This window comes from Tachypleus tridentatus, chromosome 1, assembly GCF_004210375.1.
Source record: "Tachypleus tridentatus isolate NWPU-2018 chromosome 1, ASM421037v1, whole genome shotgun sequence".
Lineage (NCBI taxonomy): Eukaryota > Metazoa > Arthropoda > Merostomata > Xiphosura > Limulidae > Tachypleus > Tachypleus tridentatus.
The window spans coordinates 58,905,779-58,977,867 of record NC_134825.1 but is presented as its reverse complement, the minus strand read 5'-3'; the positions used below and the strand labels follow the sequence as shown (position 1 = coordinate 58,977,867).

General features: G+C 34.4%; 2 long non-coding RNA genes across 5 annotated transcripts; one reads left to right on the top strand and one right to left on the bottom strand.

Annotated features, from left to right (window-relative positions):
• Positions 1-27,127: 27,127 nt before the first annotated feature.
• LOC143249526 (uncharacterized) lies at positions 27,128-55,852 on the bottom strand. Of its 4 annotated transcripts, none has more exons than XR_013027821.1 (3): positions 55,564-55,852; positions 42,488-46,791; positions 27,128-27,613 (listed from the first exon to the last, which is right to left on the bottom strand). It is a non-coding gene; the product is annotated as an uncharacterized LOC143249526 (long non-coding RNA). The 4 variants fall into 4 exon arrangements; XR_013027822.1 differs by having other exon boundaries at positions 27,128-27,528; XR_013027823.1 differs by lacking the exon at positions 27,128-27,613 and adding an exon at positions 34,509-35,687.
• Positions 53,813-71,806, top strand: LOC143249533 (uncharacterized). The gene is made up of 3 exons (XR_013027825.1): positions 53,813-54,041; positions 59,444-59,538; positions 71,539-71,806. It is a non-coding gene; the product is annotated as an uncharacterized LOC143249533 (long non-coding RNA).
• The last annotated feature ends 283 nt before the right edge of the window (positions 71,807-72,089 follow it).

The window sequence follows — 72,089 nt, the reverse complement described above, 5'->3', positions numbered from 1 at the left end:
GGGCAGAGCACAGATAGCTTATTGTGTAGCTTTGTGCTTAATTCTAAAAAAAAAACATAAAGTATCTCGTGCCTGTTTGCGAAATAAGAAAAATTCCCAACTTCTTGACATCTGATCACCACGTAACTTTCGGCGATTCTTTGATAGGCTTAAGGAATGTTCTGAAACCAACTACTTTATTTATTTCAACTTTTGTTGGTGATCTTGCATGCTAACTGTTTAACCTGAACAATAATACATAATAGCTAACGTACTGAATTAATTAATATTGACTTTCTTAACATAAAAGAATTACATTGTGAAGGAGGTCCTTGTACAGAAAATGAACTTGAATCAAAAGGCCTAAGTTGGATTACACACACAATTCTTCCGTTATACTTATATATGGATAAACTAAAGTTCTGGGGATACATAAAACCAGAAATAAGTCTACTTCAATGAATAAAGCATCAGTTGTGTGTATTAAAAAACATAAGTCAGTAGGTTAAAATTATTGTTATTTTAACTGCTTCTTTAAGAAAGATACTGGTATTTTTTGAAAACTTTTGGTTTAACAGGCACAGGTGAAGTATTTCTTAAATCACGCCCACCACAACCCCTACCCAACGGCACAGCTGTACGTTTGCGAACTTACAACGCATCATTTGCGGGCAGAGCGCAGAGAGCCCATCGTATAGTTTTATGCTTAACTACAGATAAACAAATAAAAATACTAAATAATAAGTTTATTTTCTATACCGTAAACGTGTCAGTCTTTCCAAAAATAAAAATAAAAAATGTGTTAACGTTCTGTAGCCTTTCCATTTACTTCTATGACCTATAGATAGAAAGGCGTTCATGAAAAGTAAATTACTGCACACGATAAGAACTTTGTGGCTTTGTCATGTTTGATGTAAATGTCCAATTTGCTATCTTTTCAGGTTTTACTTTTAAGTAAGACTTTTTTTCACATACACCTATATGTTCATTAACCATAGTACAATGCAAATTAATGGCAGATAAATAAACGGAGTACAAAAAAAATCTAAGACGAAAGTCACATAAATGTGATGGCAACAAAAAAACTAAATAGTTTTTTTTGTAAGAAATGTATTCAGGTGTGTTATAACATGTGATAAAAAATGTAAAATATGATTTCGTACAAAATATCGTTTGAAGATACTTTAATTTACAACTAAGCCATGATTTCGTACATGCATCTTGTCTCTAGTCTTTCTAGGCAAGCACGCATTTTAGCTCGTTCTTTTAAATTTATTTTTCAACTTTTGAAAACAGTTTGAATTCGCCTTTGTATTCGGAAAAATAGCTTTTCAGGAGACCGCTTACTTGCGCTTGAATAATAAGTTGCTAACAAGTAAGTCTTTGAAGGCCATTTTTATCAGCATCATAAACTTCGTCAACTAGAATCTATTTTATGCGTGATGCACGTGTGTCTTGTCTATGGATGTCTTGTTTTACAAGCATATTATATGTAAATGAAACTCTTTAAATTATATACAATAAGTTACATTCATTCCTATTAATAGCTGAGTAACATTTACTCGTGTCAAACATTTATTTGCATTTCAAGAAAATGTTTTCGTCGCAACTTAATAATTATACTTATTGTCTCCCCACTTTATTTTTAATTTTTTTTGTGAAGAAATATTAACTATAACAATCGTTAAAGTTCCACTTTTATTATTTTTGTTACCCTATACCCGCTTAACTGATACTGTATCATGAATACGTGGCCTAACAAATACGTATACAATAGTCATCAGCTCAAAGAAAACCACTGTTATTGATGGTGTTATCTGCACCACGGAGTGGATAAGACTTCCACTGTTGAAGAACTTTTTTTCATCCGCGTGATAGTGATAACGTTTTTTAAGATAAACTTAACGAGAACGACGTTGCTTATCTACACTTTTGTAGTGCCAACAACAAATTTATTACTCTGTATATGTCTATATCTGTGTGTGAAAGATTCGTCAACGACTGAACTGTTGAAGATTAATACGAAATTTAACCATAAACAAATTAATTTACAATATAACTATAAAGGGCTTAAATTTGCATATTAACACTTTGAAAGAGAATGCTATACAATATACAGGAGTGCATGGTGCTATCTGTATTATGACTGCTGGAAAAAAGGGTTACAGAATTTATACAGTAGTTACAAAAATATTTTAAGATCTATTTTTAAATCTTACTCTAAAGTATTATAAATAGGAAAACCCAATTGTATTGGAACTGCTATGTGATTCACGTGTAACCGCAATTTATTACACACACATAGACACTCGAAGGAAGGCTAACACAGTACTTATAAAAAAAGAAAACGATATATATATATATATATATGTGTGATTCATTCACAAACTTATAATTTTACATTGCTTTAAGGCTGCATCATAACTGACCGGTCTTTATAAGTCATTATAAGCAATATAAATATTTCACATAAGGTTTATAATTATGAATGAACATATTAATTGTCAGGTTTTATGTATGGGCCAGATTATTTACGGTAGGTATCTGTGACTTGTTGGCAATAAATTTTAACAATAAACAAAGAATACACAATCCACTTGTCTTAAAATAATCCATTAAAACAAATCAAACGTACATACAAATGTTGTTACACTTTTCGTTACCACAGTTGTATTCAGAACTCTAAATAATTGTCTCTTTTTGTCAAAGTACACACATATTTGTTCAGTTACTTTAGAAAACAGCTGGTATGATAAATTATTTCTTCTATACTTTGTTACTACAAAAGAAATCGGCCTTACAAGCTCTTTATGGCTAAACTCAAAATAACGCAATCTGTATCTAACTCATTCTTGAATTAAATATTTGATGCGTGTTTATATCCCAAAAGAAACCTAGAACGTTACACACACTATTAGATACTATGGTGCAATCATACTCAATTAAAACAATAAGAGAAACTTAAAAGGCTCTTGTAACATAATGCAATAATCTAACAATCACCAATTCACAACAACCGAACTACATAGTGTATGATTCCTAAACAGTTGAGTAAACAAGCTTGTGATAAACTATCCCAAATGGCGGATTTAGGGTTGTCTAAGCCCCGGGGCTAATAATTTTTGTGTTTCCTACATTCCATGTAATTTCACATGGAATAAAATTAACAGTGATTCCCCATTAAGATCATTGGCTCTGGGGCTGAGCACTCTCTAGCCCCTACTTAAATACGCCACTCATTATCACTTCTAAAAACCCAAACCAAATTTAACAGTTGTGCTATACGACTAAATCATAACTCTTGCATTAAACGTAAATAGAAACTGTCCTGTTTATCTAACAATAAGCTGCTCTTTTAAAAAATACATTTACACTATATACTGGAAATCATTATAGAAACAGTTTGAACCATTCTTCTTCGTCATGATTACTCTTGATGAGCAATTGACTTAATTTGAAGACTTAATGATTTTGGCTTCTAACAATACCTAGCATTCTTGCTTAATCAGGTCTCTCATCACATGAGGTAACTGAGAGAGCTTCATCTTGACTGGATCCATGGTTATGGTCTCGAGCTTGTGTTGTACAGGATCTGTATTGTTTGTTCTATCTGTAAAAACGTCTACATAGTGTCACAGTAAATCTTGTCATTCAGTTCTTTATTCGTGTTGACATTTTTGGACATTTCATATCCACCCAGCAGTCTTATGTGTTGTAGGTATTCATCTTCTATGACAAATTCACTGTCTTCTGGTCCTGCATCTATAACAGATACATCTACAGCAATTCGCACATGTGCCTCAAGAGTTACACCTGCTAAATATTTTTCTCTCCACAAGTATTTCTTCAACAGATTGGCATGTTAGATTCAAGTTTTCTTATCCATTCTGTTGACCACGTTCTGCACTTCAAAAAGTTGTTTTCACTAAAGAGTGAGTTTGTCCTTGTCAATGGATAGCAGAACCAAGACCTTCAGTCTTACCTTGAAACATCAGTCCTTGGCCTTCTTGTCATAGAAATGCTTCTGACTTCCTTTAACTGCATACAAACTTTCTCGAGCATATTGACAGATTTTTTCCAGTTAGCTTCTGAGGTCTAACACGTACTGGTATGTGTTCCTCACTTTTGACTCTTGTTCTCCTGTCCATAGTTTTCAATATTTATATTCAACCTTAAACCGTTCTTCCATACAGTAACTCGAAGGGTGAAAATCCTTTATTCACTTGTGGAAATTCTCAATAAGCAAATAATACTACCTTTGGATACCTGTCCTAGTCATGTGGTCTCTCCTGACACATCTTCTTTAGCATGCTATTTAAGACTCCATCGACTTTCTCACAAAGTCCATTACATCTGGAGTTGCATGAGATGGTAAAAAGAGCTGCTTAGTGGTGATGAGTCTGTATACATCTTGCATCATTTCTGAAGTAAACTGGATCCTTCTGTTAGACAAGAAAGCCTAATCTCCAGAAGACTTTCAGGAGGGTTTCTGATACTCTCTCCATATCTATCTTTAGTAATGCTATGAGTTCTGGGTAACGTATCACATTGTAGTAGACTGCAATCAGCCTTTAAATGTTGCCCTTGTCCGATACAGGTGCTGGTGGTACAATCAAGTCCATAGCTACTATTAGAGGCAACTCACCCAATGGCTTTTGGTTACCTTTCCTCCAGGTACTATTTTTGACAAATGTCACGTAATCTGTAGAATCTAGTCACATCTCTGCTGATTCCCAACTAGTGAAAGTAGCTGATGATTTTATCTTTTTTTGCTTCTAGGTGCCCTCCCACAATAAGCTCGTGAATAAAATTTATCATTTGAGTCTAATATTCTGTTGATACTATGAACTGTTTAACTTCTACAGTATAAATGCATTGATAAATCAAGTGTAGTCCTCCCTTCTGATTCTCTGTTTTGTAATTCCCTTTAACTTATGTCTTGCAGTCGACTTTCTTTCAGGCACTGTGTCCCAAAGTTTCTGCCATGAAGGTCTTTGTTCTGTGCTTTCTTCAGTTCCGGTAGACCTATATCCGAGGTATCACCTTTCTTTCGAGACATGCAGAAGCTTGATGTCTTGCTTCGCTTCTTTCCTTGAGCTCTTTTGGTGATTGTAAATGCCTGATGATTCTTCTTTTTGTCTAATTTCTCCAAACTTCTACTGCTCAGTATATTGTTAAGCACCAATTCATAGATGGGTGCTTTCATTCACATGGTCTCAAGTTCTATCGTGCAGTAAGGAGTGCCCATCTTTATTCTTATTATGGGAAACTTTCTCACTGTCCTATCACTCAGCATACACAAGTTTACTTTGCCATCTTCTGACTATCAGATACAATACTGGTTCATACTGATTCGCCCACTGTCTCATAGGACTTTCATATTCGTGTCCCTGACATAGATTTCACCATCTGTTATATTGTAATTTGTTGACACCTCTTGTTTGTCACATACTCTGATCGATGGTCAGCTCAAGTTAGGAAATGAATCAACACTGCTAGAACAAAACGTGACTGTCAGCAAAGATGATGATGCTTGGAGAAATATATTAGAGACAATTCATCAGTTTTGTCACATTAACAGCACCGTCTTTGCAAGTAGCTTCATCTGCTTTATGTTGAGATTTATGATACTGCTTGTTGGTTACAGACTTAAACTCAACAATAGAAATGCTTTACATTTATAATTAGCATAGCATCTTTTCTTATTTTTGTCTCTTGACTTTTTTGTCACTTTTGATGGCATCCTACGTTTGGCAACCACCCCTGGTTTCGACTTTGAGTTATCATTAAACCTGCCAGTTATACATCCTCCATGGGGCTTCCATGTACTGTTCTACAAGATTGATCATTTTATCCACATCTTTTTATGCTTTCTCCTTTTGGAATAGTGACATGTCAGTGGAGCACATGATCATGAACTGTTCTTGTATTAATAGATCTGCCAATTCTTCAAAACTATCTTTGCACTTAGCTATGTCAATTCACCTTATGATGTATCACCACAGACGTTACAGAAACTGAAATACACTTTTTCAAGTGTCAGTTTTGTCTTCTCTGAACTTCTAGAACAAATTCTTCCACTGTACATTTGTGTAATTGCAACAAGAACACTATTAACTTGCCATAATCCATGAAATCTTTTGACATTATGCTTACATAGACTTGTAAGCTTTTCTCCTTGAGAAGAGGCTGAGACAGACTGCCCAGTCGCCTTTACACCAGTTCATACATCCTAGAGAAACATCCATGTCTTCTTTCTCTTCATCAAATTTGGACAGCTTGAGTCAGCTGGCTCTGATCAGTCTAATTGTCAATTTGTCATGTTAACGTCCTCTACCTTTCTCTCTTCTCTGTTGACACTCTTTTTTCTCTTTTTGTTGTCGAATAAAATCTAATATATCACAATCTTTAAGCCCAAGTCGCTCGCCCCTCTCTATCCACTTATCAAAAGCAGTAGACATGAATATATGGCATGGTTGTAATCTCTACATTATATTTTCTACCCCTACAGCTGTGAGTATATAGGACTAATTACCAGTTGTTTACGTCTACTTCTACCACTTTTTTACTGCTAGATCCTGGCTGACTCGCCACATTCAGGTTTTATGTACGGGCCAGAATCTTTACAGTAGGTGCCTGTGATTTCTTGGCAATGAATTTCAACAATAAACAAACAGCACACAGTCTACTTGTTTTAAAATAGCGTATTAAAACAAGCCAAACTGATATACAAATTTTCGTTAGTGTTGAATATCTTGTTGTATCTAAAGCTTTAAATAATTTTATCTTTTTCATCAAAGTCTACAAAGGCTGGTTCAGTTACTTTAGAACAAATCTTTACACGCTAAGTTATTATTCTCTAGTCTATGATTAGTCCCCCGCGGGACAGCGGTAAATCTTCGGATTTCAATGTTAAAATCAGGTGTTCAATCCACCTCGGTGAACATAGTAGATAACCTTATGTGACTTTTCTATAAGAAAACACACACACACACACATACTGTGATAATTTTATTTTAACGTTTTATAGTTTTTTATGGCTATGCTCACACTGTTTAGGCTACCTAGCAAACTACATTTTCGACGCATATTTTTACCTTAACAGAAATCTAGGACATTCCATACACCACTAAATATTATGATGCAATAATACTTAATTAAAACAACAAGAAAACTTAGAAAGTTCTAATAACATGAAGTAATAAGGTACCAATTGTCAATTCACAATAACTGAACTACACAACGTTTGATTCGTAAACAGTTAGTAAACAAGCTTGCGATAAACTATAGCTTCTAAAAATAAATAATTTTAAAACTCGCATCACATACCTATCTGAAACATAAAACACTCATTAAACTAGACCGGCATGGCCAAGTGGTTAAGACACTCGACTCGTAATCCGACGGTCGCGGGTTTGAATTCTCGTCACACCAAACATGCTGAACCTTTCAGCCGTGAGGGCGTTATAATGTGACGGTCAATCCCACTAGTCGTTGGTAAAAGAGTAGCCCAAGAGTTGGCGGTGGGTGTTGATGACTAGTTGCCTTCCCTCTAATCTTACACTGCTGAATTAGGGACGGCTAGCGCAGATAGCCCTCGTATAGCTTTGCGCGAATTTCAAAAACAAACAAATCATTAGACTCAAATGGATACAGTCACGTATACCTCTTATTAATAATACAAAATAGTGCTTTATTCTGCCTTTCGTACATGAGTTTTCTGCGGCCCTCTTCTTTCTTAGAAAAAAAATAGTAAAAGAAAAAAGCATTCATGGCATACAAAGTTATTTTGTTAAATATAAACATGCATTTGACACAGATTTTTGTTTTTTCTATTTTCTGAAATAGTCGTATTTTTAAAAAAAATCAACAAAACAAAAACAGAATTATGAAGTTTTATTTGAACAATGAACGATATGATTATTGAATTTACTTTAGTATGGATGTCTGCAAACACCATAACTACTACCAAGAAACAAAACTTTTGTTAAGTTGCTTGTTCAGACTTTTATGGAACTGAAAAAAAAAATTACAAAAACAGATAGAATCATAATATTTCATGTTGTTATTTGAATACGAAGGTCGTCTTGTATTACTATAGTACTATAATTCTTCATCATACATTATAAGCCTCAAATACCCTCATGCCAAATGTGTGAAGATTCATCACCAGAGGGAGAAGTTTGATAAAATAGCGAAAACGCCATTAAATACCGCAACACGCAAAATGCAAAACTGAAAAATTATATGTACCATCGCATGGACCTAATAAACCTCTTTACCAATTTCGGTGAACCTACATTCACACTATGAGAAATTGTTACTTGGACATACAATAGACAGTACCATTATACAAGAAAGACAACAAATACGCAGAAGTATATATGGTAAAATATTGTTTAATACGCTAACACAATACAGAGAAAAAGTACTAAATAGGCAAAAGTCAAAATATTTTCCAATATGCGAACAAAATACAGAGGTAAACCATAAAATAAATAGACGTGTTTACGTTGAAATACTCTTCAATATGAAAATAAAACACTAAGGGCAAAACGCATTAAAATGGCTGATGTGTTTATGTTAAAATATTTTTTCATATGCACAGGGAAAACATCAGATAGTTTGAAGTGCTTATGCTACATGTACTAGTAATATAAACATTACTTCGCTTGTAGCATGTTTATATACACATGACTTGAAGAAATTACATTTGATAAATACCATGTAAAACATAGATACCTCACTATATGTATTAAATATGTGATATTATCTGAAGCAAAGTGAACATTACGTTGAATACCATGAACACAGTAACTTCCAATACTTTCCTTTAAAGAACACTATGTGTATGAACAACAAAATCCTAATCAATGGGCCCCGGCATGACCAGGTGATTAGGGCGCTCGACTCATAATCTGAGGGTCGTGGATTCGAACCCCCATTACACCAAACATGCTCGCCCTTCAGCCGTGGGGGCGTTATAATGTTACGGTAAATACTACTATTAATTGGTAAAACAGTTGGCTGTAGATGGTGATGACTAGCTGCCTTCCTTAGTCTTACACTGCTAAATTAGGGTGGCTAACGCAAATAACCCTCATGTAGCTTTACGCGAAATTCAAAATCCAAAAAAAATAAACCGAAACAATTGTATTTATCCTTGCATGTACAAAGAAAAAAAAACAAATAAAACGTATGTCATATAAATATACAGTTCAGTGCATCTTTTTGGGTTTGTTAGAATTATACATAAAGTTCTACACATACCAATAGGAAAACGTACAAAGATAAGGTTAAATAACATCGACAGAGCTGATTCCACCTCCTCTGTATTAACAAACAAAACAAAACAAAAAGCAAAACATTTTATATGTACATAGAGAATCAGATGTACACAGATTATGTGTTACAGATAAATGTATTATACCAAATGCAAGTCGGTGTGTCGTGTCACTTTCTTAGGAAACATGTTGAGATATGTCATCACAAGTCCAATTTCAAAACAGAGTTTTCAAGGAAAAGTCTAGATTACTGCTACACAAGGAATTTTTTTGCTAATATTTTATATATAAAGCCCTTTATATCGTAATTGCTATTACGTATGTATCTGTTATCAAGACATATAAGCATCGTTTCGGAAATCCCTCCCCCCTCCTGTTGAAACAAAAGATGTTTCACTCGCTCAGACAGTCTGTTGATAAAAGCAAACGTCTGGGCCACTAGAGTTGTCTGAACGTTCTACACCTACCGGTGACGTAAAACACCCAAGGTTATGTATGCTGCTCTTTATAACTCCCTCGAGGCTCCTGTATCGCTTCCTGTACTTTCAGCCCGGAAGCATTTTGCTCGCAACTTCAGTCTCGTCGTCTAATATTTGTTCGATACTGGTACACTTTTATCTTTCACAAAGACATATTTTGTTCCTTGTAAGTTTCTAATGCACTTAAATTTACTTCAAATATATAGATGTAATTACTTTTAAAGCTGTGCATAAAAATATTAATATTGTTATTATAATTCATTTTTACTAACTAACATTTGATTTCAAGAAATATTACTAAATAGCATTATAACATTATTATAACATAATAAAACAAAATATAACCAACAATTCCCTCAAAAAATGGATGTACAAATTAATGCTTTTATTTCTTGTCTGGCCAGTTGGTTAAGACATTCGACTTGTAATCTGCAGTTTGCGGGTTCGAATTCCCGTCGCGCAATACATGCTCGCCCTTTCAGCCGTGTGGGCGTTATAAAGTTACGGTCAATCCCACTATTCGCTAGTAAAAGAGTATCTGAAGAGTTTGTTTTTTGAATTTCGCGCAAAGCTACATGAGGGCTATCTGCGTTAGCTGTCCCTAATTTAGCATTGTAAGACTAGAGGGAAAGCAGCTAGTCATCACCACCCACCGCCAACTCTTGGGCTACTCTTTTACCAACGAATAGTGGGGTTGACCGTCATATTATAACACCCTCACGGCTTAACGGGCGAGCATGTTTGGTGCAACGAGGATTCGAACCCGGGACCCTTAAATTACGAGTCGAAGCTTTAACTCACCTGGCCATACCGGGCCCTCAAGAGTTGGCGGTGGATGGTGATGACCAGCTACCTTTCCTCTAGCCTTTCACGCTACATTAGGTGTGGCTAATGCGGATGGCCCTCGTGTAGCTTTGTTTGAAAATTCAAAACAAAGAAACAAGCAGTTCTTGTCACTGTACTAAATTCATGAATGTTTACTTTACAATCATTTACTCTATGTACATTTGAGAAATTGTTTTTCTAAATAACTAAGCGGAACTGAATTAAAACTAAATAGTTTTTATATTGTTTTAGTCGCACCGCAGTTTGTTTGTAGTTACGCACAAAACTACACAATGGTCCATCTGTGCTCAGATCACCAAAGGTATCGAAACCCTGTTTTTACCGATATATGTCTTTAGATATATTGCTGTGCCAATGGAGAGTACACAGTATAGTCAATCCCTATCTAGTGATGTCCACAACATTCCATTATTTAGCATAAGAATCAATAATACCCTGAAGATCTATGGGTTGATTTTCAAATATTAAAGTTTCTTGAGATGGAGAATCATACGCGTTTGCAAGGAGACACTTGTACCCTTGGAATAAGAATTTCGCGCTTCTCTAATTATAACTTTAATATAATTTTTTCATATTTTTCTGACTGTAATATATTCTGCGGACTTTTTAATCCAACTAGCTAACAGTCTAAAATTGCGATTAGTAATAGTTGTTAGTATATATTTCGCTTCTCAATTTTCAATACTTCCAGCGACTTATGTTTCTTCTTTTCTTGAACTGACGTAAGTTAATAACTTTGCTATTGTTAATCTACCTGTGAAACATGGAATTTAACAACCGTAAGCAACTTAGATAGGAGTCGCTTAAGCCTTTTAGTTATTTTGTTATAAAATACTTTAGATATAAACTCAATATTTGTTTATAACTTAAATGAGTTCTTTCGAATTTGTTTAGACACTGATTTCGTAAACTACTTAAAAGCTTACTAATATTATATATCTGAACTTTCTTTTTATTTAACTGTTTTAAACTTACTTTATAATAAGAAAAGAAACGACGGATTACTGTACACACGATACCCTAATATGTAAATGAAATGTAACCAGAGAAAACTATTTTATATGAAAACTGGATTATAAGTCCCGTACCAAATGTCAAACATCTGGATTATGTTCGTTTGTTCTTGAATTTTGCTCAAAGCCTCACGAGGGCTATCTGCGCTAATCGTTCCTAATTTAGCAGTGAAAGACTAGAGGGAAGGAAGCTAGTCATCACTACCCATAACTAACTCTTGGGTTATTGGTTTACCAACGTATAACGGGATTGATCGTCATATTATAACGCTCCCACGGCTGAAAGGATGAGCAGATTTGATTGGACGGGAATCCGAACTCGCGAACCGCGTACTGAGAGTCAAGTGTCCTGACAATTGACTATGCTAGGCCTATATCTGTATATCAACATTCCGGCACGATATAAATGGTACAGCAGATTTTCAAAATTATCATATAAATCATATAATTATCATATCACATATATCTGTTCAATCGATGATTGTTCATAATTGCAAAAATAAACATTAGTACTTGTTTTCAAATAGTGTAATTACAAAGTTTCTGTGAAACAAAATAATTACAAATGTCAACACTTAACTCAAACCAATTTTTATACGATTTTTTTTCGTTTCTTCTTATAACCATTCAGTTCTCTGTGTCCTATCGCATGTATTTTGGGGAAACTGGTCTAAAATTAATATATTTAAGGCTCTTGACATGTGTTCAATAGTTTATTTACGATTTAAGGAAGTTCCAAAGACTTTTGACTCGTGATTCACAATCCATTTTTACGGGTTCAAACCCTAAAATTACATCGTATGGTTCAATATACTTAAATATTAACAGTTCTAAATGCAAATTCCGAATAAGAAAACAAAACGTATACATTGTACATGTATCCGGGTGTGTACATACGTGTGTATGTGTATTAGGGAGATGTATTGAGCCGATTAAAATGTTGTTGTAACTCAGTACCATTACAACTGTATATTTATTTTATATTTTTCTGTACGAACTACTCAACAGATTCTATCTATCTATTTAGAACTGCTTGAAATAATGTCTCCAAGAAAGATAAGATAACATACCAGAGTATCATCAACACTAATCAGTCAGCAGTAGTCAAATATATTTTGTGCATAGTGCTGCCACCTGGCAAGACCGTCGAACGTACAAAAACAAAATTCTTTTTTATCAAGCAAAATTCCAGGACTATACACGTATACAATACATTGATATTTCGACTTTTCTACGAAATTAAGAGCTTTTTATTTTGTCATCTGGTTATAAGAGGTAATAAAACTTTCAGAATATACTTCAGACCACAGTACTACAGAAAAAGTAAAGATATTAAACTTGATGGTAGAGAATGAAATGTTGCATTTTTACTGATAAGAGAACCTCTCATCAATTACAATGAAATAAATAATTATCAACAGATCAAGTTAACACAGAGTAAGTTGTCATGATCATGCTAAATTTGTTGATAATTGATATGTTGCGCTGCGTGGTTTGAGTTAGCATCTATGTTCTGATATAAAAACAAACAAATTGAAAGACAATAGGAAGATTCCAGAGTTTTCCTTGACATTTCCAGATTTGGGATATTTTAAAATTAACTTTTCTTTTAATAACCTCTTTTCAAATTCTTTGACTTTTTAAGGTTTTTCCAGATTCATAACCATCCGGGACGAGACAGTGATTAGAGCACTAACTCGCGACAACGAGTTCGAATCCCGTCACCGAATATGTTGGCCTTTTAAACTGTGGAGACTTTATAATATTATAGTCAATCACACTTTCTGTTGGTAAAAGAGTACTTCAAGAGTTGGTGGTAAGTGACGTTAACTAGCTGTCTTCCTTCTAGTCTATCACTTCTAAACTAGGGACGGCTAGCATAGATAGTCGTCAAGTAGTTTTTGCAAGATTCAAAAAAAAGCAAAAAATAATGTTCACCTGCATAATAGGGAAAGCTTGAACTAAATTGGCATTAATATTTCATTCATTCATCAGATAGCAGTAGCGTTCAGACGGTCAGAAGTGTGTGTGTGTTTTCTTATAGCAAAGCCACAGTGGGCTATCTGCCGAGTCCATCGAGGGGAATATAACCCCTAGTTTTAGCGTTGTAAATCCGTAGACATACCTCTATACTAGCGGGGGGGGCGATCAGAAGTAAGCAGATGATAACATTCTAGATCATACATTAGGTTATGATATTTACGACTAAACCTAGACTTGTAGGAATGGTTTGGCAGCTGCTAAAGTTTTTATTGTGCTCTAGAAGTTTTTAGACATAAAAATATTTCAGTTAGTAAGTAGTAAATAAGAAAATAGTAGAAACAATTGAATAAAAACAATTAAGAATAAAAGCAGTTTTATGAGGTATTTCTTACTAATACAGAGAACAGAACAAAAATCGATACTTGCAGTTGATAATCACTGCTGGAAAATGGACGCCTTCATGACATAATGAGCAACCATAGAAGTATTGCAATTAATATAAGGCGAAAACTAGCACAGGCTCAAATATTCATAGATTAAAACGAGAAACTAGTCTATTTATTTACCAGAGCCATAAAATTATTAATGAAAATGGAAATGAAGTAGTGAATATGTAAACATCCAGTACGTCTGATAAAGAACATTTTGAAGATAGTGACATGTCAGATTCATAGAATGCCTAGCTACTGCCAAGTAAGCCCGTCTCGTCAACTCCATTCATGTCGTCAGGAGAAGGCTTATTCTGTTTATAATAACAGCAAAAATATACCTTGGGAAGTGCTAAAAATGACTGTTTACTGCAAAATTACGATTGAATTAGACTTGAAAACTGATACTGGTCAGCTACTACCCAGTCTACCTACAACTTTCATCCTGATACAAATTCCTAAGCTTTCTACCAGTAATGCACGTAGTTATAAGCAAATGATAGCTATAGAAAGTTGAAATAGCTGAAACTCACAGAAAGGTAGTTTCTGATTAGGTGGTTACATTCACATACGAGGAAGATTTAAAAGATGCGTGAGAAGAGGCCCCAGCATGGCCAGGTGGGTTAAGGCGTTCGACTCGTAATCTGATGGTCGCGGGTTCGAATCCCCGTCGCTCCAAACATGCTCGCCCTTTCAGCCGTGGGGGCGCTATAATGTGACGATCAATCCTACTAGTCGTTGGTAAAAGAGTAGCCCAAGAGTTGGCGGTGGGTGGTGATGAGTAGCTGCCTTCCCTCTAGTCTTATACTGCGAAATTAGGAACGGCTAACGCAGGTAGCTTTCGTGCAGTTTTGAGCGAAATTCCAAAACACACAAACAAAACATAAGAAGAGAGAGAGCAAGGTTGAAGACGTCGGTGGAAATTAGAATAACTCAAAGAAACTCATGAAGAAGAATCATGTTTCTGTAAGTATCTGAGTATATATATCATATCATATGCACATTACACAGGTCTGCCATGCTCTTGTTGTCTTGAAATATTTACGTGTTCAGAGTAATTCCTGTACGCTGAATCCGAAAATAATATTCATTTTTTTTCTATCATGTACAGATTTTTCACTAAACGACATATGTACTTTCACACAAGTAAATCATTTTCGTTGAAATCGAGTCGCATTTTGTTATGCATAAAATGTTGACAACTACTGGCTAAAGGTTTCTTCATACCAATCGTGACGTTAGAGTCTCGTGAATCATTTCATAACGCAAATATAACAAACATAATTATAAAATATGTTCATTGCGGTAAACAAAATAATAATTTGTTCTATGTAAAAGTGCTTGTTCTTTCCGATTTGTAAAAAAAAGAGAAATCTTTACGTGATCGAAAAAATGAATATATTTTTTTAAATCTACGTAGTTAAGTTATGTACAATGAGTTATTAAAACTAAAACAACTTGTGTAAAGTTTGAATTCGCAGGCTTGTGTTATGAAGGATCGCCTTTAAACAACAGAAGTGTTATGACTTTAAATAGTTCCTCGACTACTGGTAATTATCTGTTTTTGAAACATGCCTTAACCCTAAACTTAGTAGGTACTTAACGTGGCTTATGTAAGCTTAGTATTATATCGGTAACTTGCGGTAAAAATAACCTAATGATTTATGTTCAACTAATGTTTTATAAGACGCCTCACCGAAATGTAACGATGCTAGTAAAACATAAGTATACATTTGAGTGTATGTAAATAAAACACTGAAAACAATATTATTGTCAAGGAATTAAAGAAATAACTTAGCACCTGGATACTATTACAAGCAACATTGCCGTTTTTTTATTATTGGTTGTATTATACAACTTGCTCTAAAATAATTTCACTTAATGCACTTGTTTACCACTAGTTAATCGTCTAATCTCAAAACATATCCTGACTGAATAAATAAAAAAATCTTGGATTTATGAAACATAAAAGTTTTGTTTCGAAAACATAGTCCAACTCCACTCCGTAATAATTATGTTAGATTAGCAATAACACACTTGACGTATTTAGAATCCTCTCTGGTTTTTGGAGGGGTAAAATTCGCTTTATTTACTGTTTATTTTCGAATTTCGCGTAATGCTACACATGGGATATTTCCGATAGCCGTTCCTAATTTAGTAGTGTAAGGCTAGTGGAAAGGCAGCTAGTCATCACCACCAGCTTTTAGGCTACTCTTTTACCAACAAACAGTGTGATTGACCGTTACATTATAATACCACCACGGTTGAAAGGGCAAGCATAATTGGTAGGACTTGGATTCGAACCCGTGTCCCTCAGTGTACGAGCAAAGTGCCTTAACCACCTGGTCTTGCCGGCCCACTTTATTTACTAATACCAAACATTTTATGCTATATAGATGTGGGACGTTGTGGGCTTTAGCACCCACATCTCGCTCTTCTAATTTCTAAATCTCTAATCTTCTTAGATAAGACTAGCGAATTGGAGTTTAAGACTGATAGGCAGTGTATTCCTACCGCAATGTAAGTTCTACTCCCGGAGTTACCTCAAAAACCTAGGATACATTTTATAATCCCATGTTGTAGCTTCTATCATAGGATATTTTTAAAAAAATATATGCAGCGTATTTTGTTTATGTTTTAAAAAATTATGGTTATAACATATATATATATATTCTTGATTAAAAAGTACAATAACGGCCACTAACTAAAATAATTACAGAAAATATTCTCTTATTTTTCAAAATTTCTAGTACAAACTGGAATGATTTAGACATTTTTGCAACAAATTAAAAAACAAAAAAACAGCTTCATTCTCCAGAAGAATTATGAAAACATTTTTATTTCAGCCAACATTTCGCCATTACGGCTTCGTCAGAACTATTGTAGAATAAGAACTATCGATATTTGATGTGAAAACGTAAAAATAAGTAAACACATCTTTTCACATCATAAAGTTTTAATTACCGATAAAGTTTAAATACTAGTATTACCGATAAAGACACATTGACGAAAATGTGACGGAAATAAAAAAAAGTTTATTATCTGGAAAGCAAAAGTCATTTTCTTTCTAATTTTATTAAGAAACTAACTACAGAACAGTCAAACAGACTCTACAAAAGTATTTGCTTGGTAACGTTTAATTTATTCCGTTTATCATTTTTGTTGAGCAAAAAATAACAACAAAAAAGTAACCGTCGAATTTTCTCGTGCAAATGTAGAAAGAAATTGCATCATTAAGTAAATACACGGTAGGTAAAATCATTTCCATGAATCTACGGAATTATCGATGGTTCCGAGGATCATAATGCGGAGTATTCCACAATTCCGTGAATTCGTGTAACAAATGCCCCTTAACGGCACACCGCGCTATCTTAAATCTATATGGCTATTTTTGTTTTATTAGAATCACATAAAAACAATGCAGCTTAAAGTCGGGACAGTTTTCATAGGCCACAATGTACTACTATCGTAGTTAGTACATACTGTTCCAACGTGTATCACAGACGCCATTTCCGTAAATGTGGACTTCAAAACACTGGAAGAACTAACAAAAGTTAAAACTCAGAACCATAACAGACAACACTGCAATACCGATCTATCTGCAATGGCCCATAATGTCGGAGAATGAGATTCTGCAATCAGTTGGGAAAATACTAAACCACTAAAATGATGGAATGTGAACTGCACACTAAAAAACAAAACGATTTCTACACCCATGTAACTGATCGTACACTCAGACAATATAGCTTAGAAATCAATAACATATCTAGCATTTCTATCAAAAAGACCCACGTTCGAAATAATCCTTCTCCGGTAGTAAATTAATTACTAACCGAATCGTATAATGAAGTTAGTTAGTAATTAATTAAAAGCAAAAATAATTAATTGCTAGTTACACTACTAATCTTACTTAATATGAGCTTTATTTGGTTGATTAATGTTCCATTCATTTTAACAAAATTCAGGCCATCAACGAGAGGCCATAATATCAAAGAAACACACAAAATCCTTTCCGTATAGAAAAGTAAGATATTATACAGATATTATATTACACGTATTATATAGATAAATGTAAGAAAAAAAGGGATTCAATGTAATTTGTTTTGAATTTCGCGCAAAGCTACACTAAGTCTATTTGTGCTAGCCGACCCTAATTTTGCAGTGTAATACTAGAGGGAAAGCAGCTAATCATCACCACCCACCACCAACTCTTGGGCTACTCTTTTACCAACGAATAGTGGGATTGACCGTAACATTATAACACCCCACGACTTAAAGAGCGAGCATTTTGGTGTGACGGGAATTTGAACCCACCATCCTTGGATTACAAGTCGAATGTCTTAACCACTTGGCCATGCCTGGCCCCTGTCAGGAGTGATGAGAGAAACAAAAAGTTGATGTTAGCTAATTGTACGTTGAGAACGCCCCCGGTGACACAGCGGAATGTCTACAAATTTATAAAGCCAGTTAACAGATTTCGATATCAGTGGTGAGCACAGCACAGATGGCTCATTGTGTAGCTTTGTGCTGAATTCCAAACAAACGTAGAAAACCTAAACAATAATATTTGATATGTTGAAACACAAACAATCTGATAACCTAAATTATCGGTGTTACATATTATAATTTATCTCGGACAAGGCTCCATTTTATTATGCTATATTACGATATCAAATGGCCTGAAACTGGATTTAAATTTTAACTTAAATTTAGAAGTTAATTAAATGTCGAAATGTATCAACTTTATGATATTTGCCAAACGATTGATACGCACAATTTTCTTTTTTAATACAAATATATTTTTATATACAAACAATAATACTATTTATAATAACGGTTATTCCAAATAATGATATACAGTAGTACCTCGGTTCTCGAACTTAATCCGTTCCAGAAGGCTGTTCGAAAACCGAATCAATTTTTCCCATAAGAAATACTGTAAATTAAGTTAATCCGTTTCAGACCTCCAAAAATTACGCATTATGAAGCATTTTAAGTAAAAATATTGCTTATCTATACTTGTATAATAATACTTACATGCATAAAGTCAACCACAAAAACTATAAACACAATAAAAAAACAATAAATGAAAATTTAACTGCACTTTACTTGTGCTGAGGAGAGCTGATGGCATAAGTGAAAGGTGGTGAGGAACGTGGAGAATAGGAGGGTTATTATTGTTTGGAAGGAGAGTCACCTTCCATAAAAACGTCAGGTAACACTCCTTCTGGGGTTCTTTCTGTTTTCTGTCTCTTTGCACCGCTACAACCTGCTTGAGACTCACTGGACCTATTTCTCACTAAAATCTTGTCTAATGAGAATTGTTTCTGCCTGGCACCATCCCCATGTCTCACCACACTATGTATGCCACTTCTCTTCTAAAAACTTGTCTAATGAGAATTGTTTCTGCCTGGCACCATCCCCATGTCTCACCACACTATATATGCCACTTCTCTTCCTGCTGTCCCACCAGAAGACCGTTCATAGAAAATGAGCAAACATTAAAGTAAAAATCATAATGTGAGGATAATGCAATGCATGTAAGCAACATGGGTATTTGACAAGTGAAATTCAATTAATTGTGAAAATACACCTGTGATCAGGCTTAACCTCTATTCTAAAACCTTACATGTGAAATAGAATTAAAATTAAAACCATAGCTCCAAATTAGGGTGGAATTTGAGCTTTAAACCTCAAACCGATCAATATTTCAAAACTGTTAATTAATTACACTCATTCAGAAAATACCCGCGTTTCTTGATATGGGTGAAAATCCCCTCCTATGATTTACAGAGGTTCCAATGTAAGATCAAACTACTCCATTATCCCTAATTATTTCTACAGGGGGTGGAAAAAATAGTCCCCCCTTGAAAATATTATTAATTTGTTATATCTTTAACAGAAAAAATGCGTTAAACTATGTTTGCTTTTTAGAACGCACTTAACAAGATCTGTTCAGATATGATCTCAAATCCTAATTTTAACACTAGCTTTCGTAAATACCCAAAGTGTTCTCATAAAAATTGTTGCGCACGTGTTGTAGTTTCTTAGATCTTCTTATTACAATTAGTCTATATAATTATCAAACAAGTTTCTCTGTAATTGTGGAGTCGGTAAAAAATATCTTAGAAATAAAAGAATTGATGTTATGGAATGACGAGGTCAATCGTCTGATATCAATTCAGTTGAAAATTTATGGGTTGAATTAAACCGATTAAAGAAAGATGGCAAGCCAACATGAAATATGAACTTTTTGAAGTACTCAAAGAAGGATGATAGTCAATCACTCAAGAATATCTGCACAAACTCACTAAAACTATGTCACGTCCATGTATGGTTCTACTAGTTTCAGAACCGCGGGAGAAGTTAGTTGAATTCATATGGAATACTTTTATGGTTATCAACAAACTGCAACTAGTATTATTCAGGCATTTAAAAATTCACTTCTATGACACTTTTGTCACATTTTCAGAATGTTTGTGTCTATATGAGCTTTTCAGGCTACATAAAGACTCATTTAAATTCTGGTTTAACGTAAGTTTAGTAAAAATTGTTGGAAAATAATTAACTATCTTTATACAAACCTTCATATTTACAGCTGAGATCCTCGAGAACATCAAGATATTTATAACTTTTCTACAACTATTAACAAAAAACACTACTATATTTGACAATGGAAAACTTTATTAAAATGTGTACCTACATTAAAAATAGTCAACAGTTCTACTTGTAAAAATACTTTAAACTGACATCAATAGTTTTTTTCTTATATTCTATGAGCTTTAGTCACACAATTATAGCTTCATTTCATCATTATTGATAAAGATGGTATAATTCCTCTGTTATTTACTTACTGCAGAATCTGTTCCAAACAGAGTTTCTTCTAGTTTTTACACTTAAGCATTGTGACTTTCAACATAACTATTTAATATTTTTTGTTTTTAAATACTTAAATATTAAATTGTTAAAAATTTCTCAACGGTAACATTGCAAAAGCTCTATACAAGACTGTCAAAATTGGTATAGTAAGAAAAAAATTTCTTAATATAGCTCCTTCAATTAGAACAACTGTTACTTAATATAGACATGGACTCACGTTTCTTTTGAAAATTCGTTGAATTTCTTAATAATCAACATCCCCTACAAATTCGTTCAGCTTTCAATAAAAGTAATCTATGCAAGTCTAAAAAGTGTTTTGTTAGGACTAATGACTTTGAGTAATCCTGCACAATGAGGAACACTCTCTGTGAAATGACATGTACAAAGTGTCCAGCTATATACTTAAGTGAATCCAGTCGACAAGACAGACATAATTGTCTCGAAGAACACGTTCGTACCGCTGCAAATCTTAACAACAAAGAAGCCATCGTTGAGCACTGCAACTGTGAATACGGCATAATTAACGAGACATCTTATCGGATCAAAAGTTTAGCTATTCCAGACAGCTTTCTTGACAGAAAATTTAAGGAATTTCTTTTGATTTAATCCAAACGCCTTTCCATTAACAGAGACAATGCCTGACCCTTATATGTATTATTATTTCGTGTAAAATTTATTTTTATTTTTAAACATTTATCTTTATGATAGCCACTATAGCACGTCATCAACATTTTTAACATGCATCACTATACAACCAACGTTTCCAGCATAGTCTTCTATTTGGTTTCGTATTATTTGCAGTTACTATAATTTAAAATCATTTTTATAACCTGTGACGTTCATGAAATTTTGAAAAAGGCGTAAACCGAAACATTGGGTGAAATAAAACAAAGTTTATTTGTCATTTCCTTTACAAACTTACAATATGCCCATTTCTTTTTATCTTCCGTTACGTTTCAAGGCGGACGTTGGTTGCTGAGTGCCCATTTTAACAGTCTATTGATCTGAGTGGATTATGGCTGAATTACTAAATTAGTGTAATTTGGATGCTAAATTGTAATTATTCTGGACAACTTAGGTTTCATTATGCGCTTCATAGGAGTACGAGACTGTTACTGCAATGAATGCTAACTGCAGAAGATAAGTTTTTTTTTTGTATTTTACCATTTTTTATTAATATTCTTTTTACTCTCTTTCTGATTCATTCTAAGCAACTTACTATCTCCTCGTAACAGGCTGCAAAGCCTGAATGGTAGTTTTGAATGTGGTTTGAACACCCATTGCTGTTCCTTATTGTGAGACTTGTGAATATTATTTAAACCTACAACAGACAATGTGCTTCCACCGCTATATTTGTCACGTATGTGGTTGTGTGTTTTCTTTGTAGCAAAGCCACATAAGACTATTTGCCGTGACCACCGAGGAGAATCGAACCCCTGATTTTAGCGTTGTAAGTTTGTAAACTTATTACTGTCCTAGCGGGGAAGTACTCAGACACATTGTACCCATTTTTACATTATATAGCACGTACCATAGTTCCATTTACTTGTCATCCATGAGCGATGCTTTCGGGTTTTGGTCTAGATGCATGAAGTGTTAATTAGCCATCAAAGACAATGAGATGTTACATACACAAACATTTTTTTATATATATAAACCTGGGTTTTATACATGAAAAGATTATTGTGAATCAAGATTATTCAAATCTTTAAACACTTCAACATACTCACCCTAATCATGTACTTTCACTTTAATTATAAATCGCATTGTACCACATGAATATCAAACACATGCACATGCACCATGACTAATTATCAACAGACAGGAAATTCTTGTCGTAATACGACTGATTGATTTGATGTATTTATTTATACTGCAAGAGTCAAAGATTAACACAAGTATTTGAAACTCCAGACTGTTGCGATACACTTGACGTCACGTACACAATACTTTAGTTATTCAGTATGAATGACGGAAATAAAAAACGTTATCAAAAACCGAGACAGAAATGTATCTACTAGTTAAATAAACGTGTAAAAAGGGAAGATAACATCCTTATTCACGATGCATGGTTCACAAATTCACCCACTCATTCTTAATGTTAATAAACATGAACATAACTAGAAAATTTAAGACAAAAACGTAAAGGAATTAACTTTCTTCACGAATGAAAACGACACAAACCATTCTAACACAGACAGAGTGCTTCTATACACTCACTACTCGCATGATGTAATGTGACTCATTGTTCGAAGCTTGTTTTATTATTATTATTACTTTTACATCACAACGTTACCTGTTGTACACAGTAAATTAAACGATTAAGTTGATTAATAATCCTGGAAAATATTTGAATAAATCAATAAATCTAAATTCCACACTATCTATATCATTAGAATTCATGTCTTTGAGATTTAGTTGAATATAGTGGCAATACTTTAATATTTTGTTTTGAATTTCGCGCAAAGCTACTCAAGGGTTATCTGCGCTAGCCGTCCCTAATTTAGCAATGTAAGACTGGAGGGAAGGCAGCTAGTCATCACCACCCACCGCCAATTCTTGGGCTATTCTCTTACCAACGAATAGTGGGGTTGACCGTCACATTATAAAGCCCCCACGGCTGAAAGGGCGAGTATGTTTGGTGCGACCGTATTTTAATAGATAATTTCCTTCATTTCCTTCATTAACATTGCAAAGAAACCCAAAGATTTCATTGCTAGATTGATAAAATATTATTACTCTTTCAGTTGATGATACGGCCGCTTTGTCTGTTGTAATTAAGAAATATTTAACTGTTAACAATTCTTGAAAATCAACTGTCGGAACGTCCTATATTCACTTTCGTTGGTCTTTAGCTGATATTAAGGCCCATGAAAAATCCACTCTCATGATATTTCTTCAAGGATGAGACCTTCTTGGTGTTCCATATGTTTCATATCTATGCCTATTTTAAACCTTCAAATCTTACATGAATTTGTTTGTTTTAATTATTTTTACCCGTATACCGCACTAGATGAATAAACTGAGCAAAATTTCAAAACAATTTAGTTTATGACTTACCAATGAAGCTTGCTCTGCTCGTGATTTTGGATACTTGGATCAATGTATTTTCCTTTCACCAAAAACTGTACATCGAAAATGTTTTAATCCAACTAATTTGATAATTATAAATTTTATTTTAAATGTTATATTTTCTTTGAAAACTCCTCCTCTATTTTGGATTGTCTGTAACAATGTAAATATTACTTGTGGAACTTCAAATATTCGCCTGTTGTTGATGAGTCAGAAGTATCCCCTAGGATAAGATTGAAGTTGTGATACCCACATGGACTATAAAATGCTATAAAAATGTTTTTATTATCTACAATTGCACACCTTGATACTGACCTCTCAGGTTGGCTGACCTCGATAGTTTTTAAAAGTGTAATCTAAGTGAGTGTAATTCAATGTGCAGAATTAATGCCAATATAAATATTGGGTAATATGTTTAATGCAAGAACATTTACAAAATCCTCAGAAAGTTTCATCTAGATGCAAACATATTACCAACCGAGAAATGCATGAAAATTGCTCCTAATGTCAAATATTAAGTGTTGCTCTCAAAAGCCGATATCAAGTCTACAAACCAAAATAACAGAATTGTATTTCGGTTGTTTAGGCGCGAGCACTTATTTTTTCTCTTTTACTCTTTCAAGCACATATAGCATTAGTTCGTTTAATTTCATATATTACTCTTAAATGATTCTGAATCACTGGAAAACTTTTTTTTTAAAAGGAGTATTACTGGTGGCTTGCAGCAACAGTAGACACAATGTTTTAATTTTCGAGTACATAAACCACCATATATTAACAGCTTTGCTGTTGTTTGTTTGTTTTTTATAAACTTGTTTAAAATAATAAAAATATTTTATTTTATGTCTTGTGGAAATATTTATCTTTCTTGTCGTTATGTGAAAAGCACTACAACAAACTATCTGCACAGTAATGATAAAATGAATCGAACTCCGAATTTTAGCCTAATAAGCTCTCAAGTTTACCGCTAAGCCACTTAACGATGCTCTTGTAGAAATTTAGAATTTTTAGTAAATTCAGAGAATATGTTTTAGATATTCATGTTTGTTTGTTTGAAGTTAAACACAAAACTACACAAAGAGCAATCTGTGCTCTGCTCACCATGAGTACCGAAACCCAGTTTATAGCTGTATAAATTCGCAGAAATACGGCTGTGTCACTGGGAGGAAAGGTAATCATTTACTCTTTAGTAAATACATCCAACCATGAACATTGTAAGTCTTCTTCATTTTGTTCTTGGCTTCTAAATTGAAATTTTATTTTTCTGCAAAGTGTTAAAATTCTATAACAATTTTTCTTTATTTTTTTCTGATGTTAACAATTTTTGATTCACGGATTTTGTTTTCTTTACCTTTGATTAGCAATGAATTCGTCTGCTCTTCTTTCTCACTCCCCTCCTCAAGGGGATCAACAGTAAGCCAAAAGTTTTATAACTCTAACAACAAGGTTTCAACACCCGTGGTAGACACAGCACAGATAGCAGACTACAAAGCTTTGAGCTTAACACACCGTCAGGACCTTCTGTAAACCTTTCCTTGGCTCTACTGTTGTTCATTTTCTATAATTGCAATATTTTAAGTTTTCCCAAGCAATTTATGTGTTGTATAACTTCTGTTCTTCTATACATAACTAATTTCGAGTTAAAAATCACGAGTAAATGTTCGCATGAGTTGCATTATTTCAAATAATTTAACGCTTATAGTAAGTTTCTTTGACTTTTTTGTACTTACAGTCCTACAATGTCTAAAATATTTAAAATAAAAGAGATGAACCATACTGAAATAACAATTATATACATTCTAAATGTATAAGTTACTGTCTTCCTTTGTTATATGACCATGCATGGCCAGGTGATTAGGGTGCTTGGCTCGCAATCTGAGGGTCGCAGGTTCAAATCCCAATGACCAAACAGGCTCGCCCTTTCAGCCGTGGTGTGTTATAAGCAACTGTCAACCCCTATTTGTTAGTGAGAGAGCAACCCAATAGCTGACAATGGGTGATGATAACTAGCTACCTTCCCTCTAATCTTCCACTGCTAAATTAGGAACGGCTTGTGTAGATAGCCCTCGTATAGCTTTGCGCGAAATTCAAACCACACCTCAAATGTTTGTTCTAGAGAAGATTTGGACCTGAGAGTTGAGCGACACAGCATTCTCAACTCTGTGACTCATGAGCATGCAGTTGATCAGTCGCATCTCTCTGTTAGTTACTTGACCATACTGCTAACACGTATCTGTAATATACATCTGAAATTGTTACTTCCAATTGTGCAATTAGACTATGTAGTTATTGTTTCTTTTATATTGTAATTATAATATGTTATTTGTTTTCTGAATTTCGTGCAAAGAACTCAGACAACTTTCTGTGCTAGACGTCCATAATTTTGAAGTGATATAGTAGAGGAAAGGTAGTTGTTTAACACCACTTGTCACTAAGTCTCGAGTTTCTTTTTATCAAGTAATAATGGAATTGACCTTTACATTATAACTCTCCCACGACTGAAAAAGCAAGCATACTCTGCATTGGGGTTCGATCCTGTGACCCACAGATTGCGAGTCGAGCGCCCCTAACAAGCATGCCATGGCAAACCCTATTATAGAATAACCCAAAATTTGTATAATATGTTTTTATCCTTAGAAGTTCGAAATGATTCGTTTTACAGTTCCTCAACACATTCTGCTACCAGTAGTGTTAATAATTCCTAGCTAGTGTGGTCTGGCAAGGTCAGGTAGTCAGGGCGCTGAATTCACAACCTGAAGGTCGCGATAGAAATCTCAGTCCCGCCAAGCATATTCGCACTTTCAGCCGTTAAAGGGTCATAATGTGACGGTCAGTTCTACTATTCCTTGGTAAAAGAATATCCCAAGAGTTGGCGGTGAGCGGTGATGACAAGCTGCTTTCTTTCTGTGGTCTTTCACTACTAAATTTCAAAACAAAACAAACTTACCCTAATACCACCCGTAATCCTTTTTACTTAACTTAAGTGTTTGATATTTACATGGGTTAACTACACTATAATGAATGGTTCATAACTAAAAGTCCTCTGTGACCCATCAGTAGGGAACATAGTGGCGAATGCGTTAAAATAATGACTTTGATTTGTTGAGGTTTGTTTTGCCAATTTTTGGCTGGAACAACAACAACAAAAAGATTTGCTATAAAAAATCGTGAAAAACGTCATTGCAATAGATATTCTGGCTTTATTATACTTTTCAATGAAAAACTGTTTCGATTTACAGTTAAAAAACTATGAGTTACATTTGTTTTCAGAATACAGATTTATTAGTAAACAACACTTCTATAGATATCTTAACAAGCAACATGAACAGAAACATACCAGGTTTGTATATTGATAGAATACTCTTCTATCAGCAATACTTATCATCTGACAGATCATCTTGTGGTCTTCCACGACGACGTTCAAATTACCATGGATGACGATATTCTTAAGTAATAAAGATTTCCTGTTTTTTGTCCACTGCATCTGATCTAGATACCTTTATCCCTGCATCTGTGTTGTTGCTTTAGTTTTGTTCACAAATGTTTGGTGTTCTTCCCTTTTATTCTGTATTATGATCAATTTCATGATTGAAGATATAAGATGAATATCAGTTAAGAGTGTACTTCGCTGAGATGTTTAGAATATTTACCTGGTTTATATAGAAACAAAAGTGTTTTGCCATAGTTAATATAAAACATTCAAAATAAAATGTTTATATTTGTAATAGTTTATAGTATTAGAACAAGATAACATTTTGTCATTCTTCCTATTTTATGAGGCTAATTCTTCTATGTCATTCCTGAGTGTAAATTTCAACACTATGATAATGCTTCACTGATCCCTGTTGACAACTGAATGAGCCAGGGTGAAAACACCTATCACTCTTTAGAATTCTTATATACTTATAATAATGGCATGTCATAATAGTTCTGTTTGAAAGAACATACTGATAAAATTTAAGGTCTGAATTAACTGTCATGATACCCCATGCAAATGTCTTAACAACGTAGAAAGCAGCTAACAAGGAGTTAGAATATGGTATCGGTATATGCTAGAAAAAAATCTATTTAAGAGCACTCCACGAATAAACCTTGATAAAAACAGTGTTTAGCTTTACATATTAAGTTGTGTTTTCATGCTACGGCCGTAAAAGCTTACAGAATTGTTAGAAGAACAGAGAACTCGCATGAAAGATTTACATGATGCTGGTTAGACTTTACAACAAATTGCTGTAGACTTGAAATGCTCCCCAGACACTCTAAATCGTGAGACCGAGACAGGTAAATTGGGAAATATGAAAGATGCAAAACAACTCAACTTAATGATATCGATGTTAAGTGTCTTCATTTATGCAGCCTTTGAGACAGAAAAAAATTGCCACTGATCTCAAGCATAAGATAAACGACCATGTATCAAATGACAGAAAAATATCGAGATTTACAGTATTAAGAAGACTCAACGAGAATGGAATATTTGGTCATGGAAGAGTTAAAAAATTACTTCGATATTCAAATAATGTGAAGAAACTAAAATTTACTAAAGAGTACAAAACTGGACTGTTAATGAAAAGATAAACAGATGAGTCCAAGTTTGAAATATTTTGTTTAAAACGTAAGTTGTACGTCCGACGGAAGATAAGTGAAAGATACTTCAATGCATAGCACCTACTATGAATCATGGGAGAGGCAGTGTGATGGTTTTTTTTTTCTACTGAGATGACAGGAGGTATATGCAAAATAAATGCTGATCTGTCATGGTATACTCAGTGATTTGCCTAATTTTAGTAAAGGATCCTTCTACTAATAAGGTAATCACTCATCACTCATCTAAACTATGCAAAATTACTTATCTAAAGAAGAAGCTGCTGGAGTCATTCAAATGATGCAATGGCTCACACAGAACCCCAATCTCAACCCAATTGAGCAGTTCTAGGATTTGATAGATTAAAAACTTAACAAATCAAAAGTTACTTTCAAAAAAACTTGATGGGATTCTATTAGAGGTATTTGAAATGAAATCCTAAAGGATATTTTGATTAACTTTGTTGAAACAATGCCAAAAAGATTGTGCGCAGTTATTAAAGTAAAAGGGGGACACGTAAAACATTAACAGTTTGCTGAACTCGAGCACATCTACTGAGTTTCCGTTGTACTAAATATGAAAATTTATAAAATGTGAAAGTGATCAAAAATATCATTTTCGATATTTTGTCCTAACACTTTTGCACAGTACTATAGGTCAATAAAGTTATTGTTTAGATACATTTTAAAGATTTTGGAACCATAAAGAGACATCATCTATTCAGCATTAATTAAGATAATGAGAATTTCGTGTATTTTAACTACTGTTTTCAAATAATGTCAAGCATCTCCTAGTTAAATGTTCAAACAAGACAAGTTAGAGGTAGCTTTAGAGAGATCTGAACTGCATAGTTCAATTGTATGTAAAAATGGAGGAAACAAAATGCATTCTTAACTACTACTTTGATTTGATTAAATACAGTTTTTAAAGAAATTTAGATTGATAGTGAAACAAACCATAACCCAAATAAAGACAGATGGACATTTACATGATGTGGAGAACAATAGATTGGCTAGAAGCTGGTCAGACAAGTTATTACAAAGTGGGTTTAGCTGGATGTAGAACTGTTTCTAGACCACAGACACAATTAGCGAGAGTCCAGAACAGAGTATTGTATTCCTACAAACCCGAAAGATGGTTGCTGTTTGACAATATGGGCTTGAAAAAACTTCCCAACTAAACTAACTGTTAAAAGCACCAATTATACGACAATTAAACATTTAAATAGTGAGAAAGTTTTTATAAGAAAGGACTGGGCATTGAGTAAATGGGCTTAACAGTACACTTATCCAACTTGAATCGGGTTGAATACAAATGCTCTATTAAGATGCTTGACAGCACATGATTTATCCCAAGCACACTAAATTATTACTGTTATAGCTTTGATATATAAATCTATAACAATTATAAACATATACACACTTTTCTATTAAATGGAGTTGAGATTAAACTTCACCTGGTTAATTAGTATGCTTTTCTTTTTATGGTTTATGTTCTAATGCTTTAAAATATCATGGTGTAGCTGAGCTAGTTTAGGAAAACAAAAAACTGATATAGTTTATTCGCTGGTAGTGTGTTTCAGAAACATCTATTGTAGAATATTAGAAGAAATAGCTGCACTCACAACAAAGCAATAGTGGAATAGTTTCATCTAGCCTCAGCAATTGGAAAACCTTTGGAAATATCTCTCTTAATCTTCTGAAAGATAACGAAAATATTCACCAACTTTGACCAGTTAAATCACAGAATCTGTGTGCCAATCACCTACCACAAACAGTTAAATTACTAGATCCGAGTACCAATCACCTATTTTGGACGGTTAAATCGCCGAATCTGAGTGTCAATCACCAACCTAGGATAGAAATCCTTGGATATGAATGCGATTGATTATCTTTACTGTATGTAACATAAGATACAAGCTCATTACCGATAAGTTCTTACTGATAAGTCGCTGGTGGCATATTAGTACACTCCTCTGCAAAATCTGATTTCGCTGATATGTGATTATGCTATATTTATTAATACTTAGAGTCTTTGTGTTTTTGTTTATTTTATGTAAAAATCTGTCAAACAGAAAACTTAATAAAAACAAAGGATTGTGTATTTTTGGTTCATAATGCAAAGAAGATGAGAATACACCACGATTAAGGAATCTTAATTGTGATTTAAATAGGTGATTCTCTTAGCTGGAACAAATATTATACTTAAAATAATTAATGACCAAACAACGTTATGTCGAGAATATGAAGACCAGATGATGTTATTAAATATCTTAGTAGTTTTTACTTAGCAGCGAGTTTCGGTTCTTTTTATACCAATTAAAAGAGCAAGGTCGAAAGCTTAGTTCTATAACCTCTTATTATCCCAGAGAAATTCTACCAGATTTATAAAACAAAATATTTTGTTATGTTCTGTTTAGGTTATAATTCTTGCACGTTGATAGTAGGGCTTACTGTTTCTTCTGTGTGTGGTTCTGCTTCAGTAGGACCCGCCAGTTATTACATACGAGAGACAACTAATACTCCCTAACGTTTTGTTGTAGATATTGTATTACTAACATAAAATAGTTTCTGTCGCATCGATGACAGGTATATTAATACATTCATCTTTACAGTTTAGGAATGTTGTCCTTCGTACGTTAAAAACAAATGTTAGGAATCCTGAAATGTAACTCAGGAACTAACATTTCAAAACAAGCAAATAAAGTAAAGGTTTTCTTATAAAAACATTCCACGTCAAAACCTGTCACTCTAACTTGAGCGGGCCTGGCATGGCCTAGCGCGTAAGGCGTGCTACTCGTAATCCGAGGGTCGCGGGTTCGCGCCCGTGTCGCGCCAAACATGCTCGCCCTTCCAGCCGTGGGGGCGTTATAATGTGACGGTCAATCCCACTATTCGTTGGTTAAAGAGTAGCCCAAGAGTTGGCGGTGGGTGGTGATGACTAGCTGCCTTCCCTCTAGTCTTACACTGCTAAATTAGGGACGGCTAGCACAGATAACCCTCGAGTAGCTTTGTGCGAAATTCCAAAACAAACAAACAAACTAACTAACTTGAACAAGGATTTCCAAGAAGGGACTGCACATTCATGTTCAATTTTAATAGAAAATATTATAGTTGGATGTGGTTAGTTGATTTATTCAACAAAATAACTGGCTTAGTTTCGATTCCTAAAATTAAATTTATGTGACGGCAATAAGTTTACAGATTTATAACGCAAGTGTCTGAGGTTCGATTCTTCTCAATGCACGGTTAATCTATTGTGTAGTTTTGCACCAAAACATGAGAACATACACAAAAAACAAGGACAAAGGTAACAAAAAACATTATATACAGATATATATATATATATATATAAAGAGGTTTGGACTCCAGTGATAACCATGACTTTAGAAGGTAGCGTAAAAATGCATTAGTTAAATTAGGACCCAGACTAAATCCTATAATAATACATCCAATTTGTTCACAATTTTAATTATTAAAAGTCCTCAAGTGGCACAGTAATATGTCTGCAAACTTCCAACACTGGAGACCGCGTTTCGATACCCATGGTGGCAAGAGCACAGGTAGCCCATTGTATAGCTTTGTGCTTAACTACAAACTGACATTATTAAAAACAAAATATGAGTGTTTGGAACCAGAAATTAATCAGAAATGTTTCTTGGTATAAACAATTACAATGCGTTCGTATTGATAAACTGAACTGGAAGTTAATCAATGATTTCATTTAAAGGAATTGTCTATATATCCACTTGGTAAAACTTCATCCTTTCAATACTGTTGGAGAAGGTAAAGCTATCTTTAAATGTCAGTAGATGAAACAAAGTAAAACGTTATGAAAGATCTTCAGTACATTATTACCTATTATTAAAATGGTAAATAGTGACGTTCAATCGGCATCACTGGTATTCCATTTTAACAGTTTGAGAACTCCCATTTGGAAAATGTATTTCACTGCATCATTTATAAAAAAGCCATGTTTTACATAGAATACTGTAAAATTTGGAGGAAAATGTTTGCTTGTTTTGTCGTTTTTAAGCACGAGGCTAGAAAATGGGCATTTTGGGGAAGAGAAAAAATGAAGGCTGCTTGTTTCTTCAAAGGTTGACCTCAAATAATATATACACAAGATTAAATAAGCACAGTTATTATTTATTACAGGCATTTTGTAATCAAAGTTGGTAACGACTGAAAGTGTTAATAAATAAATAAATAAGTAAAAAATAACAAGTAAACAGTTTCAACACTAGATGGAACAAGAACTGCATCTAGAACTGGACTAAGTATTTCGTTCCAGCACTGTGTTAGTAATGGTTGCCAAAAAATGGAAATAAACACAATCAAAGAAAAAAGACAAGCCGCAAGCCTACGCAGTCATTGTAAAGTAACCTGTATTATATTTCACTTTCACAAAAAGATGAGTTAAAGTGACGATAAAAAATTCTGTATCATAAATAGCGTTTGGAGAAATGTGTATAGTGTAGTGGCATATACTGGGCTTACTGTGGAAATTAGCGAAATTTAATGAATTTTTAAAAGTTTGTCCCGGAATCACGGATGATTAACGTTGGACCAGCCACACAACACTATTAATGTCACTGGACCTGTGAACTTTTAGAAGTTTCAAAATTTGTTTTTTGTTGAATATTCGATATCAAATGGAGGTAATATTGCCTTTGTAATCATGCATTTTCCCTCATTTCTTTTTCGATGAAGTAAATTTATTAAATTTTAGATGAAGAATGATTTTACGAACTTCAAATGTAATTGAGAAAATACAAGTTATCATGTAGTACAGTGTATTACTACTACTAACATTATTTGTACGACTATATTAGAGCCTAATACTAATAGTAACTATACACATTTTTATTAAATTACTAACACTGATGGCAGAGGTCACAGTTTACATACAAATTCGTCCCGGCATGGCCAGATGGTTAAGGGGCTCGACTAGTAATATAAGTCTCGTGAATCTCCACCATACCAAACATGCTCATCCTTTCAGCCGTGAGGTCGTTATTACGCGTCGACCAATCCCAGTATTCGTTGCTAAAAGAGTTGACGGTGGGTGGTGATCGCTAGCTGCCTTTCCTTTATTTTACACTATTAAATTAAGAATGGCTAGCGCAGATAGCCCTCGTGTAACTTGTGCGAAATTCAAAACAAAAAAATAATACATATTGTTGTAGGCTCAATTTTAGTTTTAGACATATTTTTAAATATAAGCATCTAGACATCTTTCCAAAACTGAGTGATGACAATGGTTGTTTACGTTAATACAGAGCTATACAACAAGCTGCTCGTGTTCTCTCCATCCCTGAGAAACAAGCTCTGGATTTTAGTGCTCCAAGATCGTAAACTACTTACCGCTGACCGACTGGAGGGCTGATAATATTGGTTTAATATCATTGCACAATTTGCCCTTTTTTACTCTTCAGTAACTTAGAAATCATAAAACTAGAAATATGTTTCATGTCAAGCACAGTTGCGGAAGTTTGTCATACAAATGAAAAGAGAAAATACAAGCGTTTCTGTGAATCATAACTTACTGGTATCAAGACTTAAAATATAAATATAATCATTATTAATTACGCATATAGCCCTCGTGTAGCTTAGCGCGAAATTAAAAAAAAAACATTGTTAATTAAACAATAAAATGGTATTTATTTACGTTGAAAAAGAACTCCCCAAAAAATCAACATATTTTGATTCAAACTGTGAAAAAAAAAGAGACCGTTATTATTATTTAGCATCGAATTCAGTCAGTTGTGTCCTGTGGTATTTTCGATTTGATTTTATTGTATTACGTGGGTTTTATTACGTGAGCCCATTTTATTATCGTGGGGGTAGTCTACTAAGATAAACTCTACACCATTTGAAATTCTTAGAAAAAAAGCTTCGAATGCCGATCGTTCGAAAAATATGCAATGGAATTTGTGAAATAAATAACAGTTTCTATAAACAGAAAATTACACCTGTTTCAGTGCAATAACAGATTACATTTATTGGGGACTTGAAAAATAAATATCACTATTATAAATTCCAATATTAATACTCTGTGACATATATCAAACTATTCAACCATACTTTTACTCTTTAGTCTTTCAAAATTTCCAAAAATCTATGAATATTTTTGACGTTAATACAAATATTTATAATTCTTTCTAACGTCATCTGTTCATAGCATTTCTGATTCTCACGACGATAATATTCTTTTCATCAGTTTGAGTTTTAATTATTTTATTATGAATTTTTGTTTGTTTTTGCTTTTAATTAAACTATTACACTTTCTCTTTAGTTCTAAGATTGTCTTCGCACATAAAGAATTTATTGAGTCTTTTCTTCACCATTCTTTTTCATTTGTTATAATATAACTTATAATACAATGAAATACGGAGCCAAAATATGATTAGATATAATTTCTGTAAAATTGAATTAATATTGCTAGAAAGTAATTTGAATGCAACAAAAACAAAATTCGTCAGTACAAGAATTAATTTCATTGTGGCTTCAAGGTTAAGAAGAACAGTTGTCCACAACTGGTGGCGGATAAAAAAATATAATTATTTTACCTCTGTAATTTAATTTACTATTAATACATAAATTGCTTTTCAGAGAAAAAAGTTGAAAACGTGCTTCTGAAATTATCTCAATGTTTTACTTGAGATTAGAAACTCTTTCCCCACTGGCGCAGCGGCATGTCTACGAATTTCCAACGTTAGAAACTGGGTTTCGATACACGTGGTGGGCAGAGCACAGATCGCCTATTGTGTAGCTTTGTGCTTAACTTCAAACTGGCAAGTAAGACGATGGAAAGTAGAACGTTCCTTTATTGATGTAGCTAATGAATCTCTTAAAAAGTTTATTACATGACCTGTCTTACCCTGTCAATTATAGTCATCGGTTGGAAATCTTTCAAGAGACATGACTCGGCATAGCCAGGTGGTTAAGTTACTCCACTGGTAATCTGAGGGATTGCTCGCCCTTTCAGCCATGGAGGCGTTATAATGTTACGGTCAATCCCACTATTCGTTGGTAAAAGTGTATCCCAAGAGTTGGCTGTGGGTGGTGACGGCTAGCTGCCTTCCCTCTAATCTTACACTGCTAAGTTATGGGCGGCTGGTGCAGATAGCCCTCGAGTAGCTTTGTGCGAAATTCAAAAACAAAAACAAAAAACAAACGTGATCGGAAGTATATATATATATATATATAAAGACTGGTTTAATATTTGTTCATGAAACTCTTACGCTGTGAGAAATCATCATATATGCAGTATGTACATGCGAGTGTGGGTATATGTATACAGTGACCAACGTGAAATGATAGTTTTTTAACATTTTATGAACTAAATAAATAAAACTTCTTACAGACTTTCAAGATGTGTTCACATCATCAACGGATGTTTTGATACTTATTTTGTATTACTATTGTAAAACTGACGAACCGCTTAAGTCACACCTTCATGCACTTAATTATGGGAAGTAAGATTTTTTGGTTGTTAATCTTAAGCTAATTATAAAAGCTTACTTCCACGTAGTTCTAGAAATATCGTGCAGTAATGAATGAAACAAGAAGTTCCATATGAAGCTACCATTACTATGGAGTAGGAATACGTGAAAAGACTAAAACTTGTTTGCGTCACCAACGTGGAACCAAAAATAGCATTTAGAAAACGTTAGTATTTCTTCACAGAATACGATTGTTTTAGAGCATAGTCCTTCACTGATTCTAACTGAAGTTTCCAGTATTTGTTTGTTTTAACGTAAAAACTACATTCTGAAATAGTCGTTATTAAAAGCCACACTTTGGATAAATAGAAATATTATCACTCATTAACGAAGCTCTTTCTGAATTTAAACATATAACACAACATTTCTTTTGAGGGAAAGAAGCAAAAACAAACACTTAATGTGTGAGATAAAAAAATGCGTACTTAATACTTCAACTTATCATAAGTGCAGGAAATTTCATTTCTATATTCGCCTATATAAAAATATTTAATATACAGAGTAAAGGTAAAAACAAACAACTTAAGCATGCTCGTAAAGCAACAGCAGAGGATATTATGGTGAAAGTTAATGTATTCTGTTCATTCGATAGATCCAGAAAACTTGGTTGACTATAATACAAACTAACTTCTCCACATACGCTGTACCACAACACGAAATAGATATATGACTATATCGACAAAAAACGTCCATATTAGGGACGTTTGACCACTTTTCTAATATATAAGATAATAAAACACATCCCAAAACCAACATATCTATAATTATAATGTTCAAAAGAAAGAAGAGCTGTGAAAAACTTAAAGCAGACACCGTACATGAGTAACAACAGCACATTTATGTCATTTTACCCTTTGAATTTATAGAGTTATCTATCCATATATGAAAACTATAACATATATAACTATCGATACCGTACTTTTATGCAGTTCTCAAAAGCTGGAGATCTAAATCTAGTTGTTTTCTTTTTTTAGGAATTATGTCTAAGTAGAGCTTGCCTCGGCTCCATTGGTTAATGTGCTCGGACTGTCCCCACACCGCCAGGATCACGTAGCAATTTTTCTCAGATTGAAGGAACAGAGGTACTGAACTAGCCTGCTAAGTCATTAGATCTAAATGTGATTGAGCATGTGTGGAACTTGTTAGGGAGAGAAGTTAGAGACAGACAACCTGCTCCCACGACTATCCAGAAGCTCAGAGCTGACTCCACACATAAGTGGACTGTACTGTCCGAACAAGTTATCCGAAATGATTATCAGAACAATGAGAAAACAGAGAAGTCATAAACAACAGGGGAGGACCAATCAGCTAAAGACTCTTTGTATTCAGTTTGTTTATGTTAATAACTTATTTTCTCTTTGATATTTACATAAACAAATATTGGCATTTTTCGTTAATACTGCCTTTTACTTTCACGTTAATTTTTCGACTTGGTATTCTTTACTTGTAATGTTCAACAATACTGAGCTTCTTTCTATATTTGTACTTATATTTTGAAAAAAAATCAAAACCTTATTATGGGTTATTTTCTTTATTTAGCAGCGTAGCCCAAATTTAGGAACGGCTATGTGCAGTTGGCTTTTTTGGAACACCATACTTGGAGCATCCTGTATAAACAATCATCAAGTGGACGGTCGTCTGAGTTGATGCTAAAAAAAAATTTATGAATTAAAACAATGTTGTATATGAGAAAGTTATAAGGAATATAAATCGTTCTTAATACCAATTTGTTCCACTCCGTAACATCGCATTCAATAAAATTCACGTTAGTATAGATATCTGAGAAGATGTACCTTGTGGTAGACGGCGTGTACTCCTGCACAGGGCGCCGAATAAAAAGTTCGCATAGGCCACGATTTTTCCTTTGACTGACTCTGATTTCATTTACATCTTCTGAAAATTCAAACGCTCTATGAAGATTAGTTTCATATCACAGTTGTTCTTCCACTGAATGAACCCAAGGTGACAAACACAGCAAGATCGAATCTTTAGGCCGACGAATATAATTAACAGAAGGATAATAAGGTTTACAAGGTTTTTCTTGATTCACCAAAACGCGACTGAATTTTCACCTTTAACAACATGTGGGGCATATTAGGAGATAGAAGAGATGCATACTTCGAACCATCCTAACTGAAACACCACTATCAGTAAACACCACATTCTAATACTCCTTAATTCTTTACCAAAAGCATAACATCTTGACTTGAAAACATGAAACATTGCCTCATGTCACTACATAGAATTGAACAAGCATGCATGGTAGGGTGTACATTTTGCTGTCGTTTACACCATATATCTCCAGTTCCTTTGTTAATCAACCGAACTTTCAAATGTGTTATCTATTAAATTCTGGAATGTTTTTATAATTTTTCCTTAGGAATACGACACACGTTCATGTCTCTGTATGTGTTTCAGCGGTTTGCTTAGGAATACCACACATGTTCGTGTCTCTGTATGTGTTTCAGCGGTTTGCTTAGGAATACGACACATGTTCGTGTCTCTGTATGTGTTTCAGCGGTTTGCTTAGGAATACGACACATGTTCATGTCTCTGTATGTGTTTCAGCGGTTTGCTTAGGAATACGACGTATGTTCATGTCTCTGTATGTGTTTCAGCGGTTTGCTTAGAATACGACACATGTTCATGTCTCTGTATGTGTTTCAGCGGTTTGCTTAGAATACGACACATGTTCATGTCTCTGTATGTGTTTCAGCGGTTTGCTTAGGAATACGACACATGTTCATGTCTCTGTATGTGTTTCAGCGGTTTGCTTAGGAATACGACACATGTTCTGTCTCTGTATGTGTTTCAGCGGTTTGCTTAGGAATACGACACATGTTTCTGTCTCTGTATGTGTTTCAGCGGTTTGCTTAGGAATACGACACATGTTCATGTCTCTGTATGTGTTTCAGCGGTTTGCTTAGGAATACGACACATGTTCATGTCTCTGTATGTGTTTCAGCGGTTTGCTTAGGAATACGACATATGTTCGTGTCTCTGTATGTGTTTCAGCGGTTTGCTTAGGAATACGACATATGTTCCTGTCTCTGTATGTGTTTCAGCGGTTTGCTTAGGAATACGACACATGTTCGTGTCTCTGTATGTGTTTTAGCGGTTTGCTTAGAAATACGACACATGTTCATGTCTCTGTATGTGTTTCAGCGGTTCGCTTAGGAATACGACACATGTTCATGTCTCTGTATGTGTTTCAGCGGTTTGCTTAGGAATACGACACATGTTCATGTCTCTGTATGTGTTTCAGCGGTTTGCTTAGGAATACGACATATGTTCATGTCTCTGTATGTGTTTCAGCGGTTTGCTTAGGAATACGACGTATGTTCATGTCTCTGTATGTGTTTCAGGGGTTTGCTAATTGTATTTTCAGTCTTTTCATTTACGAAATTTATTAAAAACCATTCATTAAAATACAATAATACAGTAAATATAAAATCACAATCTTAACAAACGTGATCGCTAAACAATTTTAGAAAAAATACTGTTTTTTTTTACATTTAAAACAGTTTTCCTTAAGCTGGTATGCCAAATGGCTCACCAGTAATTTTGAGGGCTTATAACACTAAAAATCGTGTTGCGATACCCCCCGTAGAGGAGAGCAAAGCCAAATTATAGTGTACCATTTGTGCTTAACAGTAACTAAAACAGTATTATGTTACATTTATCTTACATTAGACAAAAACAAATGTTTTAATTTAAAAGGCCAATATGACTGAAAAACAGCCCTCCATTTAGTTTATATACCAGCTTAAAACTACAAGCAACCATTAACCTATTATCCGCGTGGTTTTGTTTGTTTTGAATTCTAAACATGCACATGTAGAAATCTGTGTGATACTTCATGTGATACACCAAGCCGTTCTAAACATGCACATTTAGAAATCTGTGTGATACTTCATGTGATACACCAAGCCGTTCTAAACATGCACATGTAGAAATCTGTGTGATACTTCATGAAACATGCACTGTAGAAATCTGTGTGATACTTCATGTGATACACCAAGCCGTTCTAAACATGCACATGTAGAAATCTGTGTGATACTTCATGAGATACACCAAGCCGTTCTAAACATGCACATGTACTGTGTGATACTTCATGTGATACACCAAGCCGTTCTAAACATGCACATGTAGAAATCTGTGTGATACTTCATGTGATACACCAAGCCGTTCTAAACATGCACATGTAGAAATCTGTGTGATACTTCATGTGATACACCAAGCCGTTCTAAACATGCACATGTAGAAATCTGTGTGATACTTCATGAGGTACACTAAGCCGTTCTAAACATGCACATGTAGAAATCTGTGTGATACTTCATGAGATACACCAAGCCGTTCTAAACATGCACATGTAGAAATCTGTGCGATACTTCATGTGATACACCAAGCCGTTCTAAACATGCACATGTAGAAATCTGTGTGATACTTCATGTGATACACCAAGCCGTTCTAAACATGCACATGTAGAAATCTGTGTGATACTTCATGTGATACACCAAGCCGTTCTAAATATGCACATGTAGAAATCTGTGTGATACTTCATGAGATACACCAAGCCGTTCTAAACATGCACATGTAGAAATCTGTGTGATACTTCATGAGGTACACTAAGCCGTTCTAAACATGCACATGTAGAAATCTGTGTGATACTTCATGAGATACACCAAGCCGTTCTAAACATGCACATGTAGAAATCTGTGTGATACTTCATGTGATACACCAAGCCGTTCTAAACATGCACATGTAGAAATCTGTGTGATACTTCATGTGATACACCAAGCCGATATTTCAAGTTTGTTTTTTTTGCAGAATGCTCCCAGTGGCGGAGCGTAAAGTCTGCGGACTTTCAACGCAAGAAACCGAGTTTAAATGCTCGTAGTAGGCACATCACAAAAAATTATTATGTATCTTTGCTTAACTGCAAACAAACATTTTGTAGAAGTGCCTAGGTAGGCGATTGTTTCTTATCAATAGCAGAATATTTTTAAATTATTCAATAAAACAATTTATGATAACAAGACCTTTTCTACTGGAGTACAAAAGTCAATTGGAAAACTTGTCTACTGGAGTACACGAGTCAGTTAAAACTTGTCTACTGGAATACACGAGTCACTTAAAACTTGTTTACTGGAATACATGATTCAGTTAAAACTTGCCTACTGAAATACAAGATTCATTTAAAATTGCCTACTAGAATACATGAGTCAGTTAAAACTTGCCTACTAGAATACATGAGTTAGTTAAAACTCGCCTACTAAAATACATGAGTCAATTAAAACTTGTCTACTGGAGTACGTGTCAGTAAAAAAAAAAAAGGTCAGGTTTGAATAATATTTCGATGGAACATATTTCTAGCGCCTGAGAATTGTTTTTAAAATATAAAACAAAACTCTCTTTGATAAACCGTTGTTATTTTTTCATTGGAAAAACAAGCTGTAATATCCACTTGCTAATAAACTGAAAGTTTATATTTGAGTAATGTGGCTGTGTTATCGTTCAAACATTACGTGAGAAATGTTTAAGTATATTGGTGTTAACGTTCAAACAGTACGTGAGAAATGTTCAAGTATATTGGTGTTAACGTTCAAACAGTACGTGAGAAATGTTTAAGTATATTGGTGTTAACGTTCAAACAGTACGTGAGAAATGTTCAAGTATATTGGTGTTAACGTTCAAACATTACGTGAGAAATGTTCAAGTATATTGGTGTTAACGTTCAAACATTACGTGAGAAATGTTCAAGTATATTGGTGTTAACGTTCAAACAGTACGTGAGAAATGTTCAAGTATATTGGTGTTAACGTTCAAACAGTACGTGAGAAATGTTCAAGTATATTGGTTTTCTTTTTCATTTCCTGTTACGCTGGGTATACAAATATAATACGACGATTGAAATTACATACTTTTGAATGAGATCTTCGACATCTTTTCTACGTAACCTGCTCATAAGAAAGGTTTGTTTCAGAATTTTAATGCAAAAGTACATAACAGTATATCTGAGAATTGTCTTCTATAATTTTGAACTGATATAATAAAACAATAAAGGAAAGACAGCTAGTTAACAGTATTCACCGCCAACATTTGGGCTCCACTTCTTTGACCAAGTATGATTTGACCGTCACTATTAAAGTACATCCCTAACCCACACTGTGAATTCACAGTCCAGGAACGTTAACTAGAGACAATACCCGACTAGACACATAAGAGACATCTTTTGTTCCCACACATTTTATGTGCACCTATGCAAATCTTAACTCCAAGCACAAAAACAGATCGCTGATTTTAATAAATATTAAGTGTTTTTTTTAAGAGAAATGAAAGAGAATTTTATTGAAATTACAAATTCAAAATACATATATCCCTTGAATAATAATAACAAAAAAATTTAAAGGAAGCAGCGACCTCTTTTCTTACCTGTCATGTGGTACAAACTTCCAAAACTAAGATAACTTTGAAAAAAGTTCGACGGCAATTCAAACACCTTATTGGTCAGTGACCAAGCATGCGGCATTTCCTCGCACCCGTTATGTTTCACTAGTTGTTACTTCGTAGGCTATAGCACTACCAACACAGCTGAGTTGTGGAGATCTACAGATAGTAAGTGTAACAACTAAGTCTAAAGACTGCTAAATAAAGCAAATCATAAGGCCGCCACTGTCTAGACACAACTAACAAACCATCGGTTCACCTGAGTAATAGCGTGATGCGGGTGACGCTACTGTCGTTTACGTCATAGAACAAGACACTGGAGCAGTAACGATTGTTTAATAATCACTAAATCAGTGATCTCTTTACTTTTTCAAGTAGAATATGATCACTTCCATGTCTTTTTGTTTTTTAATATAGATAACCTGCATTGAAACGTTTACTTGTCTGTATGTTTCATATACTTGAGCAACTCTGCACAAAGGTTATCTGCTTTAACCTCCTCTAATTTTGAACTAAGAGAAGGAAGCTAGTCAACAGCACCATTAATGGTGTGATTTGACCATCACTCTATGACGCACCCTCGTACCCAATGTGCGGAACGCGAATTTGCAGCAACAAGACGCGAATCTTAAACCTCGGATTCACAGCCCTGAACACCCAACCTGAAAAGTCTAATTACCTTCAAGAATATTAGAAACTTTGACGTTAATTTCACGCTCATAAACTTAATATATACTATATCGACAGTTATTTCCATGAACTGTGTAGTTTAATGTTAAAAAATAAACAAAAAACACTTTCCTAATGATAATAAATCCTTCTTAAATTCAAAATTAATTAACTCGTGTTCAGCAATAAGATATACATAAGTCCGTATATTTTGCCCCCCCCCAGTGGTATGTCTTACACACTAAAAACCGGGTTTCGATACCTGTGGTAGGCAGAGCACAGATAGTCCATTGTGCAGCTTTGTGCTTAATTCTAAACAAACAAACCGTATATTTTGTATAAAAAACGCTTTTGAACACTTATGTAAATATTATAGTACGTATTATTTGTTTATTACCACTATACAACTTCGAAAGAGCGCGTGGGAACACACACAGACGAATGATTAATTAAACATGTATACACTAATATATTTCATCTTATTAATTTGTGTTTGTTTGCGCCTCGAGTTGCATTTAGCATGTTATTTGAGAGAGATTATATGTAGTGAACGTCTGGTTTGTTATTTTATTTCAAAAAATCTTTAAGCAGAATATTTTTACTAGTTTCTACTAAGCTCAATACAAAGTAAATTATTAAGTTAACTCGTGTAACATTACTTGTTGGTTAAGACAAAATTTCGATACATTCTTTTTGAAACGCCGTAATGACTCGGATGGACACAGCAATGAGGCTTCACTGTAAAACAAACAAACAAGATAGATTATAACATACGTAGTTCGAGTTATTACAGTTACTAGTTACCAAAGTAATAATAAATAAAACTGGAGGAAACTTATAAGTAATGATACTAGAAATTCACATAACAAAAGAGGTCAATGACATGCTATTAAAGTTATATGCTTTGTTATGCTTGTGGGAGCAAAAAAAACACAAAAAATACAGTATACGCCCTCTATCGTGCATAATTAATAAGAGGTACTTCGGCATTTTATTAGTTGTTAACTCAGGTAAATAATTGTCTGTCACAACAGAATACACAAGTACTAACAAAAGTATCTACTAATTTTAGACGTGTGACGAGACGAAAGGAAAGAGCACACTTGAAAACATAATGTTACCGCCATGGAAACAAGTTTATTACCACGTGAAAATTGTCCACAGACACCTTCAAACTGAGGCACTCCATATATATACAGAGTCCATGAAATGCTTCTCAGAAACTGACATATGCGTAATTGCTAAATTTTTAAAAGGCAAATTTATTTTTATTAGATTAAAAAGGACTTTGGAACTGTAAAAATACGTAATTATTAAATACGGTTAATAAGGTTGCAGAAAGAAAATCTGCGCGTGCATGTATTCATCGTACATGTAATACGCATTGTGCCATCCGGTTTTGTACTTTTTAACATTTAAAAGCAAATCTAAGAACGTTTGCGTGGAGAAAATTCAATTATATGCAAGGAAGACATACATGCTACACATGAACAAAATTCACTATACAGTTGATACTAACATGTTTGTCCTCCATTAGCTCAGCGGTAAGTATTGAGGCTTACGAGTTTCTATATCGTTCGTGGGCAGAGCACAAATAGCTCATTATGTAGCACTGTGCTTAACAACTACGAAACCAAACCTACCTCCCAATTGTATAAAATAATAACCTATAATAATAAAATAGATTTAACTCCAAATAAGTTAAAGAAGTTCGGTTATTTAAGTTAGTAATAGGTACGTGATTACAGAAGGTTACCATGATTTTAAACATACATCATAGCATTACATAACATATAACAAAATATATGCTTTCTATAAAAGTAGGCTCAAATATATATAATGACCTAAATTGCATCACTGACTAAAAGTTATGTTTATTTGAGAATTGGCAAAAGTTGGCTGAAACCAATGTTACACATTATCTTGCTTTACGGGTTGGCTCTTTCATGGATTTTTGGATTTCGAAGCTGGCAAGCCAGGCGCAAATCCGTTTGTACCACAAAACATTGCCCCACACTTTAAACTATGGTGCTTTATAATAGTGAGAGTCAATTACTTAGCGTGAATGGTAGGTGATGGGTCAATAGTTTAAGACTAATAGCTTTTCGACCGACATAAAAGGCAAATACCTATTAGAATTTCTACTAAAACAGGATGTATTTGTATAAACACAAAAAAATAATATTAAAATCTGAATTAAGATTGTTTCTACTATTTCACACAAAGCTACACGAGTGCCATCTGGGCTATCCGTCCCTAATTTAGCAGTGTAAGACTAGAGGGAAGGTAGGTCGTCATCAACACTCACCGTTAAATCTTGGGCTACTCTTTTATTAACGAATATTAGGATTGACTGTGACATCATAACGCCTTCACGGCTGAAAGAAGAGCATATTTGGTGCGAGGGGGACTCGAACCTAGGATTACGAGTCGAACTCCTTAACCACCTAACCATGCCGGGCATCTGAATTAAGAGTGACACATAAGAGTGACGAGACGGCTTAGCTTTTTGAAATAATAAATGTTAATGGTCATCTGACACAATCAATTACATGCGCAGGTTTAGAATTTTATGAGTGTAAAGTACTAAACTTTGGCAAAAATACTATTTTTACCATCGTGTCTGCTTTAATCTGGTAATTATGGTATTTCTTAATGCTCGAATATCTGTTACTCTTTGACAGAGTATCAATAATTCAGTTTAATTATATTAAATTAAGTTTCATATTTTCAACCGTCTCAGTTTCCCAAAACACAACGTTTTTTTTTTCAAATCCATTTTCTTTAATTATTTATTGAAACTAAAAAAAAACAAAAATCACACACACAAACAAAAATTCTAGTGAACAAACCAAATCTAGCATTTTCTTTGGCAGTGACAAAATGAAAAGATAAAAATAATTAAATCTAATAAACATTGTTTTTATAAAAGGTTTTAATATAGAGTGCAATAGCGATGAGTCACAGTTCATGTGGCTCTGATGAACGTATTTTAAATATATATATATATATATACAATTTATTTGTGTTGTTATATTTATGCACATTTACCAAATACACTAAACAAATAGAATATTTGTTTTATTTCCTATCATAGGTCTCATGATTTAACTCTAAGAAATTCTTTCATCAAAATATAAGCATTTTCACATGACATAACACAAGTTGAGAAACGATAACTGTTTCTTTCAAAGTTATATATATATATATATATATATAAAAGAAACAAATAATATTCTCTGAGATACAGATATATGACTGGTCTTTCGAAAATTTCTGGAATTTGAATTATAGACTCCGTGTCTTTTGGCAATTAGAGCATCACTCTGAGAACTGATGCCTTGGAGTGAGAAACTCGGAAGAACTGGAAATCATGATGGGGAAGAAACAACATGTCCATCTAGCTTTTTATATAATGGAACAAAACTTCGGTTATTCGCACTTCAGACAAACAGGTGACTCACGTTCCTTCTTTGTACATGTGCTTGAGGTTGAGCATCATGGTGGTGTAAGCAGGTGCGTGAATGAGTCACTGGCTGAATGTAGCCAAGTCTGCTAGTAGTTACTGGCGACCACTTGGAAATGGCCCGGTGTTCCTGTGAGAGTCTGTCTTCAAACTGCTGGAGAGGGAAAGGTTTAATATGAATATTTATAACTTGTTTTAAAATACAATTTATTTTAATTTGTTTGACCTCATCACATCATAGATACAAAAAAGAAGAAAAGGTTTTTACATCTTAATTAGCTTCCCAATGGATCAACAGTAAACGTAAAGGCTTATAATATTAAAGGTCGGTGTACAATCCTTGTAGCTTTGCAGTTAAATTAAACACGAAAAAAAGGAGTATCTTATTAGAAAGTAATAAAAAATGTGTAGTAAAACATAAGTAATACATAAACATTACAGTAGCGCACTCTTCCTGCAGGATTCTATACCAAGACATTAGCACTTTTTCTTACTCTTTTAAACAATAAAAGCTTGGCATTGTCAATCACCTTTTCTAATGTATAATACACGTACGTAATTTTTCTTGACCCAAAAGTTGTTTGTTAGCGAGAAACCATGAATATTTCGAAGTATTGTGACATGCTGCACTAACTGCATTGGTAAAATTGTAACAAAAAGAAACACGTATTTTAAATATTCAAAAAAGTGGTTCAAGGTATCATCTACAATGTGTCTAGGTCATTCCATAGTCCATATTCCAACAGAACCATCACGAAACGTTCCGAAACACTACCTTAAGTGTGAAAAAATATTTTAAGTCCCAAAACCTCACAACATTCGAAGCTGCTTTCAAACAATATTGGTATACGCAGCCGATGTCAGCAACAAGGCCCAGACTATGGTTAACGCCAACGGTATCGGCAAGGCTTACACACCCCCATACATGATTATTTTTTGCATATTTTGATTACTACTTCTCCATTTGACCTGAATTCCATTTAATGTTGGGCCGTCCGCTCGGGTATTTTATATCATATAGAGAATTTGTTCATTCGGGTGAAAACCCTAAAGGATGAGCATGTTCGGTGACGGGATTCGATCACGCGACCTGACCATTGCGAGTCGAACGCTATAACTTCTAGGTCAGTGTATGTTTTCATATCAGAGCATTGTTAAGCTATCTGATGTGTCCATCGAAGGATTTAATTTATGTAAATATAAAAAAACGTGACATATTTTAATAATTATTACCTCTTCCTAGTACGTAACGATAGTGTTTACTACAGTGAGTAAGTATCCTGTGACACATTACATCTCTTACATAAAGAAATGTGTGTGTCCGGGAAAAATACACGGTCGTATATCTATCATATCTGTTCCTGAATTATTTACACGTTTCTAGATGAATCTGTACCAAACCTGACACAGTGATACACGATCACACATTGAAAGAATTCTCGCAAACAGCATGTCTTTCTTTTCAATATTGGTACCTTTATGTATTTTTGTTGCACTTTAAATGTTTATTATATTATGAAAAAACAACAAAAGCAGAATTTTCTTCCCGTTGTTACAAACATGATTTTATTTCACCGTCCAACTGACATGTTCCAGGTAGTCTTTAATGACAGTTTCTCAGGCCCGACGTGGCAAAGTGTGTTAAGGCGTTCGACTCGTAATCCGAGGGTCGCGGGTTCGAATCCCGGTCGCACCAAATATGCTCGCCCTTTTAGCCGTGGGGGCATTATAATGTGACGGTCAATCCCACTATTCGTTGGTAAAAGAGTAGCCCAAGAGTTGGCGGTGGGTGGTAATGACTAGCTGCCTTCCCTCTAGTCTTATACTGCTAAATTAGGGACGGCTAGAGAAGATAGCCCTTGTGTAGCTTTGCGCGAAATTCAAAAACAAAACAAAAGACGTTTTCTCTGTAGCTAGTACGGTGGCGATAGTATTTTACAACAGCGAGCATTTATCCTGTATACACGTACATAATATAGATAGTTGAAACATAATATATATTTTACAACTCTCTGAAGCCTTTGCAACGTGTTTGAATTTCTGGAATTGTTTAAAACTGGACCACTATAACCGAATACCGCGTTGTTCCGTAGAATAGCAGTAAGTCTACAAATATAGAAAGCTAAAATCAAAGGTTCGATTCCTCTCGGTAGACACAGATGTGGCTTTGCTGTAAACAACACGTAATCGAATACTGCAAACATTTATAAATGTTTAATGTCTCTTTCTTGTTAAACGCAAAGCTACACAACATGTTATCTGTACCGTGCCCAACACGAGTACCGAAACCCGATTTTTTAGCATTATAAACCATCAGACCTACTGCTAATTGTTTAAGGATATACCGTATATAAACTGAATACTTAAATGTTCTACTTTAAATCTTCATTGTAACTTATGTGAATGAAAGTTTTACTTTTGCTTTCAAAATAGCTTTTATGCTTTGGATTTTCGCGCAAAACTACATAAGGTCTGTCTATGTTGGCTGAATTTAATTTTGAACTGATCAATAGGAGGAAGGCGGCTGTTTAACAAACCCATCGCTAGTTCTGGAAATATTCTAATCAAATAGCGGGTTTGTTTGCTTGTAATTAAACACAAAGCTACAAAATAGAGTATCTGTGCTTTGCTCACCACGGGTACCGAAACCCGGTCTCTAGCGATGCAAGTCCGAAGACGTACCACTGTGGCACTAAGAGTTTTGTTTGCTTGTTTTTGAATTTCGCACAAAGCTACTCGAGGGCTATCTGTGCTAGCCGTCCCTAATTTAGTTCTGTAAGACTAGAGGGAAGGCAGCTAGTCATCACCACCCACCGCCAACGCTTGGGCTACTCTTTTACCAACGAATAGTGGGATTGACCGTAACATTATAACGCCCCAACGGCTGAAAGGGCGAGCATGTTTGGCGCGACGGGGATGCGAACTCGCGACCCACAGATTACGAGTCACACGTCATGGTTTCAGAGTGCAAAGCGCAATTGTGCTGCAGTAGAACGCGAACCAAGGGCCTTCGTAATCATAGACATGTTTGCTAATCACTAGGTCACGCCCGGCTATTGTAATAAAGCCTCATGGCTTAGTAGTATTATTTTTTTACAAATGTATTAGCTTCAACCTCTAGTATATAAGTACAAGTGTTCATAAGTCGAAATATAAAAGATAAACTGGAAAACATATCAGTAATTTAAAGCTCTATTAGGTAATCTTTGGCACATGTCTCTCATCGAGTTGTCTGTAGATAGTCGCAAATGTCGCACACGCGTGATCGATTCCAGATGCTAGTATTTAGGAATAAACAGGATGGAAGCAACAAGAGTTGTAGGAATATACAGGACGAAAGCAACAGGAGTTGTAGAAATATGCAGAATGGAAGCAACAAGAGTTGTAGGAATATACAGAATGGAAGCAACAAGAGTTGTTGCCGATCTCTTAATCAATAACTTAGTTTCTGTTTTTAACCTTGTGAATCTTTTGTCTGTGTGAAGAAGAACAAGTGTATGATATATATATACACGCACGTATATCGTTTTTGATAAACAGTACAAAGGTGAATCGAAGTATCTGCTCCTTTGACTTCAAACGTTTCTTACGTTCGCAATTCGAAAATTTTCGAAGCAGTGCACTTACTATCCGAATGTAAAAGTAACAAAAGCACACAAACTGCATAATATTCATAAACTGCCCTCTACTATAGCGTATAGGAACAACTTATACACCAAATGGCAAAAGTAGTCGGTCTTTCTTTCATGGAGTTCCTTGAAGTAAAATGCAAAAACAAAACAATTATATCAGTGAAGTACGACTGGTGAAAACATCGACTACCAAAAAGTATCTTATGATTATGAATGTGCCTGTCCCCTCTTTGTACTTTACTATTTCAGTAACGTACGTTATCATGGTGTTATATATATATATATATATATATTCAGAAAGAAAGGTTTTTGCAATTTTATCGATGATTTTTCAAAAAATATTTTCTTACCTTCTTTGTTTTGTACGTACAAGTTTCTGTAATCTCGTTATAAAATACAAAACTGCAATACTGTTTACATTATCAGGGAAAGTTAAATATCTTATGTGAACTAAAATTAATTAATAAAAAATTGAATTAACTGACTAACTAAAATTAAACAAAAAGCTACACAATGGGCTATCTGTGCTCTGTCCACCACGGGTATCAAAAACCGCTTTCTAACGGTGTGAGTCAGCAGACATGCCGCTGTGCCACTAAGTCATAAAACATTGAAAACAACAACTAATTATATCAGAATACGCATATAGAAAACGTTCGTTATTTGATGGCAAGCCGTGTTTTGGTGACTGAGAGATAGTTTTAGGCTGTCAATAACTAGACTATCGAATTATTAATCACATTTCGTTCTCGCCTTCAGAAACATATAAAGAATTAAAGCCTAGCCTCTCTTACTCTTAAAATATCTTTTAAAATGTGTCTAATTTGCAATTGGGGTACAGAAAACTCAAGGAGGTTTCTTTCTCTATGCTAATATAATGTTAAAATGCTAAAATAACTACGCCACTAGTGAAACCAAAAGACAAAACAACAGATGCAATTTCACGCAAATTTAATTTCCACTTCAAAAACTCATGATTTTTATCTCTATCTATTTTTATCTATGAACTCATGATGTGTGTGTTTTTGCGATGAAGTACAATTACATTATGTTTGATCAATTGATGCTTTCATTAAATTAATTTTAAATATAATATGAACAAAATTATCGAAATGTTTATTCCAGTATATATTGGTTGGAGATTCATAATTTCAAGTTACACTGCTGATTATATACCAAGGTATTCACATATACAGTAAATTAAATAAGGAAACCCTTAAAACAGCATAAAAAATAAATCTAAAGCAATGTATTAGAAGACTATCAAACGTAGTTTTTCAGATAGCTAAGAATTTACGACACATGTTGCAAAGCGGTCCTACATTTATTCACAAAGGCATCACTTGCATTGTTATACAGGACTTACGCAATTGTTACAGAGCAGTCCCATGATCAGATACATCACTTAAGTAGTTATATAAGAATTATAGACATGTTGCAGAACAGCCCCAAGCTGACAGCTGGCCCGGCATAACCAAGAGGGTTAAGACGTTCGACTCGTAATCTGAGGGTCACCCGTTCAGCCGTGGGGGCGTTATAATGTTACGGTAAATCCAACTATTCGTTGGTAAAAGAGTAGCCCAAGAGTTGGCGGTGGGTGGTGATGACTAGCTGCCTTCCCTCTAGTCTTACACTACTAAATTATGGACGGCTAGCGCAGATAGCCCTCGTGTAGCATTGCGCGAAATTCCAAAACAAGCTTACAGTTGCATCATTTATACAGCTATATACGAGTTGTAACACGTGTTGCAGAGCAATCTCACGTTTACACCTACATCAGTGATATAGCTATGCAGGAATTGTGACACAAAAAGTAGTTTCATATTTTATGTAGTGATATAGGAGTTGCGATACATGTTGTACAGCAGACCCACGTTCACAGCTGTATCACTGATATAGTTATATAGGATTGTGAAATGTTGCAGAGCAGCCCCACGTTCACATCTGTATCACTGATATAGTTATATAGGATTGTGAAATGTTGCAGAGCAGCCCCACGTTCACATCTGTATCACTGATATCGTTATAATGGATTGTGAAACGTTGCAGAGCAGCCCAACGTTCACAGCTGTATCACTGATATAGTTATATAGGATTGTGAAACGTTGTAGAGCATCCCCACGCTCACAGCTGTATCACTGATATCGTTATATTGGATTGTGAAACGTTGCAGAGCAGCCCAACGTTCACAGCTGTATCACTGATATCTTTATATTGGATTGTAAAACGTTGCAGAGCAGCCCCACGTTCACAGCTGTATCACTGATACAGTTATATAGGATTGTGAAACGTTGCAGAGCAGCCCCACGTTCACAGCTGTATCACTGATATAGTTATATTGAATTGTGAAACGTTGCAGAGCAGCCCAACGTTCACACTTATATCACTGATATCTTTATATTGGATTGTGAAACGTTGCAGAGCAGCCCCACGTTCACAGCTGAATCACTGATAGAGTTATATAGGATTCGCATCCCCATCGCGCCAAACATGCTTGCCCTTTTAGCCGTGGGGGCGTTATAAAGTGACGGTCAATCCCACTATTCGTTGGTAAAAGAGTAGCCCAAGAGTCGGTGGTGGGTGGTGATGACTAGCTGCCTTCCCTCTAGTTTTACACTGTTAAATTAGGGACGGCTAGCACAGATAGCCCTCGAGTAGCTTTGTGCGAAATTCAAAACAAACAAACAAACAAACAAACTGTCTCGAATTAAACTTATGTTCCGCAATACATCTCTTGCAACGTTTAGTTTCCTTAAGGCAATTTGTTTTCATTTGTTCTAGCGCAGAGCAATACAATGAGCTATTCTGTCCACTGTGGAGTGTCGAACCCCGGAATTTCGTTTTGGAAGTTCGTGCATATACCACTGACTAACTGAGGAAGCAACTCTAAGAAAAGTAATTTTTGAGATATATAATCATTTTGAATATGGAGTATTCTTCATTATTACCTAGTGCAAATATAAAGTATATAAAAATCTCAACTGCTGTTTTAAAAAAAGAAAGAACTGACTGAATAAAACGTGCCTGATATTGCTTGGTGGTTATGGCGCATGACTCGCCATTTATGTGTAGCGGGTTCGAATCTCCATCACTGAACATTCTCGCCCTACGAGCAGTGGTCAATCCCACTATTCGTTGATAAGAGAGTAGCTCATGAGCTGATGGTGGGTGACGTTGAATAATTCCTTCTAGTATATTACTGGTAAATTAGAAACGACTAGCACAGTTATCCCTCGAATAGACTTGCGTGAAATTCAATCAGGAAGAAAGTTTAATACAAAAAGAGAAATATTAGCATTCGTATTAACGGTAACTCTGAGGGCTTATAATGTTAAAAAATCAGGTTTAGATAACTGCAGTATGCAAAGTACAGATAGCCCACTGTTTGATTTATTCTCAACAACAAATGACGAGTTTTCATGAAAGATTTTTTTTAATAATCAAAGTTGTCTGTAACTTTAATGTTAATATAAGATAATTATCATCTTACTAAAAACGTGTTTCTCATTTTAATAGCTTTGGCGCTAAGATAGAAAGAGATGGAGAAGATGATGGTGGGGAAAACCAGAAACATGATATAAACATTTATAAATTCTGACGTAAGTAAACTGTTGTTAAAAACAACTCGAACTGGGCATTGCTTTAGGTGGGTCGAAAGATCCAGTGTTCAAGCTGTGGCACGTTGGTGAACATATCAAGCACTTTGAGTTGTAGAGGCGTCATAACTATGACAGATAATCCAGTTTTTCAGTTACAAGAAGCAGCGCAGTTTGTGAGTATTGTTTACTAGTTGCCTTCTCTCTGGTCTGCAATTTTAAATTAGTGGTAGCTGTGACTTCTAGGAGTCTTATAAAGTTTCCGTTTATCCAATGTGTTGTATAAGGCGCAGTACACGCTGAAGGAAAGAACATGTTAATAATTACTTGTTTATTTATTTGATTTTAGAATGTCGCGCAAAGCTACACGAGGGCTATCTGCGCTAGCCGTCCCTAAGTTAGTAGTGTAAGACTAAAGGGAAGGCAGCTAGTCATCACCACCCACCGCCAACTCTTGGGCTACTCATTTACCAATGAATAGTGGGATTGACCATACATTATAACGCCCCCACGGCTGAAAGGGCGCGCATGTTTAGTGCGACGTGGATTCGAACCCGCGACCCTCAAATTAAGAGTCGAAAGTCTTAACCCACCTGGCTATGCCGGGACCTACATGGAAACAATTCACCGTATGGAAAAGTATTCTGGTATACCAAAAATACGCGTTATATATACACACAAAAAAAACTCCCAAAATATTTGCTTTATATTCATTGAGCAGACAAGTTAACTTGAGTAAACAACCAAAATGCACAAGTTTCCAAACGACACACCAGTATAGACAAACATGAAGACAAACGGGGGGATGCTATTTGTTTCTTCCAAGATGTCTAGACGTTGAAAAAATATTAGCGTCCGTGCTAAGTAACATCTTCTCCCAGTTTATAATGTATTTTATAGCACAATTTAGGCACGACTGGTTCACACAACCTTTTTAACAAGTTAACGTTGGGTTAATGAAAAACGTGCTTAAAATGATGTGTTTTTAACAATTCTATAACACTTTTTTCATTATTTTTCTTAAATGTTTTCAATTTCTAAGTCCACCGGATGAATAGTGTTAATAACACTATTTCAGGAAATTACTTCTAGTAGCTAGTACGGAAGCACATTATTTAGATTTAGAAATTAAAATAAGTGATAAGGATATTACTATAAATACTTTTGATAAAAGAAAATATTTTGCTTTTCTAGTATATGGTTTACCCTCTTTTAATAGTAATGCACCATACCGTTCTGTTATAAGCATTATTCGGATATTGTAAAATTTGTAACAATATTTTATTTGTTATGTTAAAAAACTGATACAAAATTTAATATTAAATGTATTTAATAAAGAATCTTTAAATTAAATTATGAAAATATTCTGTATCAAATATATGAATATATTAAAATATAGAGAATTAAAGAAATTAAATAACTTTTCCTGAACATTTCTTATAACTAATTTTAGTTGTGAATAAGGTAATTTAACAAACTGGCACTACTTTATGCGGATGAATACCTTACCGCATATTAAAACTTGTTTAGCGTATGAAAACTGATAGTTACAGTAGACTTAATGGATGGTGGTTGGAAGTTATACTAGTTACTTTAGATAACTAATTGCGGCCTTTCATACTTGTATAATTCGTTTACTGGGCTACCAATTAGTGCCTTTCTAGGGCTAACTTCAAGAGGTAACATTATTTAACTTACCTTCCCCCCAATGGTAGTACCATATTCTTATTTTTGTATTTCTTTTTCTTCTTCTTTACTTTGTAGAGCAGTCACCTTCCCACAATTGTCTGCAGGCAATGAAGGGTGATATAGATGTGGGATGTTGTGGGCTTGAGCACCTACATCTTCCTCTCCTATTTTAATAATAATTTATTTTACTCTTTTACACGACTCTGGCGAATGGAGGTTAAGACTAATAGACGGTGTAGCCTCACCGCAATGTGGGTTCTACTTCCGCAATCACTTCCAAAACCTAGGGTAAATACAATATCCCACATTACAGCCTGTACACTAGAATCCTTTCAATTGGTGCAGCATTTTTTAATTTTTGTTTCGACTTGGCTTTGGTTATAGCAAACTATATATATAATATGTGTATGTATAAAGTGGACCTCAAACAGACAAATTCAACTGCCTAAAAATCGTTGTATGAGCGTTAAGAAATACAGTGCTCAGACTTTTTAAATTTGATTTTATAATAAGAAATCTATATTAAATGTTGAATAAGAATTGATGCTATGACACTGGTTATAAATTTTGAATTCTGATAAACGTACATGTAAATTTAAAAAAAAATAGGGGATAGTATTATTTAAAGTACATGCCCTTAAATACATATATCTAAAGTGTTCAGAATTTGGCACTTCCTACTAATTTCGTAGCAACGCCCATGCGATAGAAGTTGAAGACTATTTACATCACACGGATTGAAACAAGAAGAAAATTACACGAAAGCTACAGTTTCAACTATTGGTTCATTCTACCTCAGATTTAAGGTGTCTGTATTCTGAATTTCCACATATAGTTTACGTTCTTTCTACTGCAACCTCGTCGACAGTCAGGCTGTCCGTGATAAGAGTTTGTCTGGTGCGGCTTGTCTGTCTAGTTTTTTTCTTCACAACAGTTAGACTGTCATTGTCTTTGCAATGTCTGGATACTTTTGAAGTCAAACTAAACTCTATGTGTGTGTGGCTCTGCAATATACCTACCTTACAATATGTGATGCACCGATCATTGTTTTAATTATGTACAACGTACTGCAGTTCATGAAACACACACACACCCATGTATATGTATTTCTTATTATAAGAGCCAGTCTCTGTGTACAATATCACATTACTTCAACGTTTTAAAGTAATGAGTGCGTTCTGGACTGTTCAGGATCTAGGTGAAAAATCGCTGAACATGTGTAAAAGTCAGTGAATAAAAACTGTGTAAAAGTCTTGTGACTGTTGACAAAGACTATAAATCTACCACTTCAACATGTTAAAACAAGATTAAATTAACGATATCCACCATCTACAGTGTAGTTATTTTAAATGTGGGTGTTTTCATACAAACAGATATCCAATTAAAACAGTGCCAATTAAATATAATTTAACCAACTTAACATATGTTTAAATATAAATACATTAAAGTTAGGAAATGTGTGAACTGTATTATTATGATTCGTCTGGAAAAATTCAGTGCTGTTACATCTGTCTCCCAGATAAATAGTAAATTTACAGACATACATGCTAAAACCCTTGTTTCTCTGAGGAGGACAGAGCGCAAATAGCCTATTGTGTAGCTTTGAACGTTTATATACAATGCAAAACTAATGCACACTGAAGTTTCACGTACACTCACATATATAATAATAAACGGAACGTAGCATTAAGAGCCTTTATACTTAACTGTGGTTGCAATTGGACTAACGTTAACAACACCAACCTTTCCTTCTCTGATTTAATGATGGAGAACCCACTTTCAGATAACATTTTGAGAAGTCTCCAATGGATAATGAAGTAAACTTCATGACAAGTAACAAATGCACAACGTTTCAATAGGCTTTACCTGATGAAGAAAAAACTTGTTGAAACATTGTATACGTGTTACTTGGTGTCCCCCGTGACACAATGGACTCACACCGCTAGAAACCGAGTTTCGATACTTCTGATAGGCAGAGCACAGACAGACCATTGTCCAGTTTTGTGCTTCGTTCCAAGAAACAAATTATTACCTGGAATAAAAAGTTTCTTTCGTTGCCTATTGAAGCCGTCTCCGGTTTTTTTTTTTTCTCTATCAGGTTCCACCTGAATATTCATTGAAAACACAACACCAGTCTGTAACTTCGTTTATTTAATCCAATTAGTTGCGTGTATTTAATGTGAAAGAAATTTGTTTATGTTACTGAATACAGATGATAACTATATATTTATTTTGTTACAGCCTAATGAATTTGCTATATGTATTTCATAAGGATATAAAGCACATTTGTTGGAAAAAAAATTGTTTAAACACAAGATATCGATCTGCAAAGTTCAGAAGCAAAAAAGATTAAACAAAAAGTTAGCATTTCATCACCACTTCAAATGTATGTCACTCAGAATTCCGTTCTCACTTTTTACTACAGTAAAAATCTCTCTCTCTTTATATATATATTTACATGTAAATGAAGTAAAATAAGTTAACAAAATCACAAGGAAGAACTGTGTTAGAAACAGCAAATCCCAACTTCTGATAAATTATATTATAACCGCAATTTTAAGCCATAAATAAAACACGTTAAAATGAAACAATATACGCTGCATATTTTAAAAAAAGATCCTAGGGCACAAGCTATAACGTGGGATTATAAAATCAATTCTAGGTTTTGGAGGTGACTGCGGAAGTAGGACCCACATTGCGGTGGGGATACACCGTCTATCAGTCTTAACATCCAATTCGCTCGTCTTACATATGAAGATTAGAAATTAGGAGAGCGAGAATCGGGAGAGCACAAGCCCAAAACGTCTCTCATCTATATCACTAACACAATATTGAAGGATTTTAAAGCCATCAGAAAACATTTCAAAGTTACATATAGAGTTTCTTGTATCAAGTCCAAAACATGCTCAAACTGGTGTTTTCCATGATGACGAGAAACCCACTTGAACTAAAAATGTATCTCAGAACAACTGATATGGCTATTAACACTTATTAATAAGCAAAGAACAACGTTTCGACCCTCCTAGGTCATCTCAGACATGTTTCTAGTGTTTCCCTATGTAGTTTACACTCCAGATACAGCAATGTTATAAAATACAGTAGCTAAACGTGTGGCAGTATTAACCTTGTATAATATTCTGATCATTCTGTTTACAATTTTAAGCTTTTTAAAATGTCATAAAATTAATTTTGTGAAGACTGCTATACGTTACCAAAACAGTCTGTATCGTGACTATTATGAGTGAAAACTGATGTTATTCGTAATTAAGCAGAAAGCTACTCTATCTGTACTCTGATCACAGCGGGTATCGAATCCTAGTTTCGAACGAGAGTGAAAGTAACAGTTACAGAATATAGTACATTTTTATATCAACATTTTTATATTTTTTAGAACAGTGTAGCATTTTTACCAGTAATAAATTAGAGAAATAATTTACAGTCACGATTTCCATTCAACTATCTGACAAAGTTTCTTTGGTATACAATAAGCCTACGTATTCTATAAATAACTCGGAGTTCTTTAAACTGCCAATTGTGCTTATTACATGGAACTGTTTATCCCCAGCTTCTTAAGTATATTTACACCAAGTAATTCAAACAATTATAAAGCTAATTAAAAATTGTAAGCCATCATGACTTCGACATCATTGTAGACTACATCGTCACGATGTGTTTCACCTTACTATAAAGATGTGTAAAAACATATTTCTGCCATTTTTTGTTATGGGTGTTTGTGTAATGAGTTCTTTCAAAACATTAAGTATTCAACTAAAAAATAAACAGGTCACTATTTAAACTTCCATATGATTGTTTTGGTGGAACGCAACAATATCATAAACACATCAACTAATGATACCACCTTTCCTTCACTTTCACTAACGCATTGTAGCTGTGCCATGGTCAACACAATCAACAACTTTCTTCAGCCGGTTTATCGAGGCATCGGGAGTCCAATTAGCGCCCCTTGTTGGACAAATACTCAGGGTAAGCTTGTACCTTCCTGTTGTTCCGATATTGAAAAACAAAATATGTATTCCGTGAATCTTTTTCAACTCTTTCTAATCCTATATATGTAATTTCTGGACTTTAAGCTACAAATACTTTCAATGACTTTAAATAATCTAAATATACAGGGTGTTCGGAAAGTCACTGTGCAGTTTTGTAATCATATTGTATTCAGTCTATTTCAAGCCAGCAACTGATAGCGGTGTTTAGAAACAAAATAAGAAGAATCCAGGCTTTTATTGATGCCAACGGGGGTCACCTTCAACATTGTTTATAATTGCCATTCATATTTACCTCCTGTATTCTATATTGAAACATGTCTGTTAATAAATATATAAGTGCACGGTGACTTTCCGAACACCCTGTACATAACTGGACAAGAATTTATGTTTTTAAATGTGGCCTTTTTAAATGTGTATATTCATTTAATTACTAAATAAACAAAAACAATCGTTAATTTGCATCCCCGTCGCGCCAAACATGCTCGCCCTTTCAGCTGTGGGGGCGTTATAATGTGACGGTCAATCCCACTATTCGTTGGTAAAAAGAGTAACCCAAGAGTGTAAGACTAGAGGTTGGCAGCTAGTCATCACCACCCACTGCCAACTCTTGGGCTACTCTTTTACCAACAAATAGTGGGATTGACCGTCACATATAACGCTCCCACGACTGAAAGGGCGAGCATGTTTGGTGTGACGGAGATTCGAATCCGCGACCCTCAGATTACTAGTCGAGTGCCTTATCCACCTGGCCATGCCAGACCTAGTTATAATTTAAAGTATGCTTGCTGTATTGTCACTCATGCTTATCTTAAGCTTTAGTCTGAAACTAAATATTACATGTTAGAAAAGAGGGTTAGGAAGTAGTCTGACAACAGTGAAACAAGTGTACAGTTTTTGGCTTGTGAACGTACTTTGCTATTTTTAGCAGGTAACGCATTTTTTAAAAGAAATTTCATAGTGTTTATACATTGTAAAACCATTGTGATTAGATTAATCGCACTTCATAAGAAACAAAGTTCCAGGTTTTGCGCTGTCCTCGGAAATATGTTTTCTTAATCGTTAACTGTAGTTACATCAATTGCCATGATTATGCACTACTGCTCGCCACCACAATTTCCACAGTCACGAGCTTATGCGAAGAGTATGGTCGGTAGCGAAGCTATTTTAAACCACACAGTTTTACAAATTTTCCACAGTCCCTCCGATGTGCATGGATTTCGATTTTCAAGACCACATTTAAGAATATAAAAGGTACAAATGTCCACCGGAGCTACATCGTAGACAGGACTTGACAACTATATGGTAGAATGGGTTAGCTTGTGATGACAGTTTCGTCGACCATTTTATCCTGAAAACCACTGTTGATTTACTAGTCTGTGTCCTTTCTCCAATCTAATATCATCGTTTATGATCTTGTTAATGACATCAGGAAGTCCACATACTGTTTTGTTACTGTTTCTTCTTGTTCTAAAGACTTTTCAATTGATCACCATTTCTTCATTTCTCGGAGGATTGATTTGAAACTTGGTAGAGCTGTAATTTGGTCCAATACTCACTGACATCTTGTTTTTTCTTTTTTTTATTTAAGAATTCATATTTTGGCACATCTTTATGTGCTTAATACACTGACAAATAAAAAAGTTGGATTTTTCCATTTTGAGTCTTTTATGGGGGTTCAGATCTCACAGAAACATACGTTTAGAGATTTTGGTCAATTACTTGGCCATATATTGACCAATTTACATGAAGTTTGACAACAAATACATTGACAAACAAACACGGTCACGTTTCCCATATCCAGTAACTACAGGGGGATTGTTTTTTACAATTACTCCACAGTATTTCGGCTAATTTACATGAAAGTAGATACAACTATACCTTTTAAAAGGTACTATTAATATAAATATAAAAAATATGGGATATGTCCATTTTTGGTCATTTTCGAGTGGTCAGTAGGTTAAATAAACCCATAATATTAGGGGTTTTGGTCCATTTCTTGGACATATTTCGATAAATTTATGTTTGGATTTAGTACAAATGTACAAACTCTTTGCAAGTCCCAAATAGAGATGTAGAGAATTTTGACTTTCAATCAATCTTTCAGCCAGGAAAGCACAGTTTGGGGTTTTCATGAATTATTCTTGTGTCTGACAACCAATACATGGGATTTATTACAAAGGTACCTTTTTGCAAGTTCCAAGCAGTAATATATAAAATTTTCGATGTGTCTAAATTGGCCATTTTGTATTTGCTCGTGAATGTTGGCTTCTTTATTTGAAACGTTTTTTTTTTTTGGTCTGACGATTATTTTTTCGTACAAAAACCTTTCACTTCATAAATTAGAGAATTCGTCTGTGATTTCATGTCATTTGTCTGTCATAAAGTCTCTGATTCAACGACGTGTGAAGGGCTATTTTACATTAATACGAAAATATAAAATTTATATTACGAAGAAAGCCGGCGTTTCATAATCTCTCCGTGGAACATATTCTATCCTAAGATATTATTTAAGACGCTCTTAGGACTCTGAAAAAACTTAGTAATATAATTAAAGCTGCTTCCTTCTGCTGAGGCTGTGACTTATACCATTTTTTATTTAAATTTGTGAAATAAAATATCTTTTGATTTTTATTAAAAATACTTGAAACCAGTAGTGTGTAAAATTTCAACAACTTGTTTTTCACATCATTTACCCTATGCTGGTAACAGTTGCTAAACTGATGGCCTGAAATTGATGGGCTTATGGAATTATCGTGGGTTTTCAGACTCGTTACTCTATCATTTTTTTGTTGATTTTGTCTTTTTTTTTTTTTTAATTAAGCCCAAAGTACACAAGGGACTATCTGTGTTCTGTTCACCACATTTATCGAAACCCGATTTCTGGTTGCTTATTCAAGTATTTAACGCCTGCGTGAGACAAACCAGCACAGTTATGTTCGTCATATAAACAAGATATTATTTAGACACGATCTTGTAGATCACGTTATGTCCAGCTAATAACGCTAAAATCTGGGGTTCCATTCTACTCGACAGACCCGGCACAGACAGCCCTTTGTGTAGCGCTATTGCGTATTACAAGAAACAACCAACAACAACCATAAGATTAGAACTTGAAAACTTACAACTTTTATTATATTTGAAACTTGAAAGCAGATCATGTTAGCACTTGTAAACTTAACAATGAACAGAGTAGTTCACAACTTGAACGATTGATGTATCGTAGAAATTATTTTAAAATTGTGTTCAATTCCTTAACAAAACAACCAGTTTCATTACAATAAAATTATCCATAGGTTTGATGTGAACCGTTAAATTCCAAAAATTAGGATGATGAAGTTTATCACGTGCACTACAGGCAAATAGTTTTAACCAATAAATGTATATTTGCAACTATATATGGTTCTTTTTAACTCCTATGTTAAAATTATATATATATTAGAAATTTCTCATGCGTACTAACACTATATAACGTATTAATTATAATATATTAAATATTATTCACAAATTATTGAAAAATTCACTTAAATTATAATGGGTATAGTTCAGAGGTAAGACTTCAGTGAATTCTAAAAGTTAAAGTATTGCAAATTTGTCTATATAAAGCTCTTATATGGCATAACGCACTGTTTTAAAAAACATGCCCCATAGAAAATCGAGATAAATAAAAACATTCAATAATAAACTACTTATTTCTGTCCGTTACAACACTTAAAGCACTTTGATTTAATATCCATTTGAAAACTGACCAGTACTCTCAATTATCCCTCTGCAATAACTGGACTACATACAGAGGGAAACGTTATTCTGTTCCTAGGCCAAGTCAGATTCAAAATACGCATGTTCACACTATAATATAGTGATGTGTAAATCGTAGCCTCTAGAGTAAAATAAAACTTATCATGACAAATGTTTTGAACTTTTGTAAAGAATGATAACAAGCTGCAGTCCAGGTGTGTTAACTCTATGATATTAAGCAATAAACTCTGTTTATTAAAAATCTGTACATCTTACTTTTGAAAATTGTCAGCAGAAAGACAGAAAATGTGATTTGTTTGTATGGAATTCGTCAGTTCTTTATGTGTAAATGTAATGTGTTTGATTCATAGTTCATATTTATTCAAATATGTTATTTTTGGCCTACATATCCTAGGATTGAAAGTTCTACTAATATTAAAAGACAAAAACACGTGAAATTATTCGTGTTGTAACGATGTTTAGGGGGAAAAAATCTTCCCGAACTGTCAACAAATACAAAAACTAGGCATAAGAGATATATACCAAAAAAGTGAGATAGTGTTCTCATATGTTGAATGACAATTTATAAAACGATTCATTAACGTTCTATGTATAATAATAAGGTCTTTTTTGTACCTGGTTTTTCAATTTCACTTGCAAACTTCATTCATTTTTATTAGCTTTACAAAAGTTTTACAAATAAACGTATGTTTGCATTCCTGGTGAAGGCTTTAACGGGCAGATCACTTGTATGTATTTCTCTTTACAAGACCTGGCTTGAACCTTGGCGAATGTAAATTAATGACACAGTTTACTATCAACACGTACCAACTAGAAGTATGTGGAATTACGACTACAGAGAAGTTATTGTTAGTACGCAAATGTGTGACTATAACATTGTTTTACAGTGATGTGGTGTTGCACATAAAACAGGCCAAGGTTTGACGACTTCTAGTATTCAGACAGTTGTCTGACTGTTGCTTCACAATAATATGTTATTGTTGTTTTCGAGGAAAACAGACCAGCACACAGAAGACATCGAGGAAACGTTAAAGGCCTAATGTCAGCCACATACGTTTAAACACGAGACAGCAATGTAGAAAAGATAACAATTCCAATGAAGCAAACTTCCTGAATCTGGTACAAAGAGAATAAAATACGATCATAGAATTCATGTGAAAAGATAAATACACAAAAAATATGTTAATAAAGAAGAGACTGCGACAATGCCGTGTATTTCAAAAATATAAGTATTAGCATACGAAACAAGTGCTTTGTACTATTTGGTTATAATACTGAATGAAATAATCAACTAAATATACAAAGACAACAGTAACAAATAATACTCAGAATACAAAGTAATTCTACATCTGGCAACTGAAACTTTTAATACAGATCTCTTATACACACTGCTAAAAAAACATAACTATGATTTTGATAGTACTTCAGAAATACAATACAGAATAACTCGGGTGAGGCCATAATAAATATTACAGAGAAAAGTTATTGTCTGACAAGACTGACGTGTACATGAATGAAAAGTCAAGTTAATATTCATGAATTTGAAGTATAGCTTGTGAATATTTTCTATAAATTTTATATTTAACAAATAAAATATACGTATATACGAACGATGTGTACAGTGTCGCTAGATATAATAAGAAATAATTAGACATAAAATTATTCTGATGATTTAACTTTCTAAAAAAAACTATGTTCATGATAGAAAGCTCTAATGAAATAGCTGGTTTAGAACGAGTCAAATTCAAGCGAAGTAAAAAAAATTAACCACAGAACTGCTCTAACAAATTCTGATACTGCAACATAAAATCGTTAACACAGTACAGAATCTAGTTTGAGTATTAAAGATAAAAAGCTTAGTTTATACACTTTTAAACAAAATTTACATTTTTGTTCTATTAAGATTCCCAAGATTACTTATAATACAAAAATCGCGTACGGTGAAAAATCGTTTGTTTGTTTCTGAATTTCGCTCGATGCTACACAAGGGTTATCTGCGCTATCCGTCACTAATTTAGCAGTGTAAGACTATAGGGAAGAAAATTAATCACCACCACTCACCGCCAACTCTTGGGCTACTCTTTTACCAACGAATAGTGGGATTGACCGTCACATTGTAACGCCCCCACGGCTGGGAGGGCGAGCATGTTTCGTGTGAGGGTAATTCGAACTTGCGACCCTCGGATTACGAGTCGAGTACCTTAACCACCTGACCATGAAAGAAACAATATTGTTAAAGATGAATATCATATGACGATAGGATATAAAATTTAATAGTTGATGGTTCGTATTCATTTCATGCGAAAGTATAAGACTTGAGATAAGAAAACTGGCGGAACGCTTACTTATTTCTCTTTTACACATCTTCAGTTTATACTAACAAAATTTCAACGTCTATCGCCACGTGATATATACATACACATGCAGATAATAAATTCATAAATATCGATGATACCAAATCAACACAGAATAACACTTATAAAAACATTAACATAGTCACGTATATCATATTAGACTAGAAGAACGTTTAATCAATATTTTCTTTTTCTAATCCACACCGTGTGTTCCACTTGTGATGGTTAAAGTGTAGTCGCCATTTTGCTGCGCGTGAAGAACATACATTACTTATGAAGTAGTTCTTACACTTTATCAGAGATGTAAGTATGGATTGAAAATTAATATACCACGCACTACTACTTAGTCGGATGCAAAGCTTAGGAATAACTGAATAATACACAGCATTAGCAAAGGTACCCTGTTAGGCGTGATGTTTATTTCTTTGACTATACGGGAATGACGAAGTGTCGCCCATGGGCGTCATTTGCCCGCAGTTAATGAGAGTAAAAAATGCTGAACAGTCAACCTTGTAAAATTGAGAAAATGAGTAATAGTGCTCAGGCCCCCTCTGTGATATACCCCAAACACCTGAAAGTTGCATTGTGGTCAAAATGCTGGAAAATTTTCCTTCCGAATAAACAGACACAAACTGTTTCATAGTAACGATATACTGCAGAAGAGTAAATGAACAACTCGGTAACTAATAATATATACGACACTACACTTATTACACTGTCGCTATTCACGATTTAACGATGTACACGCGACAGCAAGCTAGTAACAAATCGATTAGGCCTAACATCGTTGCTAACCGATTTTCATCTCTAAGCCTATAACTTAAATTACAATTTCTGTCAATGAAATATCTATTTTATTCATTGCTATTCATGGTGCAAATATTTGTCTAAGTTTATTAATTATCATATTCTACCACATAGTAAGCGCAAACAGCTTTAGGGTTTGCTCCTTAGAGCCACAAACAAACAATTTTACAGGAGAAACTTCAATTTAATTCAATATCTATGGTAGGCCGTATTAACTATATTTGGACATGCAATTAATTTCTCTCTTTATAATATCAGAGTTCTGAAAAAGAAACTTGGCTCTTATAATCAATTAAGATTGTTCACATAAATCAATAATAATAATAAAAAACTGTACACAACACATCCACGGTTCAAAATGATTCAACGCATTAGAGATTGCGCTTCAATATTGTCTCATTTCATTTCGGTTAACGATCCCTGTCTGGTGTGAGCCATAAGTTAACTCCCCAGAACCATAAAGTCAATGAAACCAAACTGTCATAAAAAAACTTCTGATCAAAACTTGATCATTCATATTACATAGGGTAGCATAAACATACACATCAAAGATATTATAAAATATTCAGTAACTTATACACACACCGCGATATATTAAAATCATTATTTGCTTTTATTTTTATTACTGTTATTTTAAATGTATTTGAAAGTATTTAATCAATATAGAAAATGATTGTAAAAGATAAAACTTGTTCCAGAAACACGAATAGATCCCACTCGCACCAAACATGCTTGCCCTTTCAGCCGTGGAGACGTTATAATGAGACAGTCAATCCCACTATTCGCTGGTAAAATAGTAGCCCAAGAGTTGGCGGTGGGTGGTGATGACTAGCTGCTTTCTCTCTAACCTTACACTGCTAAATTAGGGATGGTTAGCGCAGATAGCCCTCGAGTAGCTTTGAAATAATTTAAAAAAAAACACGAATACAACAAGAGACGTCTTCCTCGGTAGGTCTTTTTTGATAACCAGATTCACGTTTCTACTATTACAGAATTAAAAAAGGCAAAGACTAAACCAGAGATTTTAGCGTTCTAATCCCTGTTTCATCAAATAACGTGTAAACACAATTGAATACTTCCTAATTTACATATTTCAACATAACATTGTTAAATATATTTTGCATTTAATACCTCAGTGGTAAACCTTGGAGCTTATAACAAAAAAAGATCAGTTTTCAATACGCGGTATGCAGGAGTTTCATTATAGTATGATATGCTAACGTCATTTCTAAGCTTTGGCCAGATGCTTCTATGGCAAAAACCAATCACGGCCGTATTAACCATCAAATAAGCTTATAGGTGACAACATACCTTTTGGGAGTTACTATTTGGAAAGTTTTCACGAGGTCCGGTGAAAAAAAAAAAACGATTGATTGATTGATTACTTGGAACTGATAATAAAGCTACACAATGGGTTCTCTGAAACCCGGTTTCTAGCAGTGTGAATCCGCTGAAATTCCGCTGTGCCAGTAGGAGACGGAATAACACATAATTCCTTAAGTTCTGCTCCTGATTGGCAAGCTTAAGTAATAGACAGGCGAATAATGAGAGGTTATTTTCTCTCGATGAAAATGTTTTTAGCTTGTGTTGTGTGCCAGGTAAAGCTGTATGGATGGCGTTTATTTTGTCTCGTGTTTCAGGTAGCTTGAGCAGTATTTATTTCGTCCTGTGTTTCGGGCAAAGCTTTATGTTTCAGTGTTAGAAACGAGAACGTGTATTAACAAATCAAATTAACTCTCAACTGGGAAGGTGAATGTTTCAAGTAAATTTATCTAGTTGATATCCCTTTTCATTTGTGATCTTCTATACCTGATATTTTTTGTACTGTATCTACAATTAGTTGTTGGCGTTTTATTTTATTGTCTGTGGGTCATTTTGATCCCAAAGTTTTTATAAAAATAAATTGTTGTAGCTTTTTTAGATTTATTTTTTGTTTTATCATATATACATATATTGCCTTGTACGTACAGAAAATGACTTCAATGAAAACTTTGTTAATAAAAGTGAACATTAATCTGAGAGTGAACAAAGTGGTGATTCGTCATATGGTATAAAATATTATAGATGGAGCTGAATCAGTGCAAGATCCAAACATTTTTTTTTTTATGGAAGAAACAGATTCAAGTGGAGTTCAGATTCAGCTGTTCGGGATCGCACTCCAAACCACAATGTAAACAATATTTTTCTGGAATATGTGAACCTGTGATGTGTTATCCTCGGAGGGTGCATGGAAGCTTTTCTTCATAGATAAACTCTTGGATGTAATTGCATAAAGACAGATATTCCTGTCCGGAAAAAGTGGCCTTCTTGAACCACGCTAACATATAAGAGATGAACAATTTCATATGACTATTGTTCTTAGCTGGAACATTCAAAAGTGCACATGAGGATCTTTGTGGACACGATGCAGGCAGAGATATCTTTCGAGCAACAATGACTTTGAATAAGGGATTTGACGAAAAGGTGAGAAGAAAAGAAAGAAAAAAAAAGCGAAAAGTTTACTACTCTGTCAGAGACTTCCAACAAGTTCGTTTAGAACAGCCATACAATCTAACAGTCGACGAAATGCTTGTAATTTTCAAAAGAAGTTTCTATGTTCCGATGTATATGCCCAATAAGTCAAATAAATATGGCATAAAGATCATCATCTTGGTGTGTGCCAAAACACACTAAATGGTGAATGCTCATGTACATTGTGGCAAAGAATTACCAGTAAAAACTTGTAGAAGTTGTTTATATGAAAATAGCATATTATTCGTCTTGTCTTCCCAGTATAAGAAAACTACAATAAAAGAAACATCACAGCAGACAACTGGTTTAGTTCTATTGAGAACACAACTGAGGTTCAAAATAAAGGACTTACTTATGTGAGGAATATTAAAAAAAATAGGAAAATACCACAAAATTTCTCCCACAGAAGACGGAACATTTGGTTTGGTTTGGTGTTTTGCATTTCGCGCAAAGCTACACAAGGGCTATTTGCGCTAGCTGTCTCTAATTTAGCAATGTAAGACTAGAGGGAAGGCAGCTAGTTATCATCATCCACCGCTAATTCTTGAGATACACTTTTACTAACGAATAGTGGAAATGAGCGTTACATTATAACGCTTCCATGGTTGAAAGAGCGAGCATGTTCGAACTCGCAACCATGAGATTACGAGTCGCACGCCTTAACCCAACTGGCTGAAAGATTTACGTCTCTCCTGTTACGACAACCCCTCCATCCCAGACAACTTTCTAGTAACCCTTGCCTGAACCCTTTCCAACAATTCAATGTCTCTCCTAAGATAAGAAGTTCAAGAATGAACACAATATTCCAAATGTGGTCTACCAGTGACATATAATTTTATTGTATAACATATTTAGATTTTTATTCAATATTTATGTACATAAAACCTAAAACTCTTATTTGTTCTACCACCAGCAACATCACATTGCTTGGATGAGTTTTATAAATGATCGACTATTACACCAAGATCCCTTTCTTTCATAACATCATTAATTTTATTCTCATTCAATATATAATTTAAAATGTAACATCCATGCACTATGTTGCATTTATTATAATCTATCATTTGTTTACCCAACTCGTTAAATTATCTAAATCCTTTTGTAAATCAGCAGCATTCGCTTCATAACCAGCAAAGTTCAAGACCTTAATATCATCTGGAAATATGAGTAATTTATTCCATCATACAAATGATGAACCGTACAGTCATATCAACGACAATCAATATGATAATGACAAATATAAATTTCCATGTGACCTAAACACTGACATAAAACAGTTGGATTTACCAATTTAGAGTATTTTTAGGGGAGTTAGAACTCACAAAAAAGGATAATTTTAGGGTTTTTAGTCAATTACTTGGTCGTATTTTAACTAATATACATGGGATTTTGTACAAAGATGCTTTTCTAATGGCAACACCCACTAACAGATACGTTGCACTTGCTTATTTGTAGTAATTACATGGGGATCAAAATGCCACAAAAAAGCATAATTTTAGGATTTTTAGGATTTTTGTTAATTACTTCGCTGTATTGCTTCCAGTTTTGATGGGATTTGGTACGAGTATTTTTACAGGTTTCAAATAAAGATGTATAATTTTTTTTTGAATTTTTTCTTTTGCTCAGTTTACCGAAGCAAGCACAATTTAATGTTTTCGTGAACTATTCATGTGTATGTCAGCCAATTCATGATATTTGGAACAAAAAAAAACAACCTTCAAGCAAGCCATAAACATTTTTTCTGATTTAAAACTTGGCCATTTTAAGATTGCGTGGAGAAGACACATTGAATTTACACGCGAATGTTGGTCCCTTTAATAATGTCCCTTCCCTCGTGGCACAGCGATATGTCTACTGGCTCACACCGCTAAAACTAGGTTTCGACACCCGTGGACGGCAGAACACAGTCCATTGTGTAGCTTTGTGGTTTGGTTTTGTTTGTTTTGAATTTCGCACAAAGCTACTCGAGGGCTATCTGCGCTAGCCGTCCCTAATTTAACAGTATAAGACTAGAGGGAAAGCAGCTTGTTATCATCACCCACCGCCAACTCTTGGGCTACTCTTTTACCAACGAACAGTGGGACTGAGCGTCACATTATAACGCCACCACGGGTGAAAGGGCGAGCATCTTTGGTGTGACGGGGATTCGAACCCGCGACCCTCGGATTACGAGTCGAGTGCCTGGCCATGCCGGGCCGCCTGTAGCTTTGTGCTTAATTGCAAATAATCAATCAATCAAACATTTAATAAGTCTTGCTATTCTATTCAGTTGGCTATCTTATTATTTTATCTGTCATTGCCCAGTCAGCTGCATTTCTCTACTTGTGTAATCGTTACTCCTTTCGTAAATCAAATTCGAAGACATCCTGTTGTGAAGATCAAATACACGTCTTTCTTATTGTTAACCCTGAAATACACATCTTTATAGTCTGTATATGTACATTTAAATATAATATTACAAACTGAATCATCAAGTTTTCCATACAAGTAATGTATATTAGATTTAATTACAGATCGAATTACAATGCAAACTTCTCTTTTTCTTTTAGCACAGGTTCCGGTCATTGAAAAATTTGTAGCAAGAGCACGTATGGACATTTTATGTATAACATGCGAGACCGACGTTAAGCGACCCGAACATTAAACTCTTTACTGAGTTTAAATAAAAGACTGCAGTAAAAATTATTGTTATCAAGAAGAGCTGAAACTGAACGTTACTTTAAAATACTGCAGTTCTCTCAGTAAATTTGAACTATATAAGAAAGTTCGAGAGATAAAATAAAATAAGATAAAATAAAACTATTCTTCAAGTCTTTACACTTTCGTTTTTCCGGTAAACAACTTAATTTTATTTACCGTTTGTTTTAAGTACTAGATGAAATTAGACTGTACAAAGAAAACATATACAAGAAACTGGCACGTACTAGAACTAAACTTAAAATTGGAAAACTTTCAACTACACATGTAGTACGTGTTTTTTTTTTTGGGGGGGGGAGCGAGTCTGTGATTGTTTTTGAGATTAGGCACATCATTCCTGTTTAAGTCTAATAACCGTTTTTTTTTAAACCACGGAAACTTTCACTTTAATAATAAAAACGAA